At 44.6% G+C, this 71388-nt stretch overlaps 1 protein-coding gene and 2 long non-coding RNA genes across 9 annotated transcripts; all 3 read left to right on the plus strand.

Moving 5' to 3' along the window:
- The first annotated feature begins 5216 nt into the window (after window positions 1-5216).
- On the plus strand, window positions 5217-48904 carry LOC137415637 (histamine N-methyltransferase-like). The gene is made up of 2 exons (XM_078768864.1): window positions 5217-5567; window positions 48325-48904. Exons 1-2 carry the CDS (start codon window positions 5243-5245, stop codon window positions 48690-48692), a joined length of 693 nt encoding a protein of 230 aa, XP_078624990.1. The 5' UTR covers window positions 5217-5242; the 3' UTR covers window positions 48693-48904.
- LOC144889057 (uncharacterized) lies at window positions 33116-38599 on the plus strand. Its single transcript, XR_013621568.1, has 4 exons — window positions 33116-34173; window positions 36257-36281; window positions 36906-37602; window positions 37634-38599. It is a non-coding gene; the product is annotated as an uncharacterized LOC144889057 (long non-coding RNA).
- On the plus strand, window positions 38608-48318 carry LOC144889056 (uncharacterized). 7 transcript variants are annotated; one of them, XR_013621566.1, is made up of 4 exons: window positions 39023-39910; window positions 46007-46951; window positions 47033-47378; window positions 47517-48318. It is a non-coding gene; the product is annotated as an uncharacterized LOC144889056 (long non-coding RNA). The 7 variants fall into 7 exon arrangements; XR_013621562.1 differs by lacking the exons at window positions 47033-47378; window positions 47517-48318 and adding an exon at window positions 38608-38908 and having other exon boundaries at window positions 39214-39910; window positions 46007-47022; XR_013621565.1 differs by having other exon boundaries at window positions 47033-48318.
- Window positions 48905-71388: the final 22484 nt, after the last annotated feature.

The following is a 71388-nucleotide window of genomic DNA, read 5'->3' on the forward strand; positions in this document are numbered from 1 at the left end:
GAATCGCATTTTCATATCAGGTCACTGACTTCAACCACCAACTATTTTTGAGGTTAAAAGGATGCTCTACTGAGTGCCATTCTACTTTGTTCTGTTTTTCCAAGTGTCGCTCTATGAGTGATTTTTCATTTGTGTGTTTGTCTGTCATCTCACTTATACTTGCCTCCAGGTGACAATTTTAAACCGATCTTCACGAAACTTCACCAAATGATAGAGTTCATGGTTCGACAAAATCCTATATATGTTTGAGGTAAAAACGTCAACATAGGCCAAAGGTCAACCACTTTTTTCTAATTTCTAAAATCCTCAATTTTCATCCGATTGACTTCAACTTTGAATAGGATTTTCATATCAACTAACTGAATTCAACCACCAACTATTTTTGAGATCAGCATAGGCCAAAAGGTCAACATAGGCCAAATTTCTAAAATCCTCAATTTTCATCCGATTAACTTCACATTTGAAGCGGATTTCCATTTGTGGTGACTGAATTCATCCCACAGCTATTTTTGAGGTCAACATAGAGACTAGATTTCTAAAATCCTCGATTTTCATCCAATTGACTTGAAATTTGAAGAGGGTTTGCATATCTGGTTACTGAATTCAACCCCGATAATTGTTCACTTCAACATAGGCCAAAATGTCAACATAGACCAGATTTCTAAAATATTCAATTTTCATCTAATTAACTTGAAATTTGAAGAGTAGGACAAATTTACCCGTGCGAAGAGTACTTTAACTGCAGCGTTGCCCAGGTAAAAAAGGGAAAATTTACCAGGTGGCACCTCCCCTCCTCCACCCCCGCCTGCCCCCCCCCCCCCCCACACACACAGACACAAAGTTGTATTTGTACCTCGAGTTTGGAGTTTGAAACATAAAACATGTGGACAGAAGACATACTAACAAAAAGAGAGCGATAGAGATAGAAATTGTGATTGTGATAGAGAGATTTTGGCCTTTTATAGGAATAGATCTAAAAAGGTCCGATTGGTCTAAAGCTCTAAATGGCCAAGGTTCAAGCTGCATAATCTCTCTGAAGGGTGGAAGGGACTTATGGGGTGTAAAGTTTTAAAGGATATAAAAGGTCAAACGGGTGAAGGGATCTAAAGGTGTCTAAAGTATTGAAAGGGTCTTAAAGGTAAAAGTGGTCTTTAGGATCATGGGGTCTAATGGTTCTAAACTAAAGGGTCTTATGGATATTTTTTGGTCATCAGGGTATTTTGGGCCTGGGTCTTCAGGATATTTAAGGGTCTTTGGGGTAGTTTGGATCCTCAAGGTATTTTGGGTTACTTGGGTCTTCAGGGTCTTTATGGGTCTTCAGAGTATTTTGGGACTTTTGGGTATTCGGGGTCTTTTGGGTCCTCTGGGTATTCTGGGTCCTCTGGGGTTTTGGGTATTTTCATCTTTTAGGTATTTTGTGTCTTTTGGGTCTTCTGGGTGTTTTTGGCCTTCAGGGTATTTTGGGTCTTCAATGGTCTTCTGGGTCTTTTGAATTTCTGGGTATTTTGTGTCTTTTTAGTCTTCTGGGTTTTTTAGGGCTTCATGGCATTTTGAGTCTTTTGGTTCTTCGGGGGCTTTGGGTTATTTTGGGTCCTCTGGGTATTTTGGGTATTTAAGGGTCTTCATGGTCGAAATGGTCTTGGGCGACTTAAAGGTCTTGGGGGACTTAAGGAGTCTCCAAAGATCTAAGCAGTCTAAATGATTTTGCTAAGGCTTATTTTGGTGTTTTTTGTGATTAGAACCCTCTGAATTATCTTCAAAAATGGTGTCTAAGCAAACTCAAACACCCATGTTTTTCATTCATGCATCCTCATGGAGTTTGAAAATGTATGCACACAAAGTTTGGGGCCACTACGTTTAGTGGTTTTGGAGTTATTTCGGAGACAAATACACACACACTGCCTTTTATTATTATAGGTGTCATAGAATATTCTTACTTCAATGAGCCAAACCAATCATGAACTTGGTTGGAAGGTTTGGAGCAATTATGCGCGTCTGGCATTTAAGAGTTAAAGTAAAAGTCCAGAGGTTTTATATATTTTCTCCACGTGCAATACAGCATCGATCCCCCCCCCCCCCCCCTACCCCTCCCTCCCACACAGAATCTTGTTTCTCACAGTCTGGGAGTCCTTTAGATGCTTTTTTGCAAACTCCAAGCGGGCTTTCATGTGTCTTTCACTGAGGAGAGGCTTCCGTCTGACCACTCTGCCATAAAGCCCAGATCGGTGGAGTGTTGCAGTGATGGTTGTCCTTCTGGAAGTTTCTCCCATCTCCACACAGGATCTCTGGAGCTCAGCCAGAGTGACCATCGGGTTCTTGGTCACCTCTCTTACCAAGGCCCCTCTCCCCCGATTGCTCAGTTTGGCCGGGCGGCCAGCTCTAGGAAGAGTCCTGGTTGTTCCAAACTTCTTCCATTTACGAATTATGGAGACCACTGTGCTCTCGGGAACCTTCAATGCAGCAGAGATTTTTTTGTAGGCTTCCCCAGATCTGTGCCTCCACACAATCCTGTCTCTGAGCTCTGCAGGCAGTTCCTTCGACCTCATGGCGTGGTTTTTGCTGATATGCATTGTCAGCTGTGAGACCTTATATAGACAGGTGTGTGCCTTTCCAAATCATGACCAATCAATTGAATTTACCACAGGTGGACTCCAATCAAGGTGTAGAAACATCTCAACGATAATCAAGAGAAATGGGAGGCACCTGAGCTAAATTTCAAGTGTCATAACAAAGGGTAGGAATACTTATGTCAATGTGATATTTCTGTTTTTTATTTTTTCATAAATTTGCAAAACTTTCTAAAATCCTGTTTTCTCTTTGTCATTATGAGGTATTGAGTGTAGATTGATGAGGGAAAAAATGAATTTTAACGTTTTCAGCATAAGGCTGCAACATAACAAAATGTGAAAAAAGTGAAGGGGTCTGAATACTTTCTGAATGCACTGTACATGTCAGTATTGGAAATTGTTCTGGTCCAGCTACTTCTCGCATTTGCTCTTGCACAGACGTGTGCACTTCAACTTTGCCCTCATGCACTTGCACAGAGCGCAGGTACTCGTGCAAGTGCTCTTCGCATCCAGGTGGAATACATCCTTGGCGAGGGGCAGCGAGGTCCAAATGGGAAGCAGCTTGTCGTCCTCTTCCTTCCACCCATGATTAGTGGGGTTGTTGACAGGCATCATGGACCTTTTGGCTGTTGTCCAGATGCTCGCTTGGAAGACATGATGCTCGCTTTTGAGATGTTGATCCAAAGCATCACTTGTTGAGGGAATTCTCTCCACGTCCCTAGTCTTCTGCGAGAACACCCTCATTCGGATGAGGTCAACGTCATTGTCCTCGTTTGACTCATTGGAGTACAGCCTTCTAACAAAGTTCGTTGCCACTTCTTTCAGCCTTGGCGATGTTTGGAATGGAGTGTCGACGATAGTTGCAAATTCCTCCATGAGGGATGGCACTTCGTGCATTAACTTGCAGCAGTATCGCTTACCCTTAAACTTGAAGGAAGACGTGCTGTCTGATCCAGTGAATGCGTGGAAGAGGGCCATGGTTTGCACGTTGTCGTGCCCAGGTTTGTGGCGATAGTGTTCAGTGAGATCATTCTGGTTGTCTTTCCCGCTTTGAAGGAGATCCAGATTTCTGCGGCTGGATTCAGATCCTTGATGTGATGGAAATTACTCAGAAGGATTATGACGACATCTGTGTCTCCAGTACGAACCATCCCAAGTGACGATGTTTGGAGGGCGTGAAGGAAATGTACTCGGACACGAGTGTCAGCTTCCTCATGGTTGCATTGATCCATTGGTGGACTGTTTCCAACATGGTGGACTTGATCACCTGCAGTGATGTAGACATCCTTGTCATATGGGAACTGTCCTTCTGTTATCTTTCATGACAGGAATGAGAACAGTTCCTTCTTGTTATCAACATTCGCCAGAAACTTCTGCCAATTTCCTGGGATTTTGGCAGTACCAGATACGCGTTGTCGGTGCCTGTTCCTCGTTTTTCCCTTGTGCCTCCTTTGATTGTCAGTGCACGATACTGGTCCCAGACAATGTCTACTCTTGTCGACCTGTTCAAGTCGTGGCAAACTCTTGGGCAGAATACCTTGTCGAAATATGAATCAAAGGTGTTTCTTTGGACAGTTGTAACAGGAAGTGAGTGTATCAGTACTCCACCGTGTCAATAACAATGAAGTCGTAAACATCTGGTGCAACTAGCTGCTCGTCGACAGAAATAGCACTACTCGTACTGGCTTGCATGATGTATACCAACAAATCTGACTTGGTACAAAAGTTGAGGGACCCTTCGGATGACAACGCAGGTGGGTATGGGGAAGACTCGTGAGGAAAAAAATCCTCCAAATCCCCCCCCCCCCCCCCAATTTATTTTTGATATGAGTGCTTGACACTCGAAACAAAACTGTTCTATAGGCCCTTACCTTCAAATTGGTACTGAAAACGAAACTTTTGCATCATTTTGAAATGACTGAGTGTCTGGGCACCCCACCAATAGGCTCCTTCCTTATGAACAACTCTCCCATCAGTTGAAGTTTCATGAAAATCGGTTTAAAATTATGACCTGTAGGCCATTGTCAGACAGGCAGACAACAGACAGACAAAATAAGGCACAAGACCAACCAATATACTTGAAAAATATCCAATTTTGCAAGTAACAAATGGAGTGAAAACTGAGTACTCCCTTTCAACGCACGTCATCGCCAGACCCCGCAGTGCCTGGAGGTGGAAGAGGAAAGGAGCGGTGTACAATAAAAAAACAGATTACTAAACACTTTAAATAGTGATTTAGTGAAATCTGTACATCATTTATATCATAAATAATGATTTAAAACCAGAAACTAAATAATTTAATGGTGAAATATAATTTGGTAAACACTATTGTATTCGAAATTAAATGTATAATTTGTGCATGGCACACAGATACATCTCGGCAGATGTCCGCTTGCTTTGCTCCTGTGCAATTCTCCCAAAATTCCCCCATCCTCCAAAATGAGGTCCTCACTAGTCACTACACACTTGTGTTACTGCAGTTTCATTTGGTTTTCAGATAACAGAAAATTACATTGAGTTGGGAACAAAACATTTTAGGAAACAGTCATCGACAACACACTACTTAGATTCAAATACGATCAGAAATGCAACAAAAGAGCATTAATCAACTGTCACCAAAAATATATCCAGTTTATAGAATCTAATAAAACTTGTCTTTTTTTATCACAGGTGAGATGGATAGTAAGTTGGCGACCATCTTAAAGTCTCAATTTCAGGCGGTCCAAAACACAGTGCTGGAACCCGCCGAGAGCCAGCTCCAGATGTATCGTGAACTTGTCGCGCAGAACAGGGACCAGTTCGCTGGGATCGATTTTGATCTCCGCCAGGAAACCATCGACGGGTACCGGAAGAAGCAGAAGGAGGCGGGAACGCAACCGAAATATCACTTTATTAGTGCCATCCACTCACTGTACTACGTAGAAGACCACACCGACTCCATTGGATATCTATATGACTGTCTGGAAGAAGGCGGCATTTTGCTGATTATTGTCATTTCAGGTGAGGACACAAGTAGTGCAACCAATGGTGCAACCGGAATCGGGCCAAAAGGATGCATGTATATCTGTGTATTTGTTGTTGTTTAGTTGGGCAAGCTTATCTTTTGCTTTTTGCAAATCAGAAAACTGATATCTTTTGCTTTTTGCAAATCAGAAAACTGATATCTTTTGCTTTTTGCAAATCATAAAACTGATATATTTGGCTAATTAGAAAACTACATTATTTGTATTCTATTACGACGATGAATGTTATTAATCTTAGTGGAGGAAGGCGACATTTCAACGGAGTGCAAGCATAGGCGTAGTTTGACTTCTCTATTTGCGGAAGGGGGGTGGGGGGGGGGGGCAGGGGCTTAATATAAATAATGGGTCTGACTTCCAAAATTACCGTTTGTTAGTGTAGTTACAGTGAACATGAAATCACAAATACAGTTTATGTTCATTATTCAATCACCCTTGTTTTTGTTTTAGCCTAATTTTAGCTCATTCCCTTCACAGTCTGTGTGTGTGTGTGTCTGTGTGCATGTGTGTGAATGTGTAAGTGTGTGTATGTCAGGGTTTACCCCTCTATTCCCTCCCCCCCTCTCCCAAAGAATGATCATCTGACCAACCTCAGACAGTTGCAAAATAATTTATAAAAGGAATATATATATATTGTTACGGTCCGCGGATAAGGATGTTGTTTGCCGAGCGAAGGCACCGCGGCCGAACAGTTGTTCCCCGACTAAACCCGATTCACCCAAACGTTGGCCGTATCACGCCACAGATACTCAATGTGGAAAAGACTAAGACGACGAATGCAAAGAGGAAGAAGAAGAAGATGTACAGAAGAGTAACGGGGTTTATTATTATTTACACACACATAAGCAAAAAGAGCAGTCACGGGTATTTACAGCGGACATGAAAACGCAGGTGACACAGTGAAAATTACTAGCTTATACAGACTTAGTTACTACCCAGGACAGCACGAACAAAACAAACTCACGTACGCAAATGGGGAACTTGCAGGCAGGAATGGCTGGAAAGGATGAGCAGGTGGGATCACAGGGCACAGCGAGCAGGTCCACTCCGGGCGGGAAGCGGGGAGCCGGCAGCTCCTTGTAATCCGCTTTACAGCGCACGCCGGCAGCTCCTGGTATTCAGCTTTACAGCGCACGCCGGCAGGGTCACTCGCTGCCCCGTCAGGGCTTCACGCGGCTGGTTGAAACGGGGCTGAACTCATCTGCCGTATCTCTTTGCAACTCGTTCGTAAAAGTTCCTCTGCTTTCTCTTGGACCCTTTCTTTGTCGTGTACCTCTCCACGCAGCTCAGCTCGTATTCCCTTCCTCTCACTTCTCTCCAGCGCGGGACTGACACGCCCTCTCCCCCGTGCTCTTTTTCGTGACCTTGTATGGTAATCCCACGGGCTTGTCTCCTTATTTGGGCATGGCGCCGACGGCACGCCCTTCGTGGCGAGCCACGGGCTTGTTTCCTTATTTGGGCATGGGGCTGAACAGCCCCGCCCTTCGTGGCGCACCCTGGGCTTGCCTCTCCCTGGCGACCCCGCCCCTCCTGTTCAAACAGAGCACGGAGCATATATTCACTATCGCAGCGAAATGAGAGGGTGTGCACCCCACGCTTGTGAACTGCTTTACCCACAGATGGAGAGTTTGGCTGGGAAATGGAATTATTGAAGGGGAGCTATTCTTAATTGATTCGGTGCAATGGAGTATTATTTTAATGGAAGACAAGGCCTTACCCTAAAACACATAATAAGATATAAGCTACTGAACAAGGGTTTTATTGTGTCCTTCAATGTGGTGTTTCATGGAATAACTACCGAGACGCCCATTTTACCTTTACACAACTCTGGAGGCAGGAGGGGCCATATCCAACCAATGTTACACAACAATTTACCACTACAATACACACAATCAAAAAAATGCAATCCTCATATCCGCAACAATATTATATATATATATGTATATATATATATATATATACATGTATATATATATATATATATATATATATATATATATATATATATATATATATATATATTGTTACGGTTCTCTACGCCAGCCTTCTTCCCCTTATGAAGGGGGGATTAATCCCCTTGTCTTTACTGGGCCTTGGCAGAACCGAGACTTATTACGTCCCTCCCGGACACACGTGGAGTAGGGTTTCGGGACTACTTTCTCGCTCGTACCTAAGTACCCGCGCTGCCCTGGGAGTGAGGAAACAAGCCTCGCACGAACCACGTGTGATGTTGGTACGCCGAGCGGATTGCGTACACGTGGTCCGCGCAGTCTTAACTAGTGGAACCCGATTGGAGCGATCTTAATCGTGCCACGCATAGTCAACTGGAGAAATCACAGAAACGATTGAATCAAGAAGAAAGGAAGAACAGATGGGATTAATTATTCCCACACGTATATACAGTTCAAGGACGAAGAGACAGAATAATCCTTAAACAGTCTTAACTTATCCCTGGGACAACGGGCCCATCTCACACACTCACACAGGGGATTGCAGATGGGCAGGTGTTCCCCAACGCGTCTAGGGATGGTCCTTGTCCAGCTCTCCACGGCACCCGGCACTTCCCGCGAAGATGGTGGCAGGCGAAGGCAGGGACTCGTAGCGTGTCTCTCGAACAAAGGGATGATGATCGGGCGGAACGGTAGAGGGCGGACTTTAGCGCAGCTGGCGGTTACTCAGCCTCGTTCACTTGCGTGGCTGAAATGCGCTATTTCTTTATCAGCGCGTCTGGCTGTGCCCGCGTATATGTAGCGACCAACTCCTCTTCTTCAATACACTTGTTGTTGGTTAACGCGCGCGTTCCCGTGCAATGGTCAAGTTCATCAGGCAGTACAACGCGAGTCCTTATCTCTCTCCCTTGCAGCAAGTCAAGTCCTCTTAGCCCTCCGATGCAAGTCCTGTCGAGGGCTTTGGCAGCGGGTTTTATAGCTACGCCCCCCGAACCTTCTGGAACTCACCAGACTCTTCTCACCACGCCCTCTGACACCGCGCCGCCGCCATCACCCTCGAGCTCTGATTGGCAGCTCATGCTTACCGTCATCGCTCCTGCCGCTCTGCCTCGACTCCGCCCTGATCCTCCTCTGCCTGCCTCGTGTTAATTCGCCCAATATGAACCAACGGTAACAAACTGGATTGAGGCTACCGACGTAGGATGATCGGTGGCAAGTAGGGCCTATTTTCCTGGCTCCTACTCAAAGCAGAATTAACAAAGCAGAGGAACTAAGCTCACAAATACTAAGACATAACTATACTATCGCGAGGCGACATGTTGCTTGTGTGACTAACTATGGGGGACAGACTTTAACCTTTATTACACTCACTTGACAGACTCAAAACCGCAACAATATATATATATATATACAGTGGAACCTTGACTTACGAGTTTAATTCATTCCGTGACCGAGCTCGTAACTCAAATTGCTCGTATCTCAAATCAAATTTCCCCATTGAAATGCATTGAAATGCTATTAATCCGTTCCAGCCCGCCAAAAACCACACCAATTTTTTTTAAAATATACAGTATATATAAAAAATATCTCGCGCTTTATATTTCACCTGTATGCAGCATACAAGTTGGCAGGATGGCCTGGACTGGAGGTACGCACACTTGACTCTAAAGTCTAAACTGTCCAGCCTGGGTTTGAATCCCAACCCAGCTATAACCTGTCATGGGTGAATCACAGGCAGGGTGATTCATCAATGTGTGTACCGCTAAACTGGGCGCCCCGTTTGCGTCCCATTAGTTGTTGGATGTTAAGGATCTCACCGTGTTTTCCACAAAGAGAAGGCGAGCTATCGCCGGCATTCTGAACAAGTTGTGGCCTGGCATGCTCTTCTCCTCTGCCGTTATATACGTCCTCCTCGACACCTCGCTCATGTTTTTCGACGATTGCGTGTTTTATATCCAAGCACATCATCCTCTTCTTCTTCTCAGCACTGCACTTGCCACTCACTTTCTTAGGCCCCATGGTTAAAACTAAGAAATTTTCCGAAATAACCAAAATGCGAAAAAAAAAATGCAGCGCTGTACGACAGAGATACGTACTGTACTTGCACGGCAAGATAACCACGTGACCAGAACCCACCTGGCGGCGTGAACTCGAAATAACCAAAATGCGAAAAAAAAAATGCAGCGCTATACGACAGAGATACGTACTGTACGTGCACGGCAAGATAACCACGTGACCGGAACCCACCTGGCGGCGTGAACTCGAAATAACCAAAATGCGAAAAAAAAAATGCAGCGCTGTACGACAGAGATACGTACTGTACGTGCACGGCAAGATAACCACGTGACCGGAACCCACCTGGCGGCGTGAACTCGAAATAACCAAAATGCGAAAAAAAAAATGCAGCGCTATATGACAGAGATACCTACTGTACGTGAACGGCAAGATAACCACGTGACCAGAACCCACCTGGCGGCGTAAACTCAAAATAACCGAAATGCGAAAACTAAAATGCAGCGCTATACGACAGAGATACTGTACTTGAACGGCAAGATAACCACGTGACCGGGTGGCGAAAGCTCGTAACTCGGATCTCGGCTCGCATCTCAAAGCAATAAACCGCCGGAGCGACGGCTCGTATCTCGAAAAACTCGTAAGTTGGGGCACTCGTAAGTCAAGGTTCCACTGTATATATATATATATATATATATATATATATATATATATATATATATATATATATATATATATATATATATATATTGCCATATATATATATATATATATATATATATATATATATATATTGCCTTATATATATATATATATATATATATAATAATAATAATAATAATAATTCATTTATTTTGTATAGCGCTTTTCCAGAAGCCCAAAGGCGCTTTGACAGAGTGGAAAACATAATGCATAACAATACATGAAAACAACAATTGCAAAAAGACAAGAATCAATAGGGAAATATTTAAAGCAAAAGGAGGGAGAAGGAGAAGAGATAGTCAGGGGTTAAATGCTGTGGGTTGAATGTTGAATGCAGCGTTGAATAGGTGGGTCTTTAGTGATGTTTTGAATGTGGTGAGTGAGGAGGAGTCTCTGATGGTGTGAGGTAGTGAGTTCCAGAGGGTGGGAGCAGCGATGGAGAAGGCCCTGTCCCCCCAGGATCTGAATTTGGTCCGGATGGAGGGGGTCAGGAGGTTGGTACCAGCAGAGCGGAGGTTGCGGGTGGGAGTGTGTCTGGAGAGGAGGTCAGCCAGGTAGGATGGGGCCAGGTTATGGAGGGCTTTGTATGTCAAGAGGAGGATTTTGTACTGGATTCTCTGGGGGATGGGGAGCCAGTGAAGCTTGTAAAGGACGGGGGTGATGTGGTCACGGGTCCGGGAATGAGTGAGTAGACGGGCAGCGGAGTTCTGAATGTATTGGAGTTTATTGGTGATTTTTGAGGGTGAACCATAGAGGAGGCTATTGCAGTAGTCCAGACGGGAGGTGATGAAGGCGTGGATGAGGGTTTCTGCAGCCGTGGAGGAGAGGGATGAGCGGAGACGGGCAATGTTTTTCAGGTGAAAGAAGGCTGACTTTGTGATCTGTTTAGTGTATTTGTCGAAGGAAAGGGTTTGGTCAAAGATGACGCCAAGATTCCGGATGTGAGGGGAGGTGGATACTGGGATACCGTCGATGTTGAGGGCAAAGTTATGGGTGGATTTTGTGAGCGTTTTTGGGCCAATGATGATTATTTCAGATTTATCACAGTTAAGCTTGAGGAAGTTGATTTGAAGCCAGGATTTTATTTCAGTGATGCAGTTTGTCAGGATAGAGTGGGTGTCGGTGGAGACGGACTTGGTGGAGATGAAAAGCTGGATGTCATCGGCGAAGCAGTGGAATTGGAGACCATGACGGCGGATTAAGTGACCGAGCGGGGACAGGTAAAGGATGAAGAGGAGGGGGCCAAGAACTGAACCTTGGGGGACACCTTGGGGGAGGGGAGCAGTGGGGGATTTGCAGTTATTGATGGAGATGAACTGGCATCTGTCAGAGAGGTATGATTTAATCCAAGAGAGGGCAGTGCCGGTGACGTTAAAGGTGGATTCAAGTCGGGTGAGGAGGATAGTGTGATCGATGGTGTCAAAGGCAGCGCTGAGGTCGAGGAGGACGAGAATGTTGAGGTTGCCAGCGTCAGAGGAGAGGAGAAGGTCGTTGGTGATTTTGAGGAGAGCAGTTTCAGTACTGTGGTTGGAGCGGAATCCGGATTGGAATGTTTCATACAGGTTATTGGCAGAGAGATGATGTTTGAGTTGAGTGGCTACAGCGCGTTCCAAAACTTTTGACAGAAAGGGTAGGTTGGAGATGGGTCTGAAGTTGTTTAGGGTGTCAGGGTTTAGACCAGGTTTTTTTAGAATGGGGGTAACAGCAGCAATTTTGAGGGAAGGTGGGACGATGCCTGTAGACAGGGAGGAGTTTATTGTTGCAATGATAAGTGGAGAGAGAGCAGGGAGGGAGGCTTTGACAAAGCTGGAGGGGATGGGGTCAAGAGTGCAGGTGGCAGTTTTCATTCCTATGAGGAGTTCAGAGAGGTCAGTAGGAGAGATTGGGGAGAACCGAGACAGGGGATGGCAGGACAAGGGGGGGCAGGTGGTTGGAGGGGGAGCGGGTGCGGCGGTGGTCAAGCTGTTGTAGATGTTGTCAATTTTGCGTTGGAAGAAAGAGAGGAAGGAGATGCAGTTGTCTACTGTGAATGACTGGGTGGTGGTGTTCAGGGGGCGGAGGAGTTTGTTTATTGTCGAGAAGAGTGCTTTTGCGTTTCCGGAGCCAGAGTGGATAATTTGAGAGTAGTAGGCAGAGCGGGCGCGGGAGAGGGCATCTTTGTAGTGTTGTATGTGGTCCTTGTAGGCTTGGGAGTGAACTGTGAGACCCGTTTTATTGCGGAGTCTTTCAAGTTGGCGAGCACGAGTTTTCATCAGGTGGAGTTCAGGGGTAAACCAGGGAGCAGAATGGGTGAAAGAAACTGTTTTGGTTTTTACAGGCGCAAGCTGGTCAAGGCAGGAGGAGAGAGTGTGGTTGTAGTAGTCAGTGAGGTCGGAAGGGGTGTGGAGGTCAATGAAGGGAGAAGTGGACATTTTTTCAGAGAGGGTGGATGAGAATGAGGTAGGTGAAAGAGCGTTTAGCTTACGGAAGTTGATTGTGCGATAATGCCTTGGTGTTGGGGCGGGGATGTTGATGGTCAGAGTGATGGCTAAGTGGTCAGAGAGGGTGAGGTCGGAGCCATAGAGATGGTGCAAATTTAATCCAGTGGAGCAGACAAGGTCCAAAATGTGACCACGGATATGGGTAGGAAAGTCGACATGTTGAGTGAGGTTAAAGCAGGTGAGTAAATCAGTGAAGTCAGTGGTTATTGTGGAGTCAGTGGAGTCCATGTGGATATTGAAATCACCAAGGAGGAGGATTGAGGGGGAGAGGGAACATAGCTGGGTCAGAAAGTAGGAGAAGTCAGACAGGAATGATGGATTAGTACATAAATACATAAATTCAAATACATAAGTTCAAGTACATAAATATATATATATATATACTCGCGGGGTCACCCGTGGGAATCCCACGGGCATGGATGTGTTTGACATTTCGACATATTGAGTTAGATGCTGCACCTGCACATTCAGTTATATAAAATGGTTACTGGCAATTGATCACATCCACAAATGATCTAATCCACACAATTTATGTACTTTACATAACGTTAATAGGAATACATGCCCGTGTAGATGGGAAATACAGTTTGTTTGAAATAAATCACAAATATCAGAAGAAAGTTTTTAAAATTTAGAACTATTCTCACTCAGAGTTAAACATCACCGTAATATTATGCGGTTGCTTCAACGTTTTCGGTGAATTATATGTCATCATTGTGAGATTTTTTTGGAATTTTTTTTTTTGAAATGAGATTTTTATATTTAAAAAAACGGCAAAAAAGCATCAGAACAGCTGTGAAACAGCATCAAAACAGCAGTGAAAAAGCATCAAAACACTATCAAAACAACAGTGGAAAGCATCAAAACAGCAGTGAAAAAGCATCAAAACAGCAGTGAAAAAGCATCAAAACAGCAGTGAAAAAGCATCAAAACAGCAGTGAAAAAGCATCAAAACAGCAGTGAAAAAGCATCAAAACAGCAGTGAACAAACAGCAGTGAAAAAGCATCAAAACAGCAGTGAAAAAGCATCAAAACAGCAGTTAAAAGCATCAAAACAGCAACAATGGTCCGGTGATTTTTCAATCACCGCAACTAAATGTGTCGGAGTAATTAACTATTTTCCTTCGTGCCCTCCTTTTGTTGCCTGAATGGTGTCACTGCAGGACCTCTGGGTAAACAACATTACGGGTGAAGATTCCACTGTGGCCATCAATTTTTCCCTGTTGGCCATTACTGACTACCTTTACCTTGACATCCTCAAATCGTTTAGCACGCGACAATGCAACATATAATTGGCCATGGCTGAAGACGGGTTCTGGTAAGTAAATCCCAACTTTGTGTAATGTTTGACCTTGACTCTTGTTTATTGAGAAAGAGAATGCCACACGAACTGGAAATTGATGGCGTTTTGAGTACGAATGGTAGTGTTGTATCGGAAGGTGCAATACTAATCCTGGGTATAAATGTGCGTGTTCCTTTGTGACTGCCAGAAATTATTTCTCCATCTATTATGTTTGGCAACAATCTTTTAACAACCAATCTTGCACCATTGCACAGTCCCTGTTTCGGATCAAAGTTACGGAGTAACATGATGACAGCACCATCTTTGAGACGAAGTTTGTGCAATGGCATTCCAGAAGGAGTTAATTGATTTAGGAATTCCATAGGATAATTTAGTGCCTCTTCAGGGTCATCACAGACAATGGAATCAGCGCTGAAGTACGTCTTTTCTTCCCCAGGAAATGCATCCAGTATCTCATGGTTGATCACAAATGTGGATTCATTCTTTGGACACAACACGGCTCGTTGTGCCAGCGCATCATAGTTTGAATGGATTTCGTTCAAATTACCGAAAACAGCCTGTGCTAAAGAAATGTTGTCTTCTACACAGATACGATCAGGCAGTCGTATTAAATCTGAGTCAGGAATTGTTTCCACAGTCCCATTTCCAACCGACAGTAACCATTTTGAGAATTCTTCGTCATCATTAGCTCTCATGTTTGATTTTAAGTTCAGCTGTTTGAACTTTGGCCACAACTTGCTACGCTTGATGCATGTGGCGATGATTGCTGCAGGTGCAGCGCGAGGTACAACGGGCAAAACCTGCCTGAAGTCCCCACCAAGAAGTAAGACCTTTCCACCAAAAGGAATGTTGTTGCTGGTTACATCCCGGAGACATTGATCAACAGCCGCTAAAGCATATGCTGGAGCCATAGGTGCTTCATCCCAAATGAATAGGTTGGCCTTCCTTAGAGTATCTGCATCTTTACTCGTAGGTGATATGTTGCATGTGGAGTTTTCCAAAATGGGCACTGGCAATTTGAATTGATGGTGCGATGTACGGCCCCCTGCTAGCAATGTTGCTGCAATGCCCGAGTACGCCATTGGAAGAACCAAACGACACTGGCCTCGCAAGATGTGCAGAAGCGTATTATAGAGAAAGGTCTTGCCACTTCCGCTCGGTCCATCAACGAAAAACAACCGGTTGCCTGTGTACTGGTCCCTACAATGAATGGCCTGTAGGACCTCATCTACAATTTTGATATGGTCATCATTTAGTAGTTGTCTGTTGTTTTCACCTTTTTCATGTTCATCTATAATAATAATAATAATAATTCATTTATTTTGTATAGCGCTTTTCCAGAAGCCCAAAGGCGCTTTGACAGAGTGGAAAACATAACGCATAACAATACATGAAAACAACAATTGCAAAAAGACAAGAATCAATCGGGAAATATTTAAAGCAAAAGGAGGGAGAAGGAGAAGAGATAGTCAGGGGTTAAATGCTGTGGGATGAATGTTGAATGCAGTGTTGAACAGGTGGGTCTTTAGTGATGTTTTGAATGTGGTGAGTGAGGAGGAGTCTCTGATGGTGTGAGGTAGTGAGTTCCAGAGGGTGGGAGCAGCGATGGAGAAGGCCCTGTCCCCCCAGGATCTGAATTTGGTCCGGATGGAGGGGGTCAGGAGGTTGGTACCAGCAGAGCGGAGGTTGCGGGTGGGAGTGTGTCTGGAGAGGAGGTCAGCCAGGTAGGATGGGGCCAGGTTATGGAGGGCTTTGTATGTCAAGAGGAGGATTTTGTACTGGATTCTCTGGGGGATGGGGAGCCAGTGAAGCTTGTAAAGGACGGGGGTGATGTGGTCACGGGTCCGGGAATGGGTGAGTAGACGGGCAGCGGAGTTCTGAATGTATTGGAGTTTATTGGTGATTTTTGAGGGTGAACCATAGAGGAGGCTATTGCAGTAGTCCAGACGGGAGGTGATGAAGGCGTGGATGAGGGTTTCTGCAGCCGTGGAGGAGAGGGATGAGCGGAGACGGGCAATGTTTTTCAGGTGAAAGAAGGCTGACTTTGTGATCTGTTTAGTGTATTTGTCGAAGGAAAGGGTTTGGTCAAAGATGACGCCAAGATTCCGGATGTGAGGGGAGGTGGATACTGGTATACCGTCGATGTTGAGGGCAAAGTTATGGGTGGATTTTGTGAGCGTTTTTGGGCCAATGATGATTATTTCAGATTTATCACAGTTAAGCTTGATGAAGTTGATTTGAAGCCAGGATTTTATTTCAGTGATGCAGTTTGTCAGGATAGAGTGGGTGTCGGTGGAGATGAACTTGGTGGAGATGAAAAGCTGGATGTCATCGGCGAAGCAGTGGAATTGGAGACCATGATGGCGGATTAAGTGACCGAGGGAGGACAGGTAAAGGATGAAGCGGAGGGGGCCAAGAACCGAACCTTGGGGGACACCTTGGGGGAGGGGAGCAGTGGGGGATTTGCAGTTATTGATGGAGATGAACTGGCGTCTGTCAGAGAGGTATGATTTAATCCAAGAGAGGGCAGTGCCGGTAACGTTAAAGGTGGATTCAAGTCGGGTGAGGAGGATGGTGTGATCGATGGTGTCAAAGGCAGCGCTGAGGTCGAGGAGGACGAGAATGTTGAGGTTGCCAGCGTCAGAGGAGAGGAGAAGGTCGTTGATGATTTTGAGGAGAGCAGTTTCAGTACTGTGGTTGGAGCGGAATCCGGATTGGAATGTTTCATACAGGTTATTGGCAGAGAGATGATGTTTGAGTTGAGTGGCTACAGCGCGTTCCAAAACTTTTGACAGAAAGGGTAGGTTGGAGATGGGTCTGAAGTTGTTTAGGGTGTCAGGGTTTAGACCAGGTTTTTTTAGAATGGGGGTAACAGCAGCAATTTTGAGGGAAGGTGGGACGATGCCTGTAGACAGGGAGGAGTTTATTGTTGCAATGATAAGTGGAGAGAGAGCAGGGAGGGAGGCCTTGACAAAGCTGGAGGGGATGGGGTCAAGAGTGCAGGTGGCAGTTTTCATTCCTATGAGGAGTTCAGAGAGGTCAGTAGGGGAGATTGGGGAGAACCGAGACAGGAGATGGCAGGACAAGGGGGGGGGGGGGCAGGTGGTTGGAGGAGGAGCAGGTGCGGCGGTGGTCAAGCTGTTGTAGATGTTGTCAATTTTGCGTTGGAAGAAAGAGAGGATGGAGATGCAGTTGTCTACTGTGAATGACTGGGTGGTGGTGTTCAGGGGGCGGAGGAGTTTGTTTATTGTCGAGAAGAGTGCTTTTGGGTTTCCGGAGCCAGAGTGGATAATTTGAGAGTAGTAGGCGGAGCGGGCGCAGGAGAGGGCATCTTTGTAGTGTTGTAGGTGGTCCTGGTAGGCTTTGGAGTGAACTGTGAGACCCGTTTTATTGCGGAGTCTTCCAAGTTGGCGAGCACGAGTTTTCATCAGGCGGAGTTCAGGGGTAAACCAGGGAGCAGAATGGGTGAAAGAAACTGTTTTGGTTTTTACAGGCGCAAGCTGGTCAAGGCAGGAGGAGAGAGTGTGGTTGTAGTAGTCAGTGAGGTCGGAAGGGGTGTGGAGGTCAATGAAGGGAGAAGTGGACATTTTTTCAGAGAGGGTGGATGAGAATGAGGTCGGTGAAAGAGCATTTAGCTTACGGAAGTTGATAGTGCGATAATGCCTTTGTGTTGGGGCGGGGATGTTGATGGTCAGAGTGATGGCTAAGTGGTCAGAGAGGGTGAGGTCGGAGCCAGAGAGATGGTGCAAATTTAATCCAGTGGAGCAGATAAGGTCCAAAATGTGACCACGGATATGGGTAGGAAAGTCGACATGTTGAGTGAGGTTAAAGCAGGTGAGTAAATCAGTGAAGTCAGTGGTTATTGTGGAGTCAGTGGAGTCCATGTGGATATTGAAATCACCAAGGAGGAGGATTGAGGGGGAGAGGGAACATAGCTGGGTCAGAAAGTAGGAGAAGTCAGACAGGAATGATGGGTGTGGTTTGGGAGGGCGGTAGACCACAGCCATGACTGACTGCGTGCGACCAGAGAGTTTAAAAGCCAGGTGTTCAAATGATGGAGCAGATGAGATGGAGATGAGGTTGGTCTTGATGTCTTGACGGTGGATAACGGCAATTCCACCACCTCGGCCCTCCGAGTGTGGTTTATTGACGTAGGAATATCCATTGGGTGTGGTGAGGTTGAGTGTGTAGTAGTCCAGAGGTTGTTGCCAGGTTTCGGTGAGACAGAGAAAGTCCAGTTTGTTATCCAGGATGTATTCGTTCAGGATGAGGCATTTGTTGTTGAGGGACCGGGTGTTGAACAGGGTGAGCTTGATGTTGTTTTGAACAGCAGGGATGAATTCAGGTGATTTAGCCAGGGTTCGTAGGCAGGAGGTGCGATCGTGTGCGTTGCTGTGACCAGGTGTGCTGGGACGAAGAGTGAGAGTGCGTTGAGCCGACCAGAGGACGGGGATGGAGTGACCTGATTGCAAATAAACAAACTTACGACCGGAGCCACTGTGAATGTACCTGGGTCGTCGGAGGAGTCCATTTGATTTGATGGCAGAGATGCATGATGGGGTGGAGCGGGTATTGAGCAGAAGGAGCCTTGCGGCGGAGTACCGCAGAGCCATGCCAGGCAGGAGCAGAGAGACGAGCACGAGGCCAAGGTTGAGGAGGTGAAACAATGGTCCCAACCCACGAGAGTGGGCCCGAGGAAACGAAGGAGCCAGGTAGGTGAAGCCAGGAGCAGAGCCGGGACCAAGCAGAGGGCAGGCAGGAGCAAAGAGACGATCACGAGGCCAAGGTTGATCACGGCAAAGTGGCAAATGCAGCGGAAATCGACCGCCGCTGCTACAAATCTAGATCACGGCGGGAAACCGCCACCAAACCGCTGCGATGGTCACAACCCACGAGAGCGCGCCCGAGGAAACAGCGAGCAGGCAAAGGAGCCGGGCAGGCGAAGCAGGGAGCAGAGCCGGGGCTATGCAGAGGGCAGACTCAATGGCCAAAAAATCCGCACGACCACCAAAAAAGCAAGCAACTCACAGTGGCCCGGTTGAAGAAGCGGCGAGCATGTGACGCCTGCGTCCTCTTCATACCGGACCGGAAGCGGAAGCCATCTCCCGGTACATACTGATATAATCATCGCTCGAAAGATCTTCAACAGTGTCTGGAGGTACTGGTAACTGAAATGCTTCCAAGGTCTGTCCATGTCTCAGGAGGAAGGACTGTATTTCTCGCAATGTCATGAAAATACTTTGTTCCAATATATGGCCGCTGTGCACAAAATCTTCGCAAAGGTCGTTTTTATATTTTTCCCACAGTGCCGACGTGTCTGTTGGTGTGCAGAATATGCATAGGGTTGCAAAAAGAGATCTCAATTGTTGTGGCATGGCAAAGATAACTCCATCAGCTAAGGACCTGTCCCATTCTGTATCATCTTCTGTTAAATGTAATTTCCTGGCTGCATCCTTGTATGTTTCACAAACTGCTCCATCTACGGTTCTGAGATCTTCAAATGATGTTTTACCAGGACAGTGCAGCAGGAGTACACGAAGATGAAAGCGCTCAATGTCCATAGGGCTTGCCGAAACCATGCGTCCGATAACCTTGTTGCCGCCCCGGCGTCGAAGTTTCCATGTCTTTCGTCCATCTTCAAATACGTAATATTTTGGAATGTCATGGTACAGATAACTTCGTGCCTCAGGGTCTCTCTGGTTTAACTGAAACCAAGCTGTAAGTGTTGTACCCCTATGTCATACAATGGCTTCTTCCTCGTTACCATCCCTGAACACAACAGTCTGCAATTCAGGTAAGTGTACCGCAAGTCTGGTGATGGAATGGGACTGTTTGTGCATTTCAAATTCCATAAATCTCCATGCTGCCTCTGGGGCACTGACATATCTGCAGTCCAAATAGGTCTTTATTTCGTCCACCTCCACTCTCCCGCGCTCTCGAATTTCGATGCTGGCACAGTCATGTCCCTTGTACACATATTTAAATAAGTACTTTATACTCTTTATGCTTGCGCAAACCTCAATGTTGATGTGTGCTCTGTACTTCTTCAGTAAATAAGCATTGAATGGGGCCACATATTGGCAATCAACATCGGTTCCATGAACGGTTATGGTGGGTCCATTTGGGGGACGCTTGTAAAGGGCATAGCCATCTATGCTCGCAAGTGTCTCTGCAGCATACGCTTTTGGAAAGCCTTCACTGCACACTCCATCTTTCACACAAATCGAATGGCGATTTAAAGTGCCACACGGACCATGTATCATGTGAGACTTCACCAAGGAATGGATCTGGTGACTCATTTGAATTAGGAATTTGTGCGGAAACAATTCTGTCAATGTCTTCAGCGGTACAAATTTTATCTTCTTGGCACAGCATGAGTAATATGTGGGCATGTGGTAGGCCACGCTTCTGATACTCGACGACGTAGAGAAATGCACGTACTTTGCCCAACACATGCTTCTTCGTTATATCGTCGATTAACTCTTTTAATTTCAGATGAAACACGCGTGCCACTAAATCTGGTCTGCCTTCAGCTCATTGGTGTTGTCCGATGTTTTCTTGTATCTCTGTCCATTTTGGATTACACGTGAACGTGATGAAAAGATCTGGTTTTCCGAATTTGCGAACAATGGCCATAGCATCTTGGTAGTTCTGCTGCATAGCTCTTGGACTCCCTGCAAAACTCGATGGCAAAATGATGATACGACCGACAGGACGTTGGTTATCAGCAGCAACGTTCTGGACGTGGTCCAGTAGTCCTCTGTATTCCATGGCTCTAAGGGTTTCCTGATTTTGTTTGAAGTATTGCAGTCGATTTGCTTCTGCCTTGCAATATCCGTCGACAACATACTGCTGGAACAATTTCCCCGAAGAATGGATAGTGCTGAATTCATTTCGAATAGCCAGTCGGTAGGCATAGAATTCACGATGAGTTACCTTGTTTCGAACCGCAGTCTGTCGCTGGTGAGGCATGTTTATCATCCATCCAGGCTCGCCATGTGGAAAGAGAATGGGATATGTCATGGGATCAATGTGAGAGGAAAGTGGAGAGAGATTGTGTAAGCCCTGGTCATGCAAATGAACCTGGAAATCCCTGTTTGCAGGTGGTTCACCATCTTGTCCACTAACGAAGACAGCAGCAATTTCATCAGCAGTTGGTATGTTGTAACGTCTTTGGTCGTCTGCACACAGTCGACGAAAATGCATTTCCAAGGTAGAAGGGAGGCGATCTTCAAGGACAGCTTTCCTGATTTCTTCCTGTTCACGCTCGAACATAGTCTTGTAACATGTGACATAAGGATTAACGTCAGATAGTATGTTGTGCAGTTCTGCCATCAATTCTTGCAAACATCTGTGATTCTCAGGTCGATTCATACGTTCCTTTGTAGCTTGGGCTGTATCCAAAATAAATAATTGTGCAAATTGTGCTTGTTCATGTACATGTGATGGATGTAATGGACCACAGCGATGGTAAATTTGACCGTGGATTTTGAAACAGTACGGTCCATTTCCTGGAGGAGATGAGATCTGAGCACCCATTGATGCAAAAGCTAATGCCGAATTATAATTCCGGATATTGTCTCGGAAGTTGCGACATTTTCCATCGTCACCCTGATAAAGTTGTTGCAGTCGAGCAGGTACGGCAAATAGTGGAGGCAATTTAACTTTTCCCTTGGAACAACACAGTGTAAATCCATCCCCTTGTCCTGTTGATTCATTTGTGAAATGGTGTGCAGAACAGTACACACATGCTGACGTCATTGGACCGCATTTATGCTCTTGAACAATATTATCGGATACTTCGGCCGGATTCATTATGGCTGCGGTTGTATATGTTTGCTGAGCACTCCAACATCTTTGTTGCTCAGCATGCCGTGCGAGTCTGTGTTGGCGTTCATCGACGGTCTCGTTCTCCCTCCTCATCGTTGTTGCAGCAGCATCCTGTGCGAGTCTGTGTTCACGTTCGTCAAGGGTCTCGTTCTCCCTCCTCATCGTTGTTGCAGCAGCATCCTGTGCGAGTCTGTGTTCACGTTCGTCAAGGGTCTCGTTCTCCCTCCTCATCGTTGTTGCAGCAGCATCCTGTGCGAGTCTGTGTTCACGTTCGTCAAGGGTCTCGTTCTCCCTCCTCATCGTTGTTGCAGCAGCATCCTGTGCGAGTCTGTGTTCACGTTCGTCGAGGGTCTTGTTCTCCCTCCTCATCGTTGTTGCAGCAGCATCCTGTGCGAGTCTGTGTTCACGTTCCTCAACTGTCTCGTTCTCCTGTCTCATTCGTTTTCTGGCTGCATCCTGTTCAAGTCTGCATTGACGTTCGACGACGGACTCGTTCGCCCTTCTCATTCGTTTTCTTGCTGCATCCTGTTCAGGTCTGCGTTCTTCATCGACTGTGTCATTCATTTTGGAAATGGAAGTTTCCACGCAACGCATGAATTGTCACGAGTCAAGAGGAAGTGTCTCGAAAGTGTATCAAGCGTATCAAGAGGAAATGTATCATCAAATGACAAATAAATTACATTGTGAAAATTAAACATTTCAAATAAACCTATTTAAAGTGTATGCGCAAATAACTAATAAATAAAAAAACGAAGAAATATCTCTCGGTAATTTCCTGAACCATATTTTACTTCCGGCTAATAATGTTGAATGAAATAAAAACGAAGAAATATATGTCGTTTGTGATGACTGTCATCAAAAGTAAATGGTGAATTCACTCGGTTTATTCGGTTCGGCTCGGTTCACTCGGTTTAAAGAAAAAGCGATAATGTCGAAATGTTGCCGTCTGTGTCATGTTGGGCGGTGTATGATACTTGTTGGCTGTTGGGCGGTGATATGGTGTATTTTTCAAAATATATCTCTACGTTTTCCCGCGTTGCTGACACTGAGTCCAAAACCATGATGGTGAGTTTTATTTTGGAGATAAAGGCGTGATAGAGACACAATGGCTTTTATTTGAAGTTACAGGCGTTTGAGAATTCATTTCGTTCTATAAACGGCAACTTTCATCGGATTTTCTTCTCGTTTTTTTTCAACCGAGTCTAAAACTATGTTAGCAATTGTGAAAAATGAAATGATATATCGAATTTTTCATATGTATCGACACATTGCCGTCGGTGTCATGTTGGGCGGTGTATGATACACCATGTCGCGATTTTTCAAAATATATCTGCATTTTCCCGTGTGTGTGGAATGTTCTCAATTATTGCTGACACCGAGTCTAAAACCAGCGATAAAAATGAAATCATATGGTGAGTTAGATTGGAGATAAAGGCGCGAGAGACTCAATGGCCTTGAAGTTACAGGCGTTTGAGAATTCATTTCGTTCTATAAACGGCAACTTTCATTGGATTTTCTTCCCGTTTTTTTTCAACCGAGTCTAAAACTATGTTAGCGACTGTGAAAAATGAAATGATATATCGAATTTGATTTGAAATAAAACTGGGAGAGAGAGCAAGACACCACAGGCCTACAAAACAGGCCTTAAAGCTATGCGAGTTAATAAAATGGTGGATATTTGTTTATAATTATATGAAGCCACTCCCATAATGGGTGGAGCTATGGGTGGAGCTACTCTGCAAACCGAGTAAGCCACACCCCGGACAGACACCCAACAGACAGACAGACAGACAGAATCATCTATGGCTATTATAATATAGATATATATATATATATGTAGGGAGCTGTAATGCCCCTCCCCCTTTGTATATCCTTGCTGCTTTACCAATTACCAAGTATAAACAATTATATGTTTTGTTTTGACTGATTGCTGTACTCTTTTATAATACTTGATTCTTTCTTGTGCATTGAGGATGTGTAATATCCTAATAAGGAGTTCTTTGCCTGTGAGCTCGTGGCCTGCGTGGGCACAATCTCTAGTTCCCCTTCCCTGGCCTTGGAGGCAACTGTTATCTCTTTGCCTCCCTCTAGACTTTGCCAATATCCTGTAAGTTGACAGTTTTATGAGTATCCCCTCCCTTTGTACTTTCCCAAACAAGGTTTCTATACAGAAAGTTGTAAACAGGTTGCCACACATGGCTGACCATCTCCTTATTAGGAGTTAAACTATGAGTGGCCTTGATGAGCTTCCTCTAACTAACTGAACAACAGGATGGGACTATGGTGGGAGGACCAATGAGCCCATTCTGTCTCTGTATCTTGTGAGCTAACCCCACCCCTGATCTTCCTTATATAAAGCAAGGTTTAATTGAATTATTTCAGAGCATCTTGTTGTAGTGTTGGTCATTTCTTGTGAGTTTCAATGCAACTTCTTGCTGTCCTCAAGCTTGTGTAATCGAGTTCTAATAAATATATCTGTTGCTCCTTTCCTCTGAGTCTTCTGAGTCCCAAGTTCTAAGTCTCAATCCAACATATATATATATATATATATATATATATATATATATATATATATATATATATATATATATATATATATATATATATATATACACAGACTTGGCATTTAATATGGAATATTTTTTTGTGGGGGTGAACTTACTTTTCAAGATGTCTTAGAACCAAAAGTTCATTGGAATTATGTTGAAATTATTCGAGATTTTGTTAATGTGACCTTTAAAAGAAACAAAAACCACATTTGACATTTTGAAACAAAGAAATTGATCCTTGAAAGTGATGTAAACTGATATCGAACTCAATTCATGGACAGTACCGTGTTAAACTTCTGTACGTTTTCCAGAAGTAGCTCTTTATTTTGCACATTAGGCAAAAAAAAAATTCACAAAAACAAAAGTTAAATTACGACTGGGATTACGGACAGTAAAATTACAGTTTAGTACTTCGTGTAACCCCCACGAGCATTCAGGAGAGCACGTACACGTCGAGGCATGCTGTTCACGAGATTTGCCAAGGTTTGGACAGGAATCGCTTGCCATGCAGTGACAATAGCCTGCTGCTTTTCATGCACAGACGTCGGCTGCTGGTCCAAGTGGTCGATTTGACGCGTTAATTCTGCCCACAAGTTCTCTATCGGATTCATATCCAGGGACATGGCAGGCCACTCCATATGTTCTACACCATGGTCAGCAAGAAAATGTTGGATCATGCGAGCACGATGAGGCCGTGCAGTCATCTTGGAAGACAAAGTTTCCTCGAAAGGCTGCACGAGCAAATGGAAGCAATGTTTCTTCCAGAATGGCCCTGTACTTGAACTGGTTCAGGTTTCCATTCAGAACAACCAGGTCAGTTTTGCTCCCCTTTTTTTTTTTCTTTTTTTTTTTTGTATACTGAATCGAGGCTTGTGAAAGAGCTAACATTAACTTCACAAACAAATCGACCAGACAAACAAAATACACAAAAAGAGGGAGCGGAAGACAAGATGGGGAGAAAAGGGGAAGCACCCACACACAACATCCGAGAGCAGGGAGATGTGTGGAAGGGAGAGGGCCCGGGGGGAGGAGGCGTGGGAAGGGGGGGGGGGGGAGGAGGCGTGGGAAGGGGGGGGGGAGGCAGAAGTATAAAGCACAAGGACACCAAGGACTTCCAGGACAAAAGTTGGTATTTCAAAAAGTGGAATTGGGGTGAAATTAGCGGGGGTAGAAAAGATCAAGGTTTTGGATGGGGGAAGATAAGAGATGGTGGTGAACAGCTGTTTTAAAGACTTGGAGGGTGGAGTGGGATTGAAGAGAGTGAGGGAGTTTGTTCCAGAGGCGGGAGAAAAGAGGAATGAAGGAGTGAAGGTGAGCAGAGAGTCTTGATTTTGGCAGTTTAACCAAAAGAGGGTTGCAGGCAGATCTTGTGCGACCTGTAGGAATATTTGCGGGACAGAGCCCAGAGAGAGCTGGGGGGGGGCAAGGCCAGAGAGGAGTCGGTAGAAGACGGAAAGACCACCAACCTGCCTGCGGTGAGTGAGTGAGAGGCCCTTGGAGTTAGCTTCATCGCGGGAGATTCCAATGATTCTGAATGCTTTCGTTTCAACAGCGTGAAGGCGAGCTAGGTGTGAGGCAGGAGCACCAGCCCAGAGGGGAGAGCAGTATTCCATTGAGCTGCGGATGAAAGCCTTGTATGTGGTGAGGAGCTCAGGTGTGCCAAGGAAGGACTTCGCACGACGGAGGATGCCCAGTCGGCGACTGGCTTTGGAGGCCAGATTTGAAATGTGGTTTTTCCAGGAAAGATCATGGCAGATAGTGAGACCCAAAAGCTTGAGTGACAGAACTTCTTGGAGAGGATTATTCAGAAAGTGGATGGGAGGGTTGTCCAGTCGGTCTTTTTGGAGAGACATCGTAAGAGTGTGAGATTTGTCAGGATTGAAAGACATGTTCCACTTGTTTGCCCAGTCTGTGATTTTGTCAAGGTCTGCAGAGAGTGAGGAGGCTGCAGACTGCCGATCTGAGGGATGAAGAATGGAGCGACAGAGAGCAGAGTCGTCAGCAAAGAGATAGAGAGGATTTTCAAGAGAGTCAGAGAGATCATTGATGAAGACCAGAAAAAGCACAGGGCCCAGAACACTGCCTTGGGGAACTCCAGCCTGAACAGGAAGAGGAGATGAGAGAAACCCATTCAGGGCCACATGTTGACTACGACTAGAGAGGAAGTCCGCCAGCCATGCGTGGAGATTTCCATGGATACCAAAAGAGGAGAGTTTGGTGAGCAGAGTGGGGTGCCAGACCGTATTGAAGGCACGTGATATGTCAAGGGAGACTGCTCTAATTTCCAATGCTTGACGTGATATGTCAAGAGATTTAATGCCCCTGCATGAAAAGCAGCCCAAACGGTCACCCCACCACCTCCAGCTTGGACTCTTGGCACTATACAATCTTTGTTGTAGGCTTCATGCACTTGTCTGTGCACTCGGACGCGGCCATCTTGACGATAGACCAGAAATCTAGACTCGTCACTGAAGATCACGTGATTCCAGTGTCCTGGCTGCCATTGACGGTGCTCTCTGGCCCACTGCAATCAGCGCTGGTGGTGTTGTCTGGTCAGGCGTGGCTTTCTCAGGGGAAGCCTGGCACAATAGCCTGCTTGAGCCAGTCGTTGGTTGACTAGCCTTCTGGATCCAGGCACATTTGTCAGTTGCTGCCACTCAGCCCTAAGCCGATTAGCTGACTTGGTACGGCCATTGCGGACTAACCGGTGCAGCTGGCGATCATCCCTCTTTGTGGTTCTGTGGGGACGTCCTGGCCTCGGTATTGGAGTAGGGACACCCCTCTGAGCATTTCGTTTCAGGATCTTTGACACCTGACCTTGAGTGATGCCATACTGCCGAGCAATAGCACGCTGTTTCATGCCGTAATTTCGTAAAGCCACCACTCCATGACAAACAGCATTGTCGAGTTGACGGACCATCTCCAGAGGAAGCAGCAATAACTTTTGGAGAGTTTTCCAGTGAATACAGAACGCAACAACCCTTGTATACCCGACTGTGAAGCGAATCATCAAATGCACCTGTCCATACATTTTGTCATGCCAGCTGTGATATAATCCTGTTATTGACTTCTTGCTGCGACAGACAATCAGTGACATGGTTCTTTTAACAAATAAATCACCAAAGTGTAAAAGAAACTCACCAGATTGATATACTGAGTTAAGAAAGTAAACCCAAGTCAAGAAAGAAAAAAAAATTCCATATTAAATGCCAAGTCTGTATATATATATATATTGTTACGGACCGCGGATTGGATGTTATTTACCGAATGGAGGTAACCGCGGCCGAACAGTTGTTCCCCCTTTCTTCCCGACTCACCCGATTCACCCAGACATTGGCCAAATCGTGCTATGCCAAATCAATGATAGAAAGGACACGACGACTGGGAAAGATGAAACGACGCAGTACAGTTCTCAAGACCTCCGGAGGAGGGTATAATTACAGTGGTGGAGAAAAGGGGGTAGATTACAAGGCAGAGTGAGGTAAAGACACAGAAGAGATGGGCACTTAAATACAGTCTTATCTTAGCCCAGACAGACCACGGACAAACGGATAAGGTAGACTTACACAGGGATTGATGGCAGGGATGGACAGGTAGGTCGATGGCACAAGGTGCACCTTGGCTCGGGGACAGGATAAACACAGTCCAAAGATGCAGGGAGGTCTCACAGCGCTCGGAGGGGACGTCTTGCTTTCTCTCAGCTCGGCGCGCATCTGTCGTCACCTCTCTCTCTCTCTGTGCATTCTCAACGGGGAGTGACACGCCCTCGGCTGGTTGGTTCCGCCCCAACTGGGGCCGGTCCGCCGCTTCCATTGGGTGCGGGGGTTACCGGGCTCCGCCCTTGACGAGGAGCCGGCAGGGAGCCCCTGTTTGGTAACCCCGTCGAGCACATGTCCGATGGCGGCTCGTTGGGAAGGCCTGGTGTCCTCCCACCACTCCTACCAAGCCGGAGTGAGGACGCGCACTCCCTGCGCTCGTTGTTGTTGTTGTTGTTGTTGTTGTTGTTGAAGAGAACTGTGAGGAAGAGCTGCGGGGAGGTATTGGGAGGTCCTAAACTTCCTAACGGTGCCATACAATCACATTCTGGTGCAACGAAGGGTCAGAATTAATGGAAACGAATCCTTACCTGACATAGACCAAGAATAACTAGCAAGATGTCCTATAGTTGTCTACCTGAGATGCGGTGGACCTGGATGCGACATTTAATGGGGGAAATAGGGGGAGGTCGGGTCTACAGAGTGTTGTTTACAGAAAATGGGACTAGGGAATGGGGGATTGGGGAGAGTTGGGAAGTATTGACGAAATAGGGGAATATTTACAAGCGGATATGGATGGATGCAAATCCCATATCCGCAACACTGCACCCTTCTTGACCTCGGGGCGACCCGACCCGATAAATTTTTGCCTACTTTAGTGTGGCACTCAGATGTAGTTCCCTCTACTATTAACTCAACCCTGAGTGCGACAGTTTTACAGATGTTCACAAATGAGTAAATATGTCCCCCTGTGACGTTGCACCCTTCTCCTAACAGAAACACACCCACAGGATAACCGAATCGTGGAAAGCATCCTCAAACTAAACATACAGCCGGTAGGGAGCATCATTTATACAAGACTACACTGATATTTACACTACGATCCAGGACCTGTTCTTTGAGGAACACATGCAGATGTTATGCATAGGGAGAGCACGCATGCCAGCATCGATACACCAACCCACGAGTGCCCTGTGGCCCTACGGCCTTTAATAATGTGCAGAGCACCCCTTCCAAGCACCAAAAGCACCACCCCATTATGCACAGTCAGCACCATCCGGAGCACCAATAAAGTGTTCAATAAAAATGCTCAATCAAGTGTCCATGGTCACCGGTGGTGTCGCAGCCGGCCAATGTTCTGCCGCTGGTCTTGCCTTCATGGAGTGCACTTGGCCTTCTGGCTTCTTTAGAAATAAAGAAAGGTGCCAACCGCGTCCATTTCTTAATTGTGGCCGTCAGGGGCCAACTAAAAGTGGTTCACCTGTATGGCATAGGTGCCACGTTGACCCAGAGGTCCATTAACGGGTGGTGCTTGACCGCAAAAGAACTGCGGTCCATTGTGGGCGGCCACAAAATTTGCGGTCCATATGGTGTATCGATCCAGGCAGCAAGCAGCGGAAGTACAGGCCCACAACTGCGGAGCCAGCACCTCTCTCTCTCCTCTCTCTCTGCCCCAAAGCCAGATCCTCGGAGGTGGAAAACAAAAGAAGACAAGTGAGTAAGGTAGTAAGGGCGCAAAAGTGCATGCAATACAAGGTAATGCACACTGGGGGCACATGGGAACCAGGTGAGACAGGTACGTTCCTACCGTACGCCCCTCCCCCCACACCAGGTAACCTACATTGCCCCTCCCTTACCCCTTACTGTATACACAAAACACAACACTACCCATAAACATCTACTTTACACATCAACAAACGTCCCTACTGTCTTCCCCGTTCCTCCCATAAACCAAATTCGTCTTCTCTCCCTCCTAACCAATCAAATTTGCCATTTCCAACTCTCAGCAAAATTTGCCATTTCCAACTCAACATCAAAATTTGCCATCACCAATTCATCATCAGTCCCTCCTAAGGAGGGAGAGATGGAATCGCCCCAATGTCTCATCCACGTCGTGATGCGTCTCACAAATCCAAACAGCAATTCTCATCTCCTGCAACACAAAACAAAGAAAACACAGGTGTGGAGCCATCATCATCACCTCAGGTAAGTGGCTGCATATGGTGCGACAGGTTCATCAATCCTAACTATTTCCTAAATGACTTTAACAACTTTACATTACCCGGGGTCTTTCTCCTGCCAAACCATTGGCCCTCATTACTCTATGTGGTTCGAAGAACCAAAATCCCATTGACCATCTGTGGTGCTGCTCAATTTGGGGTCTCACTCCCCCGATTCATCTCCCGGTGCCCTTGCACAATTTCTGGGCTGTGGCGTGTAGCTCTCCCAGCAGGTCTACCCACCTGCACACCTCCACCACTGTAGATGCCACCCGAGCTTTCCTACCTCCTCACCCTAACCTATCTAATTGGGGAAGGCCCCTCTTGGCTCTGTCACCCCTTGGTGCCCTCTGGCACTGGGCTACCCGGGTCCATCCTCCGGATCCTCGGGCCCCATCCACAACTACTCTACCGGCTCCCAGAGCCCACCTGTGGCCTCACCTGGCCGACATCCTCACAGTGGTGGAGTGCCCAAACCAACTACACACACTAACAGGCTACACGCCCAGCCATTTCCACAACACTAATGCACCCATCCAAACATCATTCTTCCACCCACACCACAGATGCCAATATCCAACCACAATTTACCTATACCCTCTACCTAACACTTACACTACCCGCCCCGGGTATCCGTGATGGGGGTCCACTCTTCCCCCATTCACACCTTCGCACCATGCACACCACTCCGTACCACTTACTCCAACTCTCTCCACACCACTCATTATCTGCTCCATATATTCCACACACCTGTACTTGCACACCTGTGCTCTCCTACTTGGTGCCGCCTGCACCCTTCTCTCCCCCAAGCGCATTTGCGCTGATCCACAACACTCACTACTCACCATGACACTCATCCGCAATGCTCTCTCATTCATCACTTGTACACTCACACACACCTCGGAGCATTGCCTCACCGATGCCTCATTTTAAGCTGCTCACCAGCACTTCCATTCATACTGCATCATCTGCTCTGTCTACTCCCTTCTAAAACTCGCGCTCCTCCGTCTTCCCTTACACTCAGCGCTCCCACATCATTATCAAACACTAAGCTACTACGTCCCCACTACAGGTACCAAGTCTCTTACTTAAATCTTGTCACCTATAGTCACCTCTAGTCCCTATCAATATAACCAAGCCCTCCCTTGCTCGGTTGTCATAGCCACCCCATAAACTATAGCGCATTTGCCCCCTTTGTGAGGGATGACAGAGTTGCCATCCCACCACATCGGGCATCTCCCACGACCAATTTTGCACATCAAATTTCAACAAATCAAAAATTTGCCAATCACGACCCATCATCTGCCAATCATTACTGCCAATCCTTTGCCAATCATCAAATTTTGCCTTTTTCTAATTTTGGGTCCAAAACACTAACCTCATCACCCGTCTACTTACTAGATCCTCTCGGTGCGCCAATTCACTTCTAAAGCTCGGCTTCGTACAGCCGAGCAATGAATGCGGGTTCTTTGGTGCCGGCGGCTGGATGCGTCCGACACTCGGTGCAGGGAAGGACGCTTACCCGGGCCGAGATCCCATGCACCACCTCGGCACGGAGCCATCCCATGGCCCGATCTCGACCTGCCGGAACGCCTCAACAAAAAGGGGTCGCCATGATGACCCTTCCTATCGGGCTGCCCGCTCCGCTTAATGGAGCACAGACGTGGCCGTTCAAAGCGCGGCCCGGCGTGGATCGCGTACGGCGGTTCTTTCGAAACCGCCGTGGTTCGGATCCACGCTGGTCCTCGCGGCACGCGAAGCTGCCCGACGCGCACCGAGGGCCCGATTCGGCTATAAGTCGTTCTAACCTCTAACCCGGTTACCGTCGATGCCTCACCTGCATGCTTACACCCCGCAGCCCGTTCCTTGCTCAAACATCCAGCTGTGCCCATGCTCCTCGTCATTGCACCTTCTCTAACACACCCAGGTACACTCATTCCGCTCACAGACTTGGTCACACACCTGACCACCGAACACCTTGGCACACATTCGTCGTTCGCACACCTCACCAACACACCTCTTTGCGCCCCCTCCTCGGTCACCTCCTCTGTGACAATCACAGGTGTGCTCTCACTCGCACACCCAACCACATGCCTCACTACCAACTCAAGTGTGCATTCCCACACACGCTCTACCATTCCAGGTGTGCATCCTTCCATTCCAGGTGTACATCCTCTCTCACCTGCCACAACCAACTCATGCTCCGTGTCACTCTTACTACTCTCACCTCCACTCTGGACAGCGCACTCACCCTTACTCTCAACAGCGCACTCTTTCCTCATGCACCCGTCCATTACACCCCTTTCTCGCGCACACTCTTGCGCACACTCTCCTGTTACATCCTCTGTAACACTCACCACAGGTGTGCATGCTTCCGTTACATCCTCTGTAACACTCCTCACTACGCGCTTCCATGTGCTCCCTCGCACACGCGCTACGACCGACTCACTCTCGACAGCACACTCACTCCTTGGCGCGCACTTTTTCCTCACACACCCCAGAGTCGAACATTCTCGCACACCTCCTCCTTCGCACACCGTACCTGTTGCACACTTCACCAACGGCCTCTCATGAACACCCGGGTCCATCTCGACCCCCAAGCTTATTAAATCATCTGGCGCATCATACGCACGACCATATTGGTCACCACTTACACCGGGTCCTCTTTCTCTTCGCTTCTCCTCCATCACCTGCGAATCCCTCATCCGGTTAATGAGCACATCATCACGATCCGAACACAGACTTTGGACCAATTATTTTACTTCCTCTTTTATCTCTTTCTTATCCTCTCTCCGTCGCTTCTTAATTTCGCTCACCCCTTCTTCCACTTCTTCTAATTTCTGCTTCACCTCCTTCATCTCCTCGTGCGCCCCCTTAAGTTCTTCCTCTAACTCCACCTTATTTTTTTCTATGTGCTCCCGCACCTCCCGCTTTTTAACCTCCATCACCGCTACCACCTTGTTCATTTTCCTCATCAGGTCCTCATGTACCGTCTGACACACTTTTTTAATTACCCCTACGTCCTTTTTCATCTCCTTCTGTGTTGATTTTAAACCCTCTAATACTGCTGTGTTCTTCTTTACCTGGTCCCCCAACTCCTTTTGTCCCACTGTCAGCTGTTCTACTCCCAGCGTCAACTCCTCTATACCACCTTGCAATTTTACAGTCCCCTTTCTCACCTCCTTCTCCATGCGCTCCTCACAGTGCCTCACCTCCTCGCGCACTCGCGTGTTTTATGGCTGTGAGGTGTTTTCAATTTTGTGGTGGTGAGGTGTTTTTCATTTCGTGGTGGTGAGGTGTTTTTATTACGTGTTTTATGGCTGTGAGGTGTTTTTAATTTCGTGGTGGTGAGGTGTTTTTATTTTGTGTTTTATGGCTGTGAGGTGTTTTTAATTTCGTGGTGGTGAGGTGTTTTTATTACGTGTTTTATGGCTGTGAGGTGTTTTTATTGCGTGTTTTATGGCTGTGAGGTGTTTTAAATTACTTGATGGTGAGGTGTTTTTAATTTTGCGGTGGTGAAGTGTTTTTATTGTGTGTTTTATGGCTGTGAGGTGTTTTCAATTTTGAGGTGGCGAGGTGTTTTTAATTTTGTGGTCGTGAGGTGTTTTCATTGCGTGTTTTATGGCTGTGAGGTGTTTTCAGTTTTGTGGTGGTGAGGTGTTTTTAATTTCGTGGTGGTGAAGTGTTTTTATTGCATGTTTTATGGCTGTGAGGTGTTTTTAATTTCGTGGCTGTGAGGTGTTTTTAATTTCGTGGCTGTGAGGTGTTTTTATGACATGTTTTGTTGCTGTGAGGTGTTTTCAATTTTGTGGTGGTGAGGTGTTTTTAATTTCGTGGTGGTGAGGTGTTTTTATTACGTGTTTTATGGCTGTGATGTGTTTTAATTTTGTGGTGGTGAGGTGTTTTTAATTTCGTGGCTGTGATGTGTTTTTAATTTCGTGGCTGTGATGTATTTTTAATTTTGTGGCTGTGAGGTGTTTTTATTACGTGTTTTGTCGCTGTGAGGTGTTTTCAATTTCGTGGTGGTGAGGTCTTTTTAATTTCGTGGCTGTGAGGTGTTTTTAATTTCGTGGATGTGAGGTGTTTTTAATTTCGTGGCTGTGAGGTGTTTTTTAATTTCGTGGCTGTGAGGTGTTTTTAATTTCGTGGTGGTGAGGTCTTTTTAATTTCGTGGTGGTGAGGTCTTTTTAATTTCGTGGCTGTGAGGTGTTTTTAATTTCGTGGATGTGAGGTGTTTTTAATTTCGTGGTGGTGAGGTCTTTTTAATTTCGTGGCTGTGAGGTGTTTTTAATTTCGTGGATGTGAGGTGTTTTTAATTTTGTGGCTGTGAGGTGTTTTTAATTTCGTGGATGTGAGGTGTTTTTAATTTCGTGGATGTGAGGTGTTTTTAATTTCGTGGCTGTGAGGTGTTTTTAATTTCGTGGCTGTGAGGTGTTTTTAATTTCGTGGATGTGAGGTGTTTTTAATTTCGTGGCTGTGAGGTGTTTTTAATTTCGTGGCTGTGAGGTGTTTTTAATTTCGTGGCTATTAGGTGTTTTTATTACGTGTTTTATGGCTGTGAGGTGTTTTTAATTTCGTGGTGGTGATGTGTTTTTATTACGTATTTTATGGCTGTGATGTGTTTTAATTTTGTGGTGGTGAGGTGTTTTTAATTTCGTGGCTATGAGGTGTTTTTATTACGTGTTTTATGGCTGTGAGGTGTTTTTAATTTCGTGGTGGTGAGGTGTTTTTATTGCGTGTTTTATGGCTGTGATGTGTTTTTATTACATGTTTTATGGTGGTGAGGTGTTTTAAATTACTTGGTGGTGAGGTGTTTTTATTGCGTGTTTTATGGCTGTGAGGTGTTTTTAATTTCGTGGCTGTGAGGTGTTTTTAATTTCGTGGCTGTGAGGTGTTTTTAATTTTGTGGCGGTGAGGTGTTTTTAATTTCATGGTGGTGAGGTGTTTTTATTACGTGTTTTATGGCTGTGATGTGTTTTTAATTTTGTGGTGGTGAGGTGTTTTTAATTTCGTGGCTGTGAGGTGTTTTTAATTTCGTGGCTGTGAGGTGTTTTTAATTTCGTGGCTGTGAGGTGTTTTTATTACGTGTTTTATCGCTGTGAGGTGTTTTTATTACGTGTTTTATCGCTGTGAGGTGTTTTCAATTTTGTGGTGGTGAGGTGTTTTTAATTTCGTGGTGGTGAGGTGCTTTTATTACGTGTTTTATGGCTGTGAGGTGTTTTTAATTTCGTGGTGGTGAGGTGTTTTTAATTTCGTGGTGGTGAGGTGTTTTTAATTTCGTGGCTGTGAGGTGTTTTTAATTTCGTGGCTGTGAGGTGTTTTTACTTTCGTGGCTGTGAGGTGTTTTTAATTTCGTGGCTATGAGGTGTTTTTAATTTCGTGGCTGTGAGGTGTTTTTAATTTCGTGGCTATGAGGTGTTTTTATTTCGTGTTTTATGGCTGTGAGGTGTTTTTAATTTCGTGGATATGAGGTGTTTTTATTTCGTGTTTTATGGATGTGAGGTGTTTTAAATTACTTGGTGGTGAGGTCTTTTTAATTTCGTGGTGGTGAGATGTTTTTATTACGTGTTTTATGGCTGTGAGGTGTTTTTAATTTCGTGGTGGTGAGGTGTTTTTAATTTCGTGGCTGTGCGGTGTTTTTAATTTCGTGGATGTGAGGTGTTTTTAATTTCGTGGCTATTAGGTGTTTTTATTACGTGTTTTATGGCTGTGAGGTGTTTTTAATTTCGTGGTGGTGAGGTGTTTTTAATTTCGTGGCTGTGCGGTGTTTTTAATTTCGTGGATGTGAGGTGTTTTTAATTTCGTGGCTATTAGGTGTTTTTATTACGTGTTTTATGGCTGTGAGGTGTTTTTAATTTTGTGGCGGTGAGGTGTTTTTAATTTCATGGTGGTGAGGTGTTTTTATTACGTGTTTTATGGCTGTGATGTGTTTTTAATTTTGTGGTGGTGAGGTGTTTTTAATTTCGTGGCTGTGAGGTGTTTTTAATTTCGTGGCTGTGAGGTGTTTTTAATTTCGTGGCTGTGAGGTGTTTTTATTACGTGTTTTATCGCTGTGAGGTGTTTTTATTACGTGTTTTATCGCTGTGAGGTGTTTTCAATTTTGTGGTGGTGAGGTGTTTTTAATTTCGTGGTGGTGAGGTGCTTTTATTACGTGTTTTATGGCTGTGAGGTGTTTTTAATTTCGTGGTGGTGAGGTGTTTTTAATTTCGTGGTGGTGAGGTGTTTTTAATTTCGTGGCTGTGAGGTGTTTTTAATTTCGTGGCTGTGAGGTGTTTTTAATTTCGTGGCTGTGAGGTGTTTTTAATTTCGTGGCTATGAGGTGTTTTTAATTTCGTGGCTGTGAGGTGTTTTTAATTTCGTGGCTATGAGGTGTTTTTATTTCGTGTTTTATGGCTGTGAGGTGTTTTTAATTTCGTGGATATGAGGTGTTTTTATTTCGTGTTTTATGGATGTGAGGTGTTTTAAATTACTTGGTGGTGAGGTCTTTTTAATTTCGTGGTGGTGAGATGTTTTTATTACGTGTTTTATGGCTGTGAGGTGTTTTTAATTTCGTGGTGGTGAGGTGTTTTTAATTTCGTGGCTGTGCGGTGTTTTTAATTTCGTGGCTGTGAGGTGTTTTTAATTTCGTGGCTGTGAGGTGTTTTTAATTTTGTGGTGATGAGGTGTTTATCATTTTGTGGTGGTGAGGTGTTTTCAATTTCGTGGTGGTGAGGTCTTTTTAATTTTGTGGTGGTGAGGTGTGTTTATTACGTGTTTTATGGCTGTGAGGTGTTTTTAATTTCGTGGCTGTGAGGTGTTTTTAATTTCGTGGATGTGAGGTGTTTTTAATTTCGTGGCTGTGAGGTGTTTTTAATTTCGTGGATGTGAGGTGTTTTTAATTTCGTGGCTATTAGGTGTTTTTATTACGTGTTTTATGGCTGTGAGGTGTTTTTAATTTCGTGGTGGTGATGTGTTTTTATTACGTATTTTATGGCTGTGATGTGTTTTAATTTTGTGGTGGTGAGGTGTTTTTAATTTCGTGGCTATGAGGTGTTTTTATTACGTGTTTTATGGCTGTGAGGTGTTTTTAATTTCGTGGTGGTGAGGTGTTTTTATTGCGTGTTTTATGGCTGTGATGTGTTTTTATTACATGTTTTATGGTGGTGAGGTGTTTTAAATTACTTGGTGGTGAGGTGTTTTTATTGCGTGTTTTATGGCTGTGAGGTGTTTTTAATTTCGTGGCTGTGAGGTGTTTTTAATTTCGTGGCTGTGAGGTGTTTTTAATTTTGTGGCGGTGAGGTGTTTTTAATTTCATGGTGGTGAGGTGTTTTTATTACGTGTTTTATGGCTGTGATGTGTTTTTAATTTTGTGGTGGTGAGGTGTTTTTAATTTCGTGGCTGTGAGGTGTTTTTAATTTCGTGGCTGTGAGGTGTTTTTAATTTCGTGGCTGTGAGGTGTTTTTATTACGTGTTTTATCGCTGTGAGGTGTTTTTATTACGTGTTTTATCGCTGTGAGGTGTTTTCAATTTTGTGGTGGTGAGGTGTTTTTAATTTCGTGGTGGTGAGGTGCTTTTATTACGTGTTTTATGGCTGTGAGGTGTTTTTAATTTCGTGGTGGTGAGGTGTTTTTAATTTCGTGGTGGTGAGGTGTTTTTAATTTCGTGGCTGTGAGGTGTTTTTAATTTCGTGGTTGTGAGGTGTTTTTAATTTCGTGGCTGTGAGGTGTTTTTAATTTCGTGGCTGTGAGGTGTTTTTAATTTCGTGGCTATGAGGTGTTTTTAATTTCGTGGCTGTGAGGTGTTTTTAATTTCGTGGCTATGAGGTGTTTTTATTTCGTGTTTTATGGCTGTGAGGTGTTTTTAATTTCGTGGCTATGAGGTGTTTTTATTTCGTGTTTTATGGATGTGAGGTGTTTTAAATTACTTGGTGGTGAGGTCTTTTTAATTTCGTGGTGGTGAGATGTTTTTATTACGTGTTTTATGGTTGTGAGGTGTTTTTAATTTCGTGGTGGTGAGGTGTTTTTAATTTCGTGGCTGTGCGGTGTTTTTAATTTCGTGGCTGTGAGGTGTTTTTAATTTCGTGGCTGTGAGGTGTTTTTAATTTCGTGGTGATGAGGTGTTTATAATTTTGTGGTGGTGAGGTGTTTTCAATTTCGTGGTGGTGAGGTCTTTTTAATTTTGTGGTGGTGAGGTGTGTTTATTACGTGTTTTATGGCTGTGAGGTGTTTTTAATTTCGTGGTGGTGAGGTGTTTTTAATTTCGTGGCTGTGAGGTGTTTTTAATTTCGTGGCTGTGAGGTGTTTTTATTACATGTTTTATGGCTGTGTGTGTTTTCAATTTTGTGGTGGTGAGGTATTTTTAATTTCGTGGTCATGAGGTGTTTTTATTACGTGTTTTATGATTGTGAGGTGTTTTAAATTTTGTGGTGGTGATGTGTTTTTTATTTCGTGGCTGTGAGGTGTTTTTCATTTCGTGGCTGTGAGGTGTTTTTATTACATGTTTTATGGCTGTGAGGTGTTTTAAATTACTTGGTGGTGAGGTGTTTTTAATTTCGTGGCTGTGAGGTGTTTTTAATTTTGTGGTGGTGAAGTGTTTTTATTACATGTTTTATGGCTGTGAGGTGTTTTTATTACATGTTTTATGGCTGTGAGGTGTTTTAATTCCTCTTTTTATGGCTGTGGGGGTTTTCAATTTTGTGGTGGTGAGGTGTTTTAAATTACTTGGTGGTGATATGTTTTATTACGTGTTTTATGGCTGTGAGGTGTTTTTATTGCCTGTTTTATGGCTGTGAGGTGTTTTCAATTTTGAGGTGGCGAGGTGTTTTTAATTTCGTGGTGGTGAGGTGTTTTTACTCCGTGTTTTATGGCTGTGAGGTGTTTTTATTGCCTGTTTTATGGCTGTGAAGTGTTTTCAATTTTGAGGTGGCGAGGTGTTTTTAATTTTGTGGTCGTGAGGTGTTTTCATTGCGTGTTTTATGGCTGTGAGGTGCTTTCAATTTTGAGGTGGCGAGGTGTTTTTAATTTTGTGGTCGTTAGGTGTTTTTATTGCGTGTTTTATGGCTGTGAGGTGTTTTTAATTTCGTGGTGGTGAGGTGTTTTTAATTTCATGGTTGTGAGGTGTTTTTATTGCGTGTTTTATGGCTGTGAGGTGTTTTTAATTTCGTGCTGGTGAGGTGTTTTCATTGCGTGTTTTATGGCTGTGAGGTGCTTTTAATTTTGTGGTGGTGAGGTGTTTTCATTGCGTGTTTTATGGCTGTGATGTGTTTTTATTACATGTTTTATGGTGGTGAGGTGTTTTCATTGCGTGTTTTATGGCTGTGAGGTGCTTTTAATTTCGTGGTGGTGAGGTGTTTTTAATTTTGTGGTCGTTAGGTGTTTTTATTGCGTGTTTTATGGCTGTGAGGTGTTTTTAATTTCGTGGTGGTGAGGTGTTTTTAATTTCATGGTTGTGAGGTGTTTTTATTGCGTGTTTTATGGCTGTGAGGTGTTTTTAATTTCGTGCTGGTGAGGTGTTTTCATTGCGTGTTTTATGGCTGTGAGGTGCTTTTAATTTTGTGGTGGTGAGGTGTTTTCATTGCGTGTTTTATGGCTGTGATGTGTTTTTATTACATGTTTTATGGTGGTGAGGTGTTTTCATTGCGTGTTTTATGGCTGTGAGGTGCTTTTAATTTCGTGGTGGTGAGGTGTTTTTAATTTTGTGGTCGTTAGGTGTTTTTATTGCGTGTTTTATGGCTGTGAGGTGTTTTTAATTTCGTGGTGGTGAGGTGTTTTTAATTTCATGGTTGTGAGGTGTTTTTATTGCGTGTTTTATGGCTGTGAGGTGTTTTTCATTTCGTGGTGGTGAGGTGTTTTTAATTTCATGGTTGTGAGGTGTTTTATTGCGTGTTTTATGGCTGTGAGGTGTTTTTCATTTCGTGGTGGTGAGGTGTTTTTATTACGTGTTTTATGGCTGTGAGGTGTTTTTAATTTCGTGGTGGTGAGGTGTTTTTAATTTCATGGTTGTGAGGTGTTTTTATTGCGTGTTTTATGGCTGTGAGGTGTTTTTCATTTTGTGGTGGTGAGGTGTTTTTAATTTCATGGTTGTGAGGTGTTTTATTGCGTGTTTTATGGCTGTGAGGTGTTTTCAATTTTGTGGTGGTGAGGTGTTTTTCATTTCGTGGTGGTGAGGTGTTTTTATTACGTGTTTTATGGCTGTGAGGTGTTTTTAATTTCGTGGTGGTGAGGTGTTTTTATTTTGTGTTTTATGGCTGTGAGGTGTTTTTAATTTCGTGGTGGTGAGGTGTTTTTATTACGTGTTTTATGGCTGTGAGGTGTTTTTATTGCGTGTTTTATGGCTGTGAGGTGTTTTAAATTACTTGATGGTGAGGTGTTTTTAATTTTGCGGTGGTGAAGTGTTTTTATTGTGTGTTTTATGGCTGTGAGGTGTTTTCAATTTTGAGGTGGCGAGGTGTTTTTAATTTTGTGGTCGTGAGGTGTTTTCATTGCGTGTTTTATGGCTGTGAGGTGTTTTCAGTTTTGTGGTGGTGAGGTGTTTTTAATTTCGTGGTGGTGAAGTGTTTTTATTGCATGTTTTATGGCTGTGAGGTGTTTTTAATTTCGTGGCTGTGAGGTGTTTTTAATTTCGTGGCTGTGAGGTGTTTTTATGACATGTTTTGTTGCTGTGAGGTGTTTTCAATTTTGTGGTGGTGAGGTGTTTTTAATTTCGTGGTGGTGAGGTGTTTTTATTACGTGTTTTATGGCTGTGATGTGTTTTAATTTTGTGGTGGTGAGGTGTTTTTAATTTCGTGGCTGTGATGTGTTTTTAATTTCGTGGCTGTGATGTATTTTTAATTTTGTGGCTGTGAGGTGTTTTTATTACGTGTTTTGTCGCTGTGAGGTGTTTTCAATTTCGTGGTGGTGAGGTCTTTTTAATTTCGTGGCTGTGAGGTGTTTTTAATTTCGTGGATGTGAGGTGTTTTTAATTTCGTGGCTGTGAGGTGTTTTTTAATTTCGTGGCTGTGAGGTGTTTTTAATTTCGTGGTGGTGAGGTCTTTTTAATTTCGTGGTGGTGAGGTCTTTTTAATTTCGTGGCTGTGAGGTGTTTTTAATTTCGTGGATGTGAGGTGTTTTTAATTTCGTGGTGGTGAGGTCTTTTTAATTTCGTGGCTGTGAGGTGTTTTTAATTTCGGGGATGTGAGGTGTTTTTAATTTCGTGGCTGTGAGGTGTTTTTAATTTCGTGGATGTGAGGTGTTTTTAATTTCGTGGATGTGAGGTGTTTTTAATTTCGTGGCTGTGAGGTGTTTTTAATTTCGTGGCTGTGAGGTGTTTTTAATTTCGTGGATGTGAGGTGTTTTTAATTTCGTGGCTGTGAGGTGTTTTTAATTTCGTGGCTGTGAGGTGTTTTTAATTTCGTGGCTATTAGGTGTTTTTATTACGTGTTTTATGGCTGTGAGGTGTTTTTAATTTCGTGGTGGTGATGTGTTTTTATTACGTATTTTATGGCTGTGATGTGTTTTAATTTTGTGGTGGTGAGGTGTTTTTAATTTCGTGGCTATGAGGTGTTTTTATTACGTGTTTTATGGCTGTGAGGTGTTTTTAATTTCGTGGTGGTGAGGTGTTTTTATTGCGTGTTTTATGGCTGTGATGTGTTTTTATTACATGTTTTATGGTGGTGAGGTGTTTTAAATTACTTGGTGGTGAGGTGTTTTTATTGCGTGTTTTATGGCTGTGAGGTGTTTTTAATTTCGTGGCTGTGAGGTGTTTTTAATTTCGTGGCTGTGAGGTGTTTTTAATTTTGTGGCGGTGAGGTGTTTTTAATTTCATGGTGGTGAGGTGTTTTTATTACGTGTTTTATGGCTGTGATGTGTTTTTAATTTTGTGGTGGTGAGGTGTTTTTAATTTCGTGGCTGTGAGGTGTTTTTAATTTCGTGGCTGTGAGGTGTTTTTAATTTCGTGGCTGTGAGGTGTTTTTATTACGTGTTTTATCGCTGTGAGGTGTTTTTATTACGTGTTTTATCGCTGTGAGGTGTTTTCAATTTTGTGGTGGTGAGGTGTTTTTAATTTCGTGGTGGTGAGGTGCTTTTATTACGTGTTTTATGGCTGTGAGGTGTTTTTAATTTCGTGGTGGTGAGGTGTTTTTAATTTCGTGGTGGTGAGGTGTTTTTAATTTCGTGGCTGTGAGGTGTTTTTAATTTCGTGGCTGTGAGGTGTTTTTAATTTCGTGGCTGTGAGGTGTTTTTAATTTCGTGGCTATGAGGTGTTTTTAATTTCGTGGCTGTGAGGTGTTTTTAATTTCGTGGCTATGAGGTGTTTTTATTTCGTGTTTTATGGCTGTGAGGTGTTTTTAATTTCGTGGATATGAGGTGTTTTTATTTCGTGTTTTATGGATGTGAGGTGTTTTAAATTACTTGGTGGTGAGGTCTTTTTAATTTTGTGGTGGTGAGATGTTTTTATTACGTGTTTTATGGCTGTGAGGTGTTTTTAATTTCGTGGTGGTGAGGTGTTTTTAATTTCGTGGCTGTGCGGTGTTTTTAATTTCGTGGATGTGAGGTGTTTTTAATTTCGTGGCTATTAGGTGTTTTTATTACGTGTTTTATGGCTGTGAGGTGTTTTTAATTTCGTGGTGGTGAGGTGTTTTTAATTTCGTGGCTGTGCGGTGTTTTTAATTTCGTGGATGTGAGGTGTTTTTAATTTCGTGGCTATTAGGTGTTTTTATTACGTGTTTTATGGCTGTGAGGTGTTTTTAATTTTGTGGCGGTGAGGTGTTTTTAATTTCATGGTGGTGAGGTGTTTTTATTACGTGTTTTATGGCTGTGATGTGTTTTTAATTTTGTGGTGGTGAGGTGTTTTTAATTTCGTGGCTGTGAGGTGTTTTTAATTTCGTGGCTGTGAGGTGTTTTTAATTTCGTGGCTGTGAGGTGTTTTTATTACGTGTTTTATCGCTGTGAGGTGTTTTTATTACGTGTTTTATCGCTGTGAGGTGTTTTCAATTTTGTGGTGGTGAGGTGTTTTTAATTTCGTGGTGGTGAGGTGCTTTTATTACGTGTTTTATGGCTGTGAGGTGTTTTTAATTTCGTGGTGGTGAGGTGTTTTTAATTTCGTGGTGGTGAGGTGTTTTTAATTTCGTGGCTGTGAGGTGTTTTTAATTTCGTGGCTGTGAGGTGTTTTTAATTTCGTGGCTGTGAGGTGTTTTTAATTTCGTGGCTATGAGGTGTTTTTAATTTCGTGGCTGTGAGGTGTTTTTAATTTCGTGGCTATGAGGTGTTTTTATTTCGTGTTTTATGGCTTTGAGGTGTTTTTAATTTCGTGGATATGAGGTGTTTTTATTTCGTGTTTTATGGATGTGAGGTGTTTTAAATTACTTGGTGGTGAGGTCTTTTTAATTTCGTGGTGGTGAGATGTTTTTATTACGTGTTTTATGGCTGTGAGGTGTTTTTAATTTCGTGGTGGTGAGGTGTTTTTAATTTCGTGGCTGTGCGGTGTTTTTAATTTCGTGGCTGTGAGGTGTTTTTAATTTCGTGGCTGTGAGGTGTTTTTAATTTTGTGGTGATGAGGTGTTTATAATTTTGTGGTGGTGAGGTGTTTTCAATTTCGTGGTGGTGAGGTCTTTTTAATTTTGTGGTGGTGAGGTGTGTTTATTACGTGTTTTATGGCTGTGAGGTGTTTTTAATTTCGTGGCTGTGAGGTGTTTTTAATTTCGTGGATGTGAGGTGTTTTTAATTTCGTGGCTGTGAGGTGTTTTTAATTTCGTGGATGTGAGGTGTTTTTAATTTCGTGGCTATTAGGTGTTTTTATTACGTGTTTTATGGCTGTGAGGTGTTTTTAATTTCGTGGTGGTGATGTGTTTTTATTACGTATTTTATGGCTGTGATGTGTTTTAATTTTGTGGTGGTGAGGTGTTTTTAATTTCGTGGCTATGAGGTGTTTTTATTACGTGTTTTATGGCTGTGAGGTGTTTTTAATTTCGTGGTGGTGAGGTGTTTTTATTGCGTGTTTTATGGCTGTGATGTGTTTTTATTACATGTTTTATGGTGGTGAGGTGTTTTAAATTACTTGGTGGTGAGGTGTTTTTATTGCGTGTTTTATGGCTGTGAGGTGTTTTTAATTTCGTGGCTGTGAGGTGTTTTTAATTTCGTGGCTGTGAGGTGTTTTTAATTTTGTGGCGGTGAGGTGTTTTTAATTTCATGGTGGTGAGGTGTTTTTATTACGTGTTTTATGGCTGTGATGTGTTTTTAATTTTGTGGTGGTGAGGTGTTTTTAATTTCGTGGCTGTGAGGTGTTTTTAATTTCGTGGCTGTGAGGTGTTTTTAATTTCGTGGCTGTGAGGTGTTTTTATTACGTGTTTTATCGCTGTGAGGTGTTTTTATTACGTGTTTTATCGCTGTGAGGTGTTTTCAATTTTGTGGTGGTGAGGTGTTTTTAATTTCGTGGTGGTGAGGTGCTTTTATTACGTGTTTTATGGCTGTGAGGTGTTTTTAATTTCGTGGTGGTGAGGTGTTTTTAATTTCGTGGTGGTGAGGTGTTTTTAATTTCGTGGCTGTGAGGTGTTTTTAATTTCGTGGTTGTGAGGTGTTTTTAATTTCGTGGCTGTGAGGTGTTTTTAATTTCGTGGCTGTGAGGTGTTTTTAATTTCGTGGCTATGAGGTGTTTTTAATTTCGTGGCTGTGAGGTGTTTTTAATTTCGTGGCTATGAGGTGTTTTTATTTCGTGTTTTATGGCTGTGAGGTGTTTTTAATTTCGTGGCTATGAGGTGTTTTTATTTCGTGTTTTATGGATGTGAGGTGTTTTAAATTACTTGGTGGTGAGGTCTTTTTAATTTCGTGGTGGTGAGATGTTTTTATTACGTGTTTTATGGTTGTGAGGTGTTTTTAATTTTGTGGTGGTGAGGTGTTTTTAATTTCGTGGCTGTGCGGTGTTTTTAATTTCGTGGCTGTGAGGTGTTTTTAATTTCGTGGCTGTGAGGTGTTTTTAATTTCGTGGTGATGAGGTGTTTATAATTTTGTGGTGGTGAGGTGTTTTCAATTTCGTGGTGGTGAGGTCTTTTTAATTTTGTGGTGGTGAGGTGTGTTTATTACGTGTTTTATGGCTGTGAGGTGTTTTTAATTTCGTGGTGGTGAGGTGTTTTTAATTTCGTGGCTGTGAGGTGTTTTTAATTTCGTGGCTGTGAGGTGTTTTTATTACATGTTTTATGGCTGTGTGTGTTTTCAATTTTGTGGTGGTGAGGTATTTTTAATTTCGTGGTCATGAGGTGTTTTTATTACGTGTTTTATGATTGTGAGGTGTTTTAAATTTTGTGGTGGTGATGTGTTTTTTATTTCGTGGCTGTGAGGTGTTTTTCATTTCGTGGCTGTGAGGTGTTTTTATTACATGTTTTATGGCTGTGAGGTGTTTTAAATTACTTGGTGGTGAGGTGTTTTTAATTTCGTGGCTGTGAGGTGTTTTTAATTTTGTGGTGGTGAAGTGTTTTTATTACATGTTTTATGGCTGTGAGGTGTTTTTATTACATGTTTTATGGCTGTGAGGTGTTTTAATTCCTCTTTTTATGGCTGTGGGGGTTTTCAATTTTGTGGTGGTGAGGTGTTTTAAATTACTTGGTGGTGATATGTTTTATTACGTGTTTTATGGCTGTGAGGTGTTTTTATTGCCTGTTTTATGGCTGTGAGGTGTTTTCAATTTTGAGGTGGCGAGGTGTTTTTAATTTCGTGGTGGTGAGGTGTTTTTACTCCGTGTTTTATGGCTGTGAGGTGTTTTTATTGCCTGTTTTATGGCTGTGAAGTGTTTTCAATTTTGAGGTGGCGAGGTGTTTTTAATTTTGTGGTCGTGAGGTGTTTTCATTGCGTGTTTTATGGCTGTGAGGTGCTTTCAATTTTGAGGTGGCGAGGTGTTTTTAATTTTGTGGTCGTTAGGTGTTTTTATTGCGTGTTTTATGGCTGTGAGGTGTTTTTAATTTCGTGGTGGTGAGGTGTTTTTAATTTCATGGTTGTGAGGTGTTTTTATTGCGTGTTTTATGGCTGTGAGGTGTTTTTAATTTCGTGCTGGTGAGGTGTTTTCATTGCGTGTTTTATGGCTGTGAGGTGCTTTTAATTTTGTGGTGGTGAGGTGTTTTCATTGCGTGTTTTATGGCTGTGATGTGTTTTTATTACATGTTTTATGGTGGTGAGGTGTTTTCATTGCGTGTTTTATGGCTGTGAGGTGCTTTTAATTTCGTGGTGGTGAGGTGTTTTTAATTTTGTGGTCGTTAGGTGTTTTTATTGCGTGTTTTATGGCTGTGAGGTGTTTTTAATTTCGTGGTGGTGAGGTGTTTTTAATTTCATGGTTGTGAGGTGTTTTTATTGCGTGTTTTATGGCTGTGAGGTGTTTTTAATTTCGTGCTGGTGAGGTGTTTTCATTGCGTGTTTTATGGCTGTGAGGTGCTTTTAATTTTGTGGTGGTGAGGTGTTTTCATTGCGTGTTTTATGGCTGTGATGTGTTTTTATTACATGTTTTATGGTGGTGAGGTGTTTTCATTGCGTGTTTTATGGCTGTGAGGTGCTTTTAATTTCGTGGTGGTGAGGTGTTTTTAATTTTGTGGTCGTTAGGTGTTTTTATTGCGTGTTTTATGGCTGTGAGGTGTTTTTAATTTCGTGGTGGTGAGGTGTTTTTAATTTCATGGTTGTGAGGTGTTTTTATTGCGTGTTTTATGGCTGTGAGGTGTTTTTCATTTCGTGGTGGTGAGGTGTTTTTAATTTCATGGTTGTGAGGTGTTTTATTGCGTGTTTTATGGCTGTGAGGTGTTTTTCATTTCGTGGTGGTGAGGTGTTTTTATTACGTGTTTTATGGCTGTGAGGTGTTTTTAATTTCGTGGTGGTGAGGTGTTTTTAATTTCATGGTTGTGAGGTGTTTTTATTGCGTGTTTTATGGCTGTGAGGTGTTTTTCATTTTGTGGTGGTGAGGTGTTTTTAATTTCATGGTTGTGAGGTGTTTTATTGCGTGTTTTATGGCTGTGAGGTGTTTTTCATTTTGTGGTGGTGAGGTGTTTTTATTACGTGTTTTATGGCTGTGAGGTGTTTTTAATTTCGTGGTGGTGAGGTGTTTTTAATTTTGTGGTCGTTAGGTGTTTTCATTGCGTGTTTTATGGCTGAGTCGTTTTCAGTTTTGTGGTGGTGAGGTGTTTTTAATTTTGTGGTGGTGAGGTGTTTTCAATTTTGAGGTGGCGAGGTGTTTTTAATTTTGTGGTCGTTAGGTGTTTTTATTGCGTGTTTTATGGCTGTGAGGTGTTTTTTAATTTCGTGGTGGTGAGGTGTTTTTAATTTCATGGTTGTGAGGTGTTTTTATTGCGTGTTTTATGGCTGTGAGGTGTTTTTCATTTCGTGGTGGTGAGGTGTTTTTATTACGTGTTTTATGGCTGTGAGGTGTTTTTAATTTCGTGGTGGTGAGGTGTTTTTAATTTTGTGGTCGTTAGGTGTTTTTATTGCGTGTTTTATGGCTGTAAGGTGTTTTTAATTTCGTGGTGGTGAGGTGTTTTTAATTTCATGGTTGTGAGGTGTTTTTATTGCGTGTTTTATGGCTGTGAGGTGTTTTTCATTTCATGGTGGTGAGGTGTTTTTAATTTCATGGTTGTGAGGTGTTTTATTGCGTGTTTTATGGCTGTGAGGTGTTTTTCATTTCGTGGTGGTGAGGTGTTTTTATTACGTGTTTTATGGCTGTGAGGTGTTTTTAATTTCGTGGTGGTGAGGTGTTTTTAATTTCGTGGTGGTGAGGTGTTTTTAATTTTGTGGTCGTTAGGTGTTTTCATTGCGTGTTTTATGGCTGAGTCGTTTTCAGTTTTGTGGTGGTGAGGTGTTTTTAATTTTGTGGTGGTGAGGTGTTTTCAATTTCGTGGTGGTGAGGTGTTTTTAATTTTGTGGTGGTGAGGCGTTTTCAATTTCGTGGTGGTGAGGTGTTTTTAATTTTGTGGTGTAAAAATAAATCTACTTTATTTTCTGCATAAAAAGGGCATGATGGTCAACATGAAAAGACAGCATGGCCACACTCACCGTGAAACTATCATTTTTTGGAAACGCATCATAGCTAATAAGAAGGGCATCAGAGGCCTTGCAGTCGATGTCCATCAATTAATTTAAGGCCTCCTATTGACAGACACTATATCGCTCCTTCAATGTCACCTTACAACTGGTAATCATTAATGAAGGATTGTTTGTCTGTTGTTTCGATCTTCAGATGTAAGTGGATTTTGGCGGCTGTTGGATCACTTCCCTTACCTCCAGGACAACGTGATGTGCTGTGTCTGCACTCAACACATCCGCGACGGCTGTTCCGCATATGGCATCACCTTCGAGAGTACGCACCAGGCGTCTCGTTTGGACATCACCAATTGCTTCAACCCGAAGTCCGAGGAAGGCAAGCTCATCGTCGACTTCCTGTCACATACCGTGGACCTTCGCGGGACGGCTCCACCCGAGCTGCATCAGGAGTTCTTAGACTTCATAGGTGGCAAAGAATGCTCGGAGAAGCAAGAAGATGGCACCATCCTCTTTAACATTGACTGGGATGCCCTCATTGCGCAGAAGCAAGCTAAAAAGGCCTAAGGAAAAATCTGGGAACCTATATCATCCCATAAAGCTTCGTATTATAGTTTGCTGGTAGTATTATGCTTGTAGACTTATTATTTGCATATCCAAATCCTTAATATTCAAATCACCTGCAGTGCATTCAGAAAGTATTCACACCCCTTGACTTTTTCACATTTTGCTATTACAGCCTGAATTATAAATGGATTAAAATGAGATTTTTTTTGTCACTGATCTCCACATAATACCCCATAATGTCAAAGTGGAATTTTCGTTTTCGAAAATTTTACAAAACAATTGAAAATGAAACGCTGAAATGTTCAATAGGTATTCAAGTCTTTTATTATGACACTCCAAATTGAGCTCAGGTGCATCCAATTTCCTTTTATCATCCTCGACCTGTCTCTACAACTTTTTTTTTTTTTTTTGTTTACTGAATCGAGGCTCGTGAAAGAGCCAACATTTATTTCATAAACAAATCAACCAGACAAACAAAATATATAAAAAGAGGGAGCGGAAGCCAAGATGGGGAGAGAAGGGGAAGCACACAAACACAACATTTGAGAGCAGGGAGATGTGTGGGAGGGAGAGGGCTTGGGGGGAGTAGGCGTGGGAAGGGGGGTGGGGGGGGGGGGGGGGAGAAGTATAAAACACAAGGACACCAAGGACTTCCAGGACAGAAGTTGGTATTTCAAAAAAGTGGAAGTGGGGTGAAATTAGCGAGGGTAGAAAAGATCAAGGTTTTGGATGGAGGAAGATAAGAGATGGTGGTGAACAGCTGTTTTGAAAGACCTGGAGGGTGGAGTGGGATTGAAGAGAGTGAGGGAGTTTGTTCCAGAGGCGGGAGAAAAGAGGAATGAAGGAGTGAAGAGGAGCAGAGAGTCTTGATTTTGGCAGTTTAACCATAAGAGGGTTGCAGGCAGATCTTGTGCGACCTGTAGGAATATTTGGGGAACAGAGCCCAGAGAGAGTTGGAGGGCAAGGACAGAGAGGAGTCGGTAGAAGAAGGAAAGACCACTAACCTGCCTGCGGTGAGTGAGTGAAAGGCCCTCGGAGTTAGCTTCATCGCGGGAGATTCCAATTATGCTGAACGCTTTGGTTTCAACAGCGTGAAGACGAGCTAGTTGTGAGGCAGGAGCACCAGCCCAGAGGGGAGAGCAGTATTCCATTGAGCTGCGGATGAAAGCCTTGTATGTGGTGTGGAGCTCAGGTGTGCCAAGGAAGGACTTCGCACGACGGAGGATGCCCAGTCGGCGACTGGCTTTGGAGGCCAGATTTGAAATGTGGTTTTCCCAGGAAAGATAATGGCAGATAGTGAGACCCAAATGCTTGAGTGACAGAACTTCTTGGAGAGGATTATTCAGAAAGTGGATGGGAGGGTTGTCCAGTCGGTCTTTTCGGAGAGACATCGTAAGAGTGTGAGATTTGTCAGGATTGAAAGACATAATCCACTTGTTTGCCCAGTCTGTGATTTTGTCTAGGTCTGCAGAGAGTGACGAGGCTGCAGACTGCCGATCTGAGGGATGAGGAATGGAGTGACAGAGAGCAGAGTCATCAGCAAAGAGATAGAGAGGATTTTCAAGAGAGTCAGAGAGATCATTGATGAAGACCATAAAAAGCACAGGGCCCAGAACACTGCCTTGGGGAACTCCAGCCTGAACAGGAAGAGGAGATGAGAGAAACCCATTCAGGGCCACACGTTGACTACGACATGAGAGGAAGTCCACCAGCCATGCCTGGAGATTTCCATGGATACCAAATGAGGAGGGTTTGGTGAGCAGCGCAGGGTGCCAGACCGTATCGAAGGCACGTGGTATGTCAAGGGAGACAGCTCTAATTTCCTGTTTGGCATTGAGGACCTCCATCCATTGTTGAGAAAGCAGAAGCAGCATGTCCAGAGTAGAGTGACCATGTCTGAAACCAAATTGATGATCAGAGATCAGGCCATTGGAGAAGAGGAAAGATTTCATATCTGAAGCAATGATGGAATTCCATGACTTTGCTGATAATTGGGAGAAGGCTGATTGGTCTGTAGTTGCTCGGATCTGTTTTTGCACCTTTTTTGTGCAAAGCGGTGATGTTGGCTCATTTCCAAGCAGATGGCAGATGACCTTGAGAAAAAGAGAGGGTGAAGAGAACAGACAGAGGGAGTGAAAGAGTGGAAGAACAGGCTTTTAGGACCCGTGGGCTGATGCCGTTAGGTCCAGTTGCAGAATCAGAGTCGAGGGTTGACAGAAACTTTTCCACCTTGTCAGGAGGAAAGGACACAGAGTTCAGGAGCAGCTGGGTTCGACTGGGTACGGTGGGTACAGAGTGGGATGGGTTTGGGACACAATATTTAGAGGCAAACACAGAGTTGAGGCATTCAGATTTTTCATGTGCGGAGACAGCCATGTAGCCATTTGAGGTGAGGGAGGGGATGGAGGGGGGACAAACACCAGAAACAGATTAGACCAGACGCCACCAGGATTTGGAAGAGGGAGACAGATGAGAGAGTTCGGTCTTGAGAACGGAGAGATATTGTTTCCTGGCTCTCATGAGGGTGGACACACACTTGTTTCGGGCTTTGTGAAAGGAAATGAGATTTCCTTCCGTTGGATTTGCTTTCTAGGAGAAGAAAGCAAGTTGTTTCTGGGCAATAGCCTCACCGCAAGATTCCGTGTACCATGGATGGGAGGAAGGGTATGACAACTGAAGACGAGATGGGATAAATCTGTGCATGAGAGAGAGCAATTCACTTTGGAAGAATTCCCAGGATGAGTTGATGTCAGAGGCGGTAGAGATGGGAGACCAGTCCAGATGATTGATGGCTGCTTGAAGACCGTGCCAGTTGGCCTGAGTGAAATGCCAGACTCGTCGATGCTGAGGAGGCTCTCTGAGAATGGTCAGAGAGATGTCCACTTTAACAAGCACATGATCAGGTGAGCCGATTGGAGCAGAAGAAGAGCAGCAGACATTTTCAGGGAAGTTAGTCATAACCAAGTCCAGAAGAGAAGATGCTCCGTCGACTGAGATCCGGGTCGGGAAATTGACAGATTGTGTCAGTCCCAGTGAGTCACAGAAGTCCTTTGCTGAAGAGCCATGGCTGGTGAGAGAGGTACCCACACCCAGCCAACTGGCATGGTGACAATTGAAATCACCACATATGAGGAAGAGAGAGTTGGGATGGGTAGATAGAAGTTGGTCCATATTTTCAGACAGCGAGATGTAGATGGAGTCATCACTGTTTTGGTGGACGGTACAACACACATAGGAACAAATGGTGGGAGCGAAGGGGAAGCCGTAGCCAAAGGTATTCCTGGGGGTGAGGTGGAGAGAGGGCAGTGCAGGGCGAGTGAGGAAGAGAGTTTTTTTAAATAAAGATAGCAACCCACCTCCAGGACGAGGCTCAGGTTTATCATACTGGAGGAGGGAGTAACCTGGGAGAGATACCAAGGAATCAGAGACATCATGAAGGAGGAACGTTTCTGTTAAGCAGATCACGTCCTGTTTGTCAGAAGCAACCTGTATGGAGAGATCAGTCAAGTTTGAGCGAAGGCCCCGGATGTTTGAGGTCCATACCATTAATGAAGAGGTAGGGGAAGCATCGGATACAGAACAGGGGGTGGGAGGGGTAGGGTAAGATGTGGAAGAAAAGGAAAAGGTAGGGAGAGCTGTTGAAGGTGTGTCAGAGATTTCAGAATAGCTTGGAGAAAGGGAAGAATGGTGGCGGACAAAAGGTTAGATGGTGATTGGGTGAGGCACAGTGAGGTGTTATTTGAGGAGGGGGAAGAGCGAGGCAGAAGGTTGGGGGAGATGAAGGTGAAAGTTGGAAGGGGGAGGAAGCGGGGAGGACGCTTTGAGGAGGAGGGTTGAGAGGGGAGTCTAGGAGGGGAGGAGCGAGGGAGAGTCTCGGAGGGGAGGGGTGTGGTGGGAGTTTAGGAAGGAAGGGTCAAGGGGGGAGATTTGAAAGGGGTGGGTGATGGGGAAGATTTGGAGGTGAGGGGCAAGGGGGAAGATTTTAAAGAGATTGGTGATGGGGAAGATTTGGAGGGGAGGGGCAAGGGGTTTAGATTTGGAGGGGAGGGGTGATGGGGAAGATTTGGAGGGGAGGGGTGATGGGTAAGTTTTGGAGGGAAGGGGTGATGGGGAAGATTTGGAGGGGAGGGGCAAGGGGGAAGATTTGAAAGGGATGGGTGATGGGGAAGATTTGGAGGGGAGGGGCAAGGGGGAATATTTGAAAGAGATGGGTGATGGGGAAGATTTGGAGGGGAGCGGCAAGGGGGTAGATTGGAGGGGAGGGGTGATGGGGAAGTTTTGGAGGGGAGGGTTGATGGGGAAGTTTTGGAGGGAAGGGGTGATAGTGAAGATTTGGAGGGGAGGGGTGAAATTGGATTTTGAAAAGTGTACGATTAATGGGAAACGAACAATTATTGCAAAATGAGTTTCTTGAGACCTTCGAGTCAAAAATACGTTTGAGGACGCTGAAGGAGGGGTGGAGTGCAGTAGAGTTTCGGGAATGCAGAAAAGAGGAACTGTAAGAGTTGGATTTTTTTTTTGGAATGAATAGATTTGGTGAGCATGTCGAAAGCATCCTTTTATAGAAGAAGAAGAAAAAGGTGTTATAATATATGACAGAATACAGTTCTTCAGGGGAAAGTTTAAACATTTATAACAACGTGATCACGTGATCACGAACAACGTGATACAAGAACGAACGAACAAATAAGAACAACGAATAAACAAATAAGAACAGAGAAGGAAATATATATATATATTTTTTGAGTTGAGATTTTAAACAAGGAAGTATGGGGTGAAAGACTGGGACAAAAACAGAGACCGAAAGTAATTGCAGCGCAATCGACGAACCGCTGAGAGAAAAACAAAGCCTCAAGGTCGGACACGGTAGCCGACTTGGCCTCAGAATACGCGACACGAATTAACCGACGATGTTGTATACGGGTATGAAATCTTAACACCGATAATCTTACTAAAGACACACTATGGGTACACACACCGAAAGATAAATACAGTTTCGACAAAAACACAATTATGAAAAATTACTTCACTTCGAAAGCGTGAGCGCATGGACAGCTTCGAAGCCTTACGATTTCAGTCCAACTATGGGCAATTCAATTGATTGGATTGGATTTAGAAAGAAATACATCTTTCTACATAAGGTCACACAGTTTAAAGTGCTTGTCAGAACAGAAACTCCCCCATGATGTCCAAGGAACTGTCCGTAAAACTCCGAGATAGAATTTTGAGGAGGCATAGATCTGGGGAAGGGGATAAAACAATTTATAGAGTGTTGAAAATTCCCAAGAGCACAGTGAGCTTCACCAGTAGGAAATGGAAAGAATATGTAATTACCCAGACTCTTCCTAGAGCTGGACGTCTGACCAAACTGAGCAACCGGACAAGAACGAGGTGACCAAGAACCCAATGACCATTCTGAACAAACTACATAGCTGAGAACTACAAACTACATAGTTCCTTGGCTGATATGGGAGAACCTGCCAGAAGAACAACGATCTCTGCAGCATGTCACAAATCTACGCTTTATTGGACAGTGGCCTGAGAAAAGCCACATGACAGCACACCTGGAGTTTGCAAAAAAGCATGTGAAAGACTGAACGCATGAGGCAAAATATTCTGTGGTCTGATGAGATCAATATTCAAATCTTTGGCCTGAATACAAAGCGCTAGGTATTACCCTAACATGGAATTTGTCCTGGAATCCACACATTACACAAAATAGCAAAGTATGCCTCAAAGAAACTAGGAGTCCTGTTCAGATGTCGAAGATTCTTCTCTCAACTGTTGCTTCAACTACAGACTTGGCATTTAATATGGAATATATATTTTTTCTTGACTTCGGTTTACTTTCTGAACTCAGTATATCAATCTGGTGAGTTTCTTTTATGCTCCGGTGATTTATTTGTTAGAAGAACCATGTCACTGATTGTCTGTCGCAGCAAGAAGTCAATAACAGGATTATATCACAGGTGGCGTGACAAAAAGTACGGACAGGTACATTTGACGATTGGCTTCACAATCGGGTATATCAGGGTTGTTGCGTTCTGTATTAGTGGAAAACAACTGCTGCACGTCTACAAAAGTTATTTCCGCTTCCTCTGGAGATGGTCCGTCAACTCGACAATGCTGTTTGTCAATGAGTGGTGGCTTTACGAAATTACGGCATGAAACAGTGTGCTATTGCTCGGCAGTATGGCATCACTCAAGGTCAGGTGTCAAAGATCCTGAAACGAAATGCTCAGAGGGGTGTCCCTACTCCAATACCGAGGCCAGGACGTCCCCGCAGAACCACAAGGAGGGACGATCACCAGCTGCACCAGTTAGTCCGCAATGGCCGTACCAAGTCAGCTAATCGGCATAGGGACGAGTGGCAGCAACTGACAAATGTGCCTGTATCCAGAAGGCTAGTCAACTAACGACTGGTTCAAGCAGGCTATCGAGCCAGGCATCCCCTGAGAAAGCCACGCCTGACCAGACAACACCACCAGCGCCGATTGCAGTGGGCCAGAGAGCACCGTCAATGGCAGTCAGGACACTGGAATCACGTGATCTTCAGTGGCGAGTCTAGATTTCTGGTCGATCGTCAAGATGGCCGCGTCCGAGTCCGCAGACAAGTGCATGAAGCCGACAACGAAGATTGTATAGTGCCAAGAGTCCAAGCTGGAGGTGGTGGGGTGACCATTTGGGCTACTTTTCATGCAGGGGGCAAAACTGACCTGGTTGTTCTGAATGGAAACCTGAACCAGTTCAAGTACAGGGCCATTCTGGAAGAAACATTGCTTCCATTTGCTCGTGCAGCCTTTCAAGGAAACTTTGTCTTCCAAGATGACAATGCACGGCCTCATCGTGCTCACATGATCCAACACTTTCTTGCTGACCGTGGTGTAGAGCATATGGAGTGGCCTGCCATGTCCCCGGATATGAATCCGATAGAGAACTTGTGGGCAGAATTACCGCGTCAAATCGACCACTTGGACCAGCAGCCGACCTCTGTGCGTGAATTGCAGCAGGCTATTGTCACTGCATGGCAAGCGATTCCTGTCCAAACCTTGGCAAATCTCGTGAACAGCATGCCTCAACGTGTACGTGCTCTCCTGAATGCTCGTGGGGGTTACATGAAGTGCTGAACTGTAATTTTACTGTCCGTAATCCCAGTCGTAATTTAACTTTTGTTTTTGTTGAAATTTTTTTTGGCTGATGTGCAAAATAAAGAGATACTTCTGGAAAACGTACAGAGGTTTAACACAGTACTGTCCATGAATTGAGTTCGATATCGGTTTACATCACTTTCAATAGGCTATGAGCCAGACCCCACCAAATTGGCTGGTCGGTACCATACAGATGTAGTAAGGCTCATTGTGATTTTTAGCAAGATATATGTCCCTAGATATGAAAAAAAAGTGATAGCAGTGTATAACTCTCGGCCATCTCTGTGTTATCACCCGAAATATTATTATACGCCCGCTTCGCTTCGCCAAAAAATGTGATATTTGCTAAAATTGGAATAAATATGTTTTTAAGGACCACAGAGTGCCAATAATTTGCATACTGGATGCCAACTAATATAGTAATAGAAATATAGAACATTTGTGGGGGTTATTTATCAAATTTGTGATATAATGACAAAAAAGATGTTAAATTTAGTGAAAAAGTGGTCGAAATCGCTTCGAGTTCAGAATTCACATTGTACATTTTTGTCAATATTTCAAAAATGAAAACTCCCAGAGTATCATTTGACCCCTCAAAATCTTCGCAAGGAACCACTGCATTGGAATATATCATTACTTTGTAATATGGTGGTTGTTTGGGGCACATATTTTGGTAAAGTTCAAAATATGTTCAACCATACCCCCTAATTTTGATATTATCGGTGCTAAAGGGTTTTTTTTTTTTTTTTTTTTTTTTTTTTTTTTTTTTTTTTTTTGTATACAATATCGAGGCTCGTGAAAGAGCGAACATTAATCACATGAACACACAGAAAGACAAACCGACACATAAAACATATAACATAGGGAGCGGTAGACAAGATGGGGAGAGAGGGGGAAGGACACAAACACAACATTTGAGAGCAGGGACCGAGAGACATGGAGACATCGAGAGATCTGAGAGAGGGCGAGGGCTTTGGGGGGGGGGGGCGTGGGAAGGGGGCAGTGGGAGAGGTATAAAACATATGGACACTGCCAGGACTTCCAGGAAAGAAGTTGGAATTTCAAACAAGGTGGATCTGGGGTGAATTAGCGGGGGTAGAAAAGATCAAGGTTTTGGATGGGGGAAGATAAGAGATGGTGGTGAACAGCTGTTTTAAAGACCTGGAGGGAGGAGTGGGATTGAAGGGAGTGAGGGAGTTTGTTCCAGAGGCGGGAGAAAAGAGGAATGAAAGAGTGAAGGTGAGCGGAGAGCCGAGATTTCGGCAGTTTAACCATCAGAGGGTTGCTGGCAGATCTTGTGCGACCTATAGGAATATTTGGGGGACAGAGCACAGAGAGAGCTGGGGGTGCAAGGCCGGAGAGGAGTCGGTAGAAGACAGAAAGACCACCTACCTGCCTGCGGTGAGTGAGTGAAAGGCCCTCAGAGATAGCTTCATCGCGGGAGATTCCAATAATTCTGAAAGCTTTGGTTTCAACAGCGTGAAGCCGAGCTAGGTGTGAGGCAGGAGCACCGGCCCATAGGGGAGAACAGTATTCCATTGAGCTGCGGATGAAAGCCTTGTATGTGGTGAGGAGCTCAGGTGTGTCGAGGAAGGACTTCGCACGACGGAGGATGCCCAGTCGGCGACTGGCTTTGGAGGCCAGCTTGGAAATGTGGTTTTCCCAAGAAAGATCATGGCAGATAGTGAGACCCAAAATCTTGAGCGACAGAACTTCTTGGAGAGGATTGTTGAGAAAGTAGATGGGAGGGTTGTCCAGTCGATCTTTTCGGAGAGACATAGTAAGAGTGTGAGATTTGTCAGGATTGAAAGACATGTTCCACTTGTTTGACCAGTCTGTGATTTTGTCCAGGTCTTCAGAGAGTGAGGAGGCAGCAGACTGCCGATCTGAGGGAAGAGGAATGGAGCGGCAGAGAGTGGAGTCATCAGCAAAGAGATAGAGAGGATTTTCGAGAGAGTCAGAGAGATCATTGATGAAGACCAGAAAAAGCACGGGGCCCAGAACACTGCCTTGGGGAACTCCAGCCTGAACAGGAAGAGGAGATGAGAGAAACCCATTCAGGGCCACACGTTGACGACGACTAGAGAGGAAGTCCGCCAGCCATGCGTGGAGATTTCCATGGATACCAAAGGAGGAGAGTTTGGTGAGCAGAGCGGGGTGCCAGACCGTGTCGAAGGCACGTGATATGTCGAGGGAGACAGCTCTAATTTCCTGTTTGGCATTGAGGACCTCCATCCATTGTTGAGACAGCAGAAGCAGCATGTCCAGAGTAGAGTGACCTGGTCTGAAACCAAATTGATGATCAGAGATCAAGCCATTGGAGAAGAGGAAAGATTTCATATCAGAAGCAATGATGGATTCCATGACTTTGCTGATAATTGGGAGAAGGCTGATTGGTCTGTAGTTGCTAGGATCTGTTTTTGCACCTTTTTTGTGCAAAGCGGTGATGTTGGCTGATTTCCAAGCAGATGGCAGTTGACCTTGAGCAAAAGAGAGGGTGAAGAGAACAGAGAGAGGGTGAGATAGAGCAGCAGAGCAGGATTTTAGGACCCGTGGGCTGATGCCGTCGGGTCCAGTTGCAGAATCAGAGTCGAGGGTTGACAGAAACTTTTCCACCTTGTCAGGAGGAAAGGACACGGAGTCCAGGAGCAGCAGGGTACGACTGGGTATGGTGGGTACAGAGAGGGATGGGTTTGGGACACAAGATTTAGAGGCAAACACAGAGTTGAGGCATTCAGCTTTTTCACGTGCGGAGTCAGCTGTGGAGCCGTTTGAGGTAAGGGAGGGGATGGAGGGGGAACAAACACCAGAAACGGATTTGACCAGACGCCACCAGGATTTGGAAGAGGGAGACAGATAAGAGAGTTCGGTCTTGAGAACGGAGAGATATTGTTTCCTGGCTCTCCTGAGGGTGGACACACACTTGTTTCGGGCTTTGTGAAAGGAAATGAGATTTCCTTCCGTTGGATTTGCTTTCCAGGAGACGAAGGCAAGTTGTTTCTGGGCAACAGCCTCACCACAAGATTCCGTGTACCATGGACGGGAGGAAGGGTATGACAACTGAAGACGAGATGGGATAAATCTGTGCATGAGAGAGAGCAATTTACTTTGGAAGAATTCCCAGGATGAGTTGATGTCAGAGGTGGTAGAGATGGGAGACCAGTCCAGATGATTGATGGCTGCTTGAAGACCGTGCCAGTTGGCCTGAGTGAAATGCCAGACTCGTCGACGCTGAGCAGGCTCCCTGAGGATGGTCAGAGAGATGTCCACTTTAACAAGGACATGATCAGATGATCCGATCGGAGCAGAAGAAGAGCAGCAGACATTTTCAGGGAAGTTAGTCATAACCAAGTCCAGAAGAGAAGATGTTCCGTTGACTGAGATCCGGGTCGGGAAATTGACAGATTGTGTCAGTCCCAGTGAGTCGCAGAAGTCCTTTGCTGAGGAGCCATGGCTGGTGAGAGAGGTACCCACACCCAGCCAACTGGCATGATGACAGTTGAAATCACCACATATGAGGAAGAGAGAGTTGGGATGAGTAGATAGAAGTTGGTCCATATCATCAGACAGCGAGATGTAGATGGAGTCATCACTGTTTGGTGGACGGTACAACACACATATGAACAAGAGGTGGGAGCGAAGGGGAAGCCGTAGCCAGAGGTATTCCTGGGGGTGAGGTGGAGAGAGTGCAGTGCAGGGCGAGTGAGGAAGAGAGTTTTTGATAAAGATAGCAACCCCGCCTCCAGGACGAGGCTCAGGTCTATCATACCGGAGGAGGGAGTAGCCCGGGAGAGATACTATGGAATCAGAGACATCATAAAGGAGGAAAGTTTCTGTTAAGCAGATCACGTCTGGTTTGACAGAAGCAACCTGTATGGAGAGATCAGTTAAGTTTGAACGAAGGCCCCGGATGTTTGAGGTCCATACCGTTAATGAAGAGGAAGGGGGAGCATCAGATACAGAACAGGGGGGAGGAGGGGTAGGGTAAGATGTGGAAGAGGTGGAAGAGGTAGGGAGAGCTGTTGAACGTGTGTCAGAGATTTCAGAATAGCTCGGAGAAAGGGAAGGATGGGGCGGACAAAAGGTTTGATGGTGATTGGGTGAGCCACAATGAGGTGTTATTTGAGGAGGGGGAAGAGCGAGGCAGAAGGTTGGGGGAGATGGAGGTGAGAGTTTGAAGGGGGAAGAAGCGGGGAGGACGCTTTGAGGAGGGGGAGTGAGCGGGGGGAAATTGAGAAGCAATGAGGGTGGGGAGATTTGAAGGGGAGGGGTGAGGGGGGAGTTTGGGAGGGAAGGGACAAGGGGAGGGATTTGAAAGGGATGGGATATGGGGGAGATTTGGAGGGGAGGGGTGAGGCAGGAGTCTAGGAGGGGAGGGGCGAGGGGGTGTCTTGGCGGGGAGGGGTGAGGGAGTAGTTTAGGAGGGAGGGGGCAAGGGGGGAGATTTGAAAGGGATGGGTGATGGGGAAGATTTGGAGGGGAGGGGTGATGGGGAAGATTTGGAGGGGAGGGGTTATGGGGAAGATTTGGAGGGGAGGGGTGAGATTGGATTTTTGAAAGTGTACGATTTATGGGAAACGAACATTTATTGCAAAATGAGTTTCTTGTGACCTTCGAGTTAAAAATACGTTTAAGGACGCTGGATGGAGGATGGAGTGCAGGAGAGTTTAGGGAATGTAGAACAAAGGCACTATAGGAGATGGATATATATATTTTTTTTTTTGGGATGAATTGATTTGGTGAGCAAGTCGAAAGCAGCCTTTTAAAGAAGAAGAAGAAAAAGGTGTTATAAAATATGACGGAATACATAACTTGAGGGGAAAGTGTAAACATTGAAGGTTAATGAGTGAAAACTATCTGGGGAAATGGGGGAGAAACACGTGGTCGAAGAACGAACGAACGAATAAGAATGAATAAACGAATGAGAACAGAGAAGGAAATGTTTTTTTTTTTTTTTTTTTTTTTTTTTTTTTTTTTTTGAGTTGAGATTTACACAAGGAAGTAGGCTATGGGTGAAAAGACTGGGAATACAGAGAACGAAAGTTATTGGATCACAAACGACGGACCACTGAGAGAAAAACAAAGCCTCAAGGTTGTACAGTGCACACTGTACAAGGCCTTGCTCGCGACACGGCAAACAGACGATCAATTTATGAAAGATAAACACCGAGAAACAACCAAAGTTGCACACAATAACTTCACACACCGAAAGATAAATACAGTTTCGACAAAATACAATTGTGAACAGACTTAACTTCGAAAAACGTGGAGACCGTGTGGAGCTTCGAAAATCCCTGCCGCCGTCTCCAAGATCTCGCGAGATCTCGAAAGGGTTAAACATTACTGTATTTGCATCTGTATTACCCAACTAAATTGTTATTTCCTTTTGTCATTCCAGGTAATGTGGTGGTGGTGGTGTTAATGCTTGCCCAGTATTGCTAGTACAATCGCAATGGAAGAACAAACCAGAGATGAGGCCAAAGTGCCAACTGGAAGACATTGTATCATTCACAAGGAATTTAACATATTTTTTGTCATTATATCAATATTTTGATAAATAACCCCCACAAATGTTCTATTTTCTATTACTATATTAGTTGGCATCCAGTATGCAAATTATTGGCACTCTGTGGTCCTTAAAAACATATATTTATTCCAATTTTAGCAAATATCACATTTTTTGGTGAAGCAAAGCAGGTGTATAATAATATTTCGGGTGATAACACAGAGATGGCCGAGAGTTATACACTGCTATCACTTTTTTTTCATATCTAGGGACATATATCTTGCTAAAAATCACAATGAGCCTTACTCCATCTGTATGGTACCGACCAACCCCCTTGGCTCATAGCCTACAAGGATCAATTTATTTGTTTCGAAATGTCAAATGTTGTTATTGTTTCTTTTAAAGGTCACATTAACAAAATGTAGAATAATTTCAACATAATTCCAATGAACTTTTGGTTTTAAGACATCTTGAAAAGTAAGTTCACCCCCACAAAAAAAATATTCCATATTAAATGCCAAGTCTGTATATAAGGGATTGATTCGTCCTTGTATAGACTACTGCTCTCACATCTGGGGAGGTTCTAGCTCTACATATTTACTGGACAGAATTGAATCCAAAGTAATCTGACTTATCAACTCTCCCAATCTGACCTCAAAACTTGACCCACTCGAACTATGCCGCAAAGTTGGCTCTCTTTCTCTTTTCTACAGATATTACTTCGGTTTCTGCTCCCAATAACTTGCTTCTTGTGTACCTCCGCCATTAGTGAGACCAAGGAATACTCGACAAGCCACTACATCACATGATTATTGTGTGGCCATTGCCGAGGCCCCACCGTTATGTCGTTATGTCGCCATAGTCAGGTTCTGAGCTCACCTTCAGATGCCACTGTGGAAGGCAGCCGACCAACGTGACCCACCCGAAGAAGCTCGAGATATTGCCAACTTCGGCTGGAGCATCGAAGGCTCCACCATCACACCTGCCGTCTCAACAGCGCCAGTTGTCCCCAAGCGCTCCTGGATGTAGTGAGCTGCAGTTGCACCGCAGAGGGCAAGGCATGCAGCGGTGCACGCTGCAGCTGCAACAGCGCAGGCCTTTCATGCACGGACTACTGCAAGTGTGAGGGAGGAGTCGCCTGCTGTAGTCATTTCACCAGCAAGCAGATGGACATTGAGGACGTCGAAGGGGAGCTAGGGGTAGATGATGATGATGATGAAGAGTAGCAGAGGATTGTGACCGCCGATGGCTCGTAATACTGTGCTCAATGTCTCTATAGAGGTCATGGTACTGTGCGTCACATGTCTCTGGTTCCGTCGTCATGTCTTATGAACAATAACAACACATTAAAGTTTCTTAGTTTGACCTTCATTTTGACCTTGACATTGACCCCGTATCCAACAAATAACTCCAGAAATGGGCTCTGCATACTCTAAAACCCCTAGAAAGAGATAGTACACGACCCTCTAGGTCATCGAGATCAAAAGTTGAAAATTGGCCAACATACAAGATAGCGGCGGCCGCCATCTTGAATTCTGAGAAATGCTCAACGTTGCACAAGTAGCAACCAAGCTAATTTGACTCTTCTAACTATGTAGAACACATTTCCGTGAAAAAGTTCGCAGTAGTTAACATTGCAGGGATAAAGGACATATAAGGGTTTCTCTCTCACCAGCCATGGCACCTCAGCAAAGGACTTCTGCAACTCTTTGGGACTGACACAATCTGGAAATTTCCCGACCAGATCTCAGTCAATGGAGTATCTTCTTTTCTAGACTTGGTTATGACAAACTTCCCTGAAAATGTTTGCTGCTCTTCTTCTGCTCCAATCGGTTCTTCTGATCATGTGCTTGTTAAAGTGGACATCTCTCTGGCCATTTTCAGGTAGTGTTACGTGCTCCTCCCCAAGCCCCGGGTCACGGTGTACCTCCAAGCCCCGAGAGGAGTCACGGCAGAAAAGTGTGTTATCCTGTGTCAAAAATCAATGGCGAAACCACACCAATTGTTACCAACAAACAAATATTGTATTAAAAATCACACAGGAATAACAATACAACAATAATAGCAATCAAAAGTACAAGCAATGTATATCTTATGATGGTACAATCAGCTAGTATAAGGTAACTCACTGTGCTCCAAGTGAGTGAAAAAAGAACATTCCCCAATGTCTCTATATTCCCGTCTTCAAGCTCAAAGTTGATCCCCTCCAGCGATCGTCAGAGCAATGTCGAATCAAAACCAGAATCCCGTTCAGATGACGGGCCCTGTCACGCCGCCGAAACTGCACAAAGGCGTACGCGGCCAAAGCAGCGCAAAGAGTCATGCAGCCCAAAGCTGCATAAAAGCGCACTCAAGGCAACTGGGAAATCACACCCTCTGGTATGGATGTTTTACAGCTCCAAATCGGCGAACCTCAGGTTTGCCTTCAAAATCCGCGTTGCACACACACATCCCAGATAGATGTCTGAATGGTGAAAACGGCTGACGTGAAGCAAAGACCTTTCGCGATGAGCAAAGCGCGTGAGTCAAAATGGCCGACGGCTCGTTCTCGAGACGCAACGACCCGACGATGATTCTTCGGAATCCAACGCCAAACCTGACACGCAGGTTGATCAGTCACAGCGATAACTCAATCGCAGGAATCCCTTTTCCCAGGAAACCCAAAGTTCATTCGTGACTCTTGCTCTACAACGTTCGCTCAGGATGAAGAAACGACTCGCTTCTTCCCCGACTTCACTCACTCCGCCTCCTTTCTCCTCGTCTTCTTCCGGTTTGTCGTCCGGTTCCCGATCCGGTTTCCTGTTTCTTTTAACATTAACTTTTGAAACTAGAAATATCTATTCCCTTTAAATGACAACAATAATATTACATGGAATCGGAAATATTTACAGTGGATGCAAACCACCACAATGGAAGTGACGAATCCGTAACACTTCACCCCCCTCAAGGAAGAAGTTTGAACATAGTGAAAACTTTCTTTGTCGGCAAAATTCTCCCAACAAACAAAAGTAAACTCACACCCAAATCATCAATTCCCGTGAGCAACGATAATCAATATTTCCCAAAAATAAAGCAACAAAACTTCAAACAACCTACAGAGATCTCCAAAGTTAATTCACTCTGGACAAAGCATCCGCCACGACATTGTCCCTGCCCTTTACCTGCTCAATCTCCAAGTTGAACTCCTGCAAAGCCAAACTCCATCTCATCAACCTCTGATTTTTATTTTTCATTTTTTTGAATGAAGGTTAAGGGGTTGTGATCAAAAATCCAAAGTCAAGCAAATCTATAGCACTTTTTTAGGGAGGCCGAGCTGAGAGCCAGGTTCCATGGTGGTTGGGTGGTGAGGCCTGAAAGTATTCACTACATGGACGCCTTTAGGAACGTGGAGTTCACGGTTAAACCGTATAGGAATCTTGGTTCGGCTGCTCCGCAGCATTCAGTGCTTCAAACTCTTCCTAACTTTCGTAATAATCACGGTTGGGGCACTTGTCGCTGTAGTCACGGGAATAGCGGTCTCCTTCTCGGCCACTACCCTGATAATCATCCCTGCGGGAGCTGCCGTAACTCTGGGAGCCTCCATAGTTATCTCGACTGCGGCCACCACCAAAACTACTACTCCCACCCCGGGAGCCATAGCCACCCCTGAAAATACCTCCACGTTTTCTTCCTCCGTAGCCCCTTCGACGCCCATGGCCTGCTTTCCCTACTGTTATGGTCCGACCATCCAAATCCTTGCCATTCAAATTATTTTCTGCATCTTTGGCGTCCTTTGTGTTTTCAGACGTGACAAAGCCAAACCCTCTTGAATTTTGCGTCTCCCTATCTTTTATCAGCCGCACTTCCAAGAGTGGTCCATATTGGCCGAAGACAGAGTCCAGAACAACTTCCCTTGTTTTGAAGTTCAGTCCACCTACAAAGAGCTTGCCAACATTGCCTCCATCCATGACGTGTGTGTGCTGACTCTTAGTTTTTGGGTACCTGACAAGACGTGCCGGTGCAAAGCGTGACGTCAGTACCTTCCACTTCTCTTCAGAGCGCTTCTTACCCATAGCATGAGTCGCGGCACAGGAGGGAAAGATACCGGAATCTTCTGCTCTGACTGTGCAGTGTTATTTTCCATGCTAGGCTTTTCAACAAACATCGGGTTACCAGAGACTTGACCACCGGCCAAATCATTACCGATAACAAAAGATATTCCTTCAACAGGAAGAGTGGCTTGTAAACCTACGGTGACCAGTCCTGACACCAAATCAGACTGCAAATGGATGACATGAAGTGGGGCTCTAACATAGCCACCAACCCCCTGTAAACGAACACTAGCACCAGGTGCCGTCTTCTCTGACAATGGCAAAGTGCCTTCAAGCATCATAGATTGATGTGCTCCTGTGTCCCTCAATACCCTAACAGGTCTCTGGTTAGTCACGTCTCCATGCAGTGACACAAACCCCTCTGAAATAAAAGGTTTGTAACCCTCTTGAACAAGGTTGTTCTGTGATGCCGTAACTTTGGCTTGGGAACCTTCACAAGGCACTGTCCTCCAAGGACGAATTCTCACATTTGCCAATGCATTCGGAGTTGTACTAGTCTGAATCTGCTCCTGATTTTTCCTTTCCAGGGCATAACATTGGGACATCAAGTGTCCAGGTTTCTTGCAAAAAGCGCAAGTAGGCCCGGAGGAGAAACTAGTGGTCTGCCTCGAGCCCCCCGGAAGATAAGTCTGTCTTGGAACAGTAGACTTCTGATCCCTAAGAGTCGCAGTATCAGATCTGTCCTCATAGTCATCTCTAGGCCGCCCCATGAATCTTCGTTCTCCACACCTGATGTACCATAACTCCCCTGGCGAACTCCAGGCGGGAAGTTAGGTTTGTGGAACCCCATCATGTGTGTCAAGGCATAGTCATCTGCTACGGTTTCTGCCTCATACAACTCTGGTACCTTCTTTTCCTCCAGATGTACTTGAATGTCCTCGTGGATACACTGTTTGAATTCCTCCACCAAGATCAATTGTCGCAACAGTTCGAAGTCTTTCCCAATCCCCTTCGAATCACACCACTGATCAAACATGGTTTCCTTCATTCTGGCAAACTCCACATTGGTCTCACTCTCCCTCTTCCTGGCATTCTGGAATTTTTGCCGGTAAGTTTCAAGGACCAATTCATAGGCTTTGAGAATGGCTTTCTTCGCTTCCTCATAATCTGTACATTTGTCAATCGGTAAAGCCGAAAATATATCTTGAGCTTTACCCACAAAAACACTTTGCACTAACATAGTCCAGGACCCCACAGGCCATTTTAGCATTTGAGCCACTTCCTCAAAGTGTAAAAAAAACTTGGCTACCTCTTTTTCATTGAAGGGTGGAACCAGCCTCACATGTTTACCAACATCCCATGTGTTCTGACTAGTTGTCGAAAAAGCCGGCATGGATGCTACCTCTCCCAGTTCTCTCATTGAATCCAGTTCCTTGAGTTTAATTTCCCTCTGACACTCCATGTCACGTTCCTTTAACTCCCTTTCGGCTTTTCTTTCCTCTGCTCGTTTCTCCTCGAGTTCTCCTTCCTGTTCTGCTGTTTTTGCCGCAAGTTCTCTTTCAGCTCTCCTTTCCTCTGCTCTTTCTCCTGCTCTTCTTTCTCCTCCTTTCCTTTCCTTTGCTTTTAACCTTTCCTGGCTCTGCAGTTGCATCTCCATTTTATGGAGCTCCACATTTTCGTTTTCCTCTGGTAACCAATCCAAGTCTACCGCTGTCCATGTGCCCTGTCCCACCAGAGATTCTACCACCAATATATGCATCTCTGCTTTCTTCATATTAACTCGGACCTCCAAGTTAAAATGTCTGGCCAATATCAAGAGTTCCGATTTTTTTAACGCTTGGAACTGTGCCTCACTAGGGGATGCCGCAAACTGTTCTGCGTCAAACACCATGGTGACTATTAGTTAACACCTGTTAACCTTCACACAAAAATTTCCAATTTTTTGAAAAATTTGGGAATGTTAGAAAAATTCAAAGTTTGGGAATGTTGGGAATGTTAGGGAATTCTATCCCGGACGAATGTTATCAGGGAATTTGCTCCCGGACGAGTGTTATTAGGGAATTTAATCCTGGACGAAGACCCAATTTCGAGCCCCAGAGTCAATTGGACGAGCCCCCAATTTCTGGTACGTGCTCCTCCCCGACCCCCTGGTCACAGTGTACATCCGAGCCCCGAGAGGAGTCACGGCAGAAAAGTGTGTTATCCTGTGTCAAAAATTAATGGTGAAACCACACCATTTGTTACCAACAAACAAATATTGTATTAAAAATCACACAAGAATAACAACACAACAATAATAGCAATCAAAAGTACAATCAATGTATATCTTATGATGGTACCATCAGTGAGTATAAGGTAACTCACTGTGCTCCAAGTGAGTGAAAAAAGAACATTCCCCAATGTCTCTATATTCCCGTCTTCAAGCTCAAAGTTGATCCCCTCCAGCGATCGTCAGAGCAATGTCGAATCGAAACCAGAATCCCGTTCAGATGACGGGCCCAGTCACGCCGCCGAAACTGCACAAAGGCGTACGCAGTCAAAGCAGCACAAAGAGTCACGCGAAACAAAGCTGCGTAAAAGCACACTCAAGGCGACTGGGAAATCACACCCTCTGGTATGGATGTTTTACAGCTCCAAATCGGCGAACCTCAGGTTTGCCTTCAAAATCCGCGTTGCACACACACATCCCAGATAGATGTCTGAATAGTGAAAACGGCTGATGCAAAGCAAAGACCTTTCGCGATGAGCAAAGCGTGCGAGTCAAAATGGCCGACGGCTCGTTCTCGAGACGCAACGACCTGACGATGATTCCTCGGAATCCAACGCCAAACCTGACACGCAGGTTGATCAGTCACAGTGATAAAAACTCAATCGCAGGAAGCCCTTTTCCCAGGAAACCCAAAGTTCACTCATGACTCTTGCTCGACAACGTTCGCTCAGGACGAAGAAACGACTCGCTTCTTCCCCGACTTCACTTGCTCCACCTCCTTTCTCCTCTTCTTCTTCCGGTTTGTCATCCGATTCCCGATCCGGTTTCCTGTTTCTTTTAACATTAACATTTAACTTTTGAAACTAGAAATATCTATTCCCTTTAAATGAAAACAATAATAATACATGGAATCGGAAATATTTACAGTGGATGCAAACCACCACAACGGAAGTGACGAATCCGTAACAGTAGTCTCCTCAGCGTCGTCGAGTCTGGCATTTCACTCAGGCTGAATGGCACGGTCTGCAATCAGCCATCAATAATCTGGACTGGTCTCCCATCTCTACTGCCCCTGACATCAATTCTTCCTGGGAATTCTTCCAAAGCAAACTGCTCTCTCTCATGCACAGATTTATCCCATCTCGTCTTCAGTTGTCTTACCCTTCCTCCCTTCCTTGATACACTGAATATTGGGGTGAGGCAGTTGCCCTGAAACAACTTGCCTTTTCCTCTTGGAAGGCAAATCCAACTAAAGGCAATCTCAGTTCCTTCCACCAAGCTCGGAACAAGTGTGTGTCTACCCTCAGGAGTGCCAGGAAGCACTATCTCTCCACACTCAAGAAAGAACTCTCAAACCTTTCTCCTTCCTCCAAATCCTGGTGGCATCTGGTCAAATCCGTTTCTGGTGTTTGTTCCCCCTCCATCCCCTCCGTTACCTCAAATGGCTACACAGTTGACACCGCACGTGACAAAGCCGAATGCCTCAACTCTGTGTTTGCCTCAAAATATTGTGTCCCAAACCCATCTCTCTCTGTTCTCACCTTACCCAGTCGAACCCAACTGCTCCTGGACTCTGTGTCCTTCCCTCCTCACAAGGTGGATAAGTTATTGTCAAACCTCGACTCTGATTCTGCAACTGGACCAGATGGCATCAGCCCACAGGTCCTAAAATCCTGTTCTGACGCTCTATCTCACCCTCTCTTTTGCTCAAGGTCATCTGCCAGCATCTTGGAAATCAGCAAACATTACCGCTTTACACAAAAAAGGTGCTAAAACAGACCAATCAGCCTGCTCCCAATTATCAGCAAAGTCATGGAATCCATCATTGCTTCGTATATCAAATCATTCCTCTTCTCCAATGGCTTGAACTCTGATCATCAATTTGGATTCAGACCAGGTCATTCTACTATGGATGTGCTGCTTCTGCTGTCTCAGCAATCGATGAAGGTCTTCAATGTCAAACAGGAAATCAGAGCCGTCTTCCTTGACATATCACATGCCTTCGATACGGTCTTGCACCCAGCTCTGCTCACCAAACTCTCCTCCTATGGTATCCATGGAAATCTCCTCGCATGGCTTGCGGACTTCCTCTCTGGTCGTAGTCAACGTGTGGCCCTGAATGGTTTTCTCTCATCTCCCCTTCCTGTTCTGGCTGGAGTTCCCCAAGGTAGTGTTCTGGGCCCTGTGCTATTTCTGGTCTTCATCAATGATCTCTCTGACTCTCTGGATAATCATCTCTATCTCTTTGCTGATGACTCCACTCTCTGCCGCTCCATTCCTCATCCCTCAGATCGGCAGTCTGCAGCCTCCTCACTCTCTGCAGACCTGGACAAAATCACAGACTGTTCAAACAAGTGGAACATGTCTTTCAATCCTGACAAATCTCACACTCTTACTATGTCTCTCTGAAAAGATCGATTGGAAAACCCTCCCATCCACTTTCTCAACAATCCTCTCCAAGAAGTTCTGTCGCTCAAGCTTTTGGGTCTCACTATCTGCCATGATCTTTCTTGGGAAAACCACATTTCCAAGCTGGCCTCCAAAGCCAGTCGCTGACTGGGCATCCTCCGTCGTGCGAAGTCCTTCCTCGGTACACCTGCACTCCTCAACACATACAAGGCTTTCATCCGCAGCTCAATGGAATACTGTTCCCCCCTCTGGGCCGGTGATCCTGCCTCACTCCTAGCTCGGCTTCACGCTGTTGAAACCAAAGCTTTCAGAATTATTGGAATCTCCTGCGATGAAGCTAACTCCGAGGGCCTTTCACTCAATCACCGCAGGCAGGTTGGTGGTCTTTCTGTCTGCTACCGACTCCTCTCCTGCCTTGCTCCCCCAGCTTTCTCTGTGCTCTGTCACCCAAATATTCCTACAGGTCGCACAAGATCTGCCAGCAACCCTCATGGTTAAACTGCCAAATTGTAGGCTCTCTGCTCACCTCTACTCTTTCATTCCCCTTTTATCCCACCTCTGGAACAAACTCCCCCACTCCCTTCAATCCCACTCCCCTCTCTAAGGTCTTTAAAACAGCTGTTCACCACCATCTCTTATCTTCCCCAATCCAAAACCTTGATCTTTTCGACTCCCGCTAATTTTTACCCCATATCCATTTTTTGGAAATTCCAACTTCCTTCCTGGAAGTCCATGCAGTGTCCATATGTTTTAAACCTCTCCCACCTCCTCCCAAGCCCTCTCCCTCCCACAGTTTTCTCGATGTCCTTGCTCTCAAATGTTGTGTTTGTGTCCTTCCCCCTCTCTCCCCATCTTGTCTACCGCTCCCCTTATTTTGTGTTTTGTGTGTCGGTTTGACTTTTTGTGTGATTAATGTTCGCTCTTTCATGAGCCTCGATCTTGTATCCAAAAAAAACAAAAAAAAAACATGGTGGTGGCAACATTATGTTATGGGGATACTTTTCAGTAGCAGGGACGGGAAGACTTGGAAGGAGAGAGGGATCAATGAATGGAGTCAAATTCAGGGAAATCCTTAAGAAGAACCTGTTTCAGATTGCAAAAAACCTTCAACTGTGGCAAAGATTCACATTCCAATAGGACAATGACCCTGATCATGCAACCAAAGCAACACTGGAATGGCTTCAGAACAAGAACATGAAAGTCCTTAAGTGGCCCAGCCAAAGACCAGACTTGAATCCCATTGAGAATCTCTGGAAAGACTTAAAGTTTGCTGTTCACTGATGCTTCTCATCCAACTTGACAAAGCTTCAGAAAATCTGCAATGAAGAATGGGAAAAACTCCACAAATCCAGATGTGCAAAGCTGATACAGACATACCGAAGAAGACCAGAAG

The sequence above is a fragment of the Myxine glutinosa genome, unplaced genomic scaffold (assembly GCF_964187855.1).
Source record: "Myxine glutinosa unplaced genomic scaffold, kmMyxGlut1.1 SCAFFOLD_629, whole genome shotgun sequence".
NCBI classification, from domain to species: domain Eukaryota; kingdom Metazoa; phylum Chordata; class Myxini; order Myxiniformes; family Myxinidae; genus Myxine; species Myxine glutinosa.

What these genes read in the sequence shown, in the direction of transcription:
- LOC137415637 (XM_078768864.1), top strand. Translation starts at nt 5,243, where the DNA reads ATGGATAGTAAGTTGGCGACCATCTTAAAGTCTCAATTTCAGGCGGTC. An exon ending in GCTGATTATTGTCATTTCAG is followed by an intron (nt 5,568 to 48,324) that starts GTGAGGACACAA and finishes TTCGATCTTCAG; the next exon opens with ATGTAAGTGGATTTTGGCGG.